The following is a 61,025-nucleotide window of genomic DNA, read 5'->3' on the forward strand; positions in this document are numbered from 1 at the left end:
TTCTTTAAAACTCTTAAGCATCCCCAAGACAGTAATATCTCTCCACAAAAGCTAATTGAAAGTGTAGTATGGCTCATTTCCCATGTTATAATATTCACTAAGCTGGCTGAAAAACTGGAGAGGGAGCAAATTATTTTCTTCTTTTCATCTTTTGATAATATGCTGATGAGTCTTCTTTCTTGCAAAGTAAAAACTAATTTTTTTCCTTTCTTGGGAGATAAATGGAGATTTAATGTTGTTTAAGAGAACACCAGATTTCTAGGATATGGATTGCCTTAAATTCATTTTATCGATTTATGAGACATGATAAAATGAATCCTATCATTGTCACATAATTCTGTTTTGAAAGGTAAGTCAATCTTCAGTGCTGAACATATTGTACTGCTCAACAGTACTCAGAGAAACCTTCTAGGCCAAGTGTTGTGTGAGGATAACAGCCTATCAAGTTCCCATGGATACTCATAACGCATGAAGACCCAAAGGTCGATGGGTCATGAGAAAAAAGATTTACCAACCTGAAGAGTACAGCTGCTAAATCTGTGAAATGTTCCCAAGAACAGCCGCAGTGCATGAGTAGCTGGAGGTCATGAGGGCATGAGAATTTGGGGGGTTCCTGCACAGTGAAGTCCACCCTTAGAGTCCACCAACTCCACTCTAACTAGGGCTCACATATTACACGTTCACGTATTACAATTGGATTACCTCTTCAGCAATATCAGGATGTCAACAAAGTCTCAACCAACCCCAGTGGCCTAGAAATGCAACCTCCTTAAAAATAAGCTATCTACTATTTGCGTATCATGGAAATGTCCTTCTCTTAAACAGACACCATAATTTCCACAATGTATATGAAACATTTTTCAGAGCAAATGCATGTAGTATAAGGAGCCATAAGCTCTAAGGAAATCACTAAATAACTCAAGTGTTATCTTTGCAAGGAAAGATAAACATCTAAACCCAAAACTTTCTCATAAAGCACATACCTTTGAGTCTCCCCATAATAATTTGCTTCATCACTTGCTCATATAGCGGGTATATCTGAAGCACTTAAAAATATTACCAGGAGTTAAAGACTGATTTACCAAATTGTCATGGTTTGACACTGGCGCGATGCCAGCGCCCCCATGAAAATATACCCTTTAAAATAATTGTTGTGAGATGTGATCAGGAACAGAGCAGAGCAGGCCCAAACTTAGTAACTAAGGAAAGAACTTTATTAAACTACTACTACTAGGAAACTACAAACACTAAATCCTGGATGAAGACTTTCTAAAACACCCCTCCTCCTCCCACCTAATTCTAAACAAACTCAACAGTGAGACACCACCCAGGATCCTGATCAAGTTGCCACCCTTCAGATATTCGAATACTCAGTCTTTCAAGGGAGACAGGAGTCTCTCCTGTGCCACAGACCCCCCCCCCCAGGAAACACAATTGCCACCCTTGTGTTTCCATGTCACACATTGCAATCGCCCGAAGAAAATTTGCCATGGTGACACTCTCCTTTCCATGTCACAGTGCTCTCACCACCGTGCATGGACAGACTGCTCATTGGGCTCCTTTAAGGATGCTTTGCCGTGGACCAAAAGAGACAACAGTTCAGTTTCTCATTTTGGGACTACAGTCCCCCCCATTTTCCCCTGGGGCTGAGGGTCCAAGAACAGAGGTCCTCTTCTCCTCTTCTTCTTCCTTGAAGATAGAGGGCTTCTCCACACCTTCTCTTTACTCCTCTGCTGGTGATCACTGAAACAGGTCTCCTGGCACACCAACACACCACCCTAAGTGCAGCTTCTGTTAGGAGAATTTGGTTCAGTCTATGGCTAACAAGAGAAGTCCAGCCACAAGCCACTCCATCATCTCCTTCCAACTCGAGAATTTCTTTTTCTATCATCTCGGATCCCAGACTGTCTCTCTTCTACTTCAAATCAAGGAGGAGCAATATTTTACAAAGCCTTCATTTCTCAGGAAAGGGTTAAAAGCTCAGACTCCCTGGACGGCTGATATCTCTGCCCAGCAGGCGATTCCCAAGGCCAAGGCTGGGCGCCTTCCCCCCCCCCTTCTCCTCCGCGCCGGCAAAGTTACAGGTGCCGTCCGGACTCTCTATCTCTTCCCTCTGGGGGGGGATGACAAAGACATCTCCGCTTCTCTCCACCCTTCCGTCCACAGGAGCTGGCTCGGTTCCAGTCTTTCTACCCCTCAGCTCACCTCGACCAGGCCGCATGGCTTCCCCTCCCCCACCCAGCCCCATGGCTGGGCAGGGGAGGTCCGCACAGCACCTTGACCGGAACCAAAAGAGAGCGAGCTCTTGGGAGTTCTTGCTTTTAACCCCCTGTGTTCTCAGAGGCGTATCCCTATCTTCAGTGGTCACTTCAGATGCCAATATCCAAGCTTGACCACTGATTGGTTTGACCCAACTTCCTGAAGGAAAAAAAAAAATCACTTCCATGTCAAACCACGACACAAATTCAGAGAAGAAATTGATTTAGAGAGATGAAGTCAGCCCTCCTTGTCACCATGACCTTTCTGGATGGACATAGTGATTTGGGCTGGTCATGGCAACCATACTACTCCCAGCACGGCTTCCTTACTGGGTACTGTGAGATGGGGCTTTCATAATGGAGGACCCAGACTTCCTGTTTCCAACCTCAGCTCACTTGGCTGCCATAAAACCTGTTAGGAAAAGAAACTGAGAGCATGCCTTTTGATAACAGCCCTTATTTCAGGGCTGTTTCAGGTAACTAAACACAGATGAGTGTGAACAGTCACCTCAGTCTCAGTGGGGTCCTCTGATGGCAGTCAGATTACTTCCTTCTTTCTTAAGGACAAAAGTTATTGCACACGACATTGCCTTGAGAATCTAAGACAGCACTTTGGAAAAAGACTTAAGGTGGATGCAAGTGTTCTCAACATCATTCATGTTAAATATCAGCTGCCAGATGCAGCTTTTATTTATCAACATTTTTTATGTTGCACTGAAATAGTGTAAGGGTATGTCCACAAGTTTAAAAATGACAAAAAATTCTTGTCATGTGACAGCCAAAGGTCAGTGTTACTTGAAGTCCTTAATATATTTCAAATCTTTTACAGTTTCATTTGGTTCAAGAGCAAAGCCTATAAAGGCCTAAATGTCCATAAGAATTTAAGATCTCTGGAACTGCACAATATTTTTTATTTTGTGAAAATAATCTCAGAGAAGAAATGGTGCTACAGTTTATACACCTTCCAAATTTAACCAGTCATATTCTAACTGGAAGTTTCTTTCTCTTCTTTAATGTATGTATGATATGTGTTTAGGATTAATAAAGACCATTATCCTGAGAAGTCTCTTAGAAAGTTAGACAATGCAAAGAAACTAACACTTCTCTAAATTAATTGTGGTGTGTAAGATATTTTTATAACATTTTTACAACAACTGTAAGATTCAGAAATAAGGATTTTTTTTCTTCATTTCAGCCAAAAGTAATGCAAGTAATTTTGCCATTTTTATAATTTTATGCTTTTTCTGTCTCTAGTAATCAATAAGTTTTACCTCTTTTCTCTAGAGAAAATCTTCCCAAAAATTAGACTGGAAAGGTGACACCATTCATGTAAATGTGTAAATGCTGATCATCCTGTTTTTCTGAATACCCTATTCCTACTCAATAGTCACAAATTGACTGTATACTTCTGTGTCTGTCTTTCACAATCTGAGACAATAGTTGCAGTTTTAAAATAAAAGATCAAGTCATAGACAGCCAAATTTATTCATAATATACCTGTCATAAGTCAGCTCTTTATGAAAATTGTCACCAGTGGATAGTACATAAATTCTTAGCATGGAAGAAAAATACTACAAAGTTGTTACAGTTTTTTGTAAGTTTTAATAATGTGTTTTGGAAATGTGATCATAATTTAGTTCTCCTTCTAGAGTAGGCTCTTAAGGCCAATAAGGGACTACATATTCCAAGAACAAGAGGAATCTCTTTTTTGTCTTATGAAATATCTAGTTATGTTTTTAAGATGGATGACTATGTGTCTCATATCAAAGTATCAAATCTCCTTGCAATATGCCCTTTAACTTTCTGGTTACAAATTACTCTTTCTTTTCCTGGTGGAATGGAGTAATCACTACTACCTTGAAAAGTGATTCACCAAACACAACTGCTCAGATTTTCTGGAAGAACTTTGTAGATGCCTGGACCTGTACCTGACCTTCTGAAGCATTTCCACTACTCTGCATCATGGTAGTGGGTGCTTTCAGCAGGGAATACTCCATCTGGGAGAAAGGATCCTGCTTTATGTACACTAAGGAATGGATTAAATAAAAGCTGAAAAGAAGAGCAGAGAATTTAATGAAGATGCATTAAATAAATATATATATATATATATATATATATATATATATATATATATAATAAAAACCAGATACTCTATTATCTCCTTGAATGACTGAGAATTTGATGGACTGAAGAGCATAGTTTCCTAGAGAAGAATAGTCAGAGATGTGCAGTCTGGAGCTACCTTCTGTGCTGGTCTAAGATACCAGGGGCTGGATTACCAGGAATGTTTATACTTGTCTCTCTCATCAGAACCAAACTACAAAGTAATATCTTTCACCAAGAGAGTCGTAACAATTATGTGCCTGAGAATCTTTTGAATGATTCAGTCCCTTGATTCCACACCTGGCTTAGAGACTAGGATGAAGAAAGAATTTCTCTCTTTCTCATGATCTGACATGTACTAACTCTGTCAAGCCTTTGGTAGTTCACACCTTTCCTCATGCCAGGTCACAGAATCATAGAATTGGTAAGATTGGAAGGGATCACAGTGGATCATCTGGTCCAATCTCCCTGCTCAAGCAGGGTCATCCCTGAACATTGAACAGAATTTAATCCAGATAGTTCTTGGATATCTTCAGTGAGGGAGACACCACAACCTCTTTGGGCAGCCTGTTTCAGTGCTCAGTCCTCAGAACTTTATCACATCCTGAAGACCTCTTCTATTCACAATTTACATGAAACATAAAACAACATGAAATATTTCAGCAGAAAGTTTGTGGGTATAAAATTATCTTTTTACTTATGTTATTTCTCTTCAGCTAAGTTACTAGGCTATTTTATGATACTAAATGGAGATAGAGATACTGTTTTGGCTTCCACCACCACCTAGTGCAATGCAGTGTAACAAGGAAGTAATAAACTCAGTGTACTGAGTCTGGCTGAAGGCACAAAGAATCCATTTTTCAGCATCAAGTCTGTCTTGAATTCTCACAAAAGATGAAGAAAAAAAACCAGGAGTTGCTAAGTCCCTACCTTGGGAATGAAAGCTACCTTTCATAGCATGCAGAAAACTTGCAGAAGTAAGGATCTGACCAGGCTGTGATTACCACCAAGACAGAGTAGTTATTTGAATGTGCTGTCAATAAAAAATATGACAGAAAAACTGTTTTCACCCTTGTGGCAAATACTCGAGTCATTAGCAATAGTAATGGTATGGAAATTGTTAAATAAGGTGTTTAAAAAATGTCAGTAAGGTTCATATTTCAGTATCATCTGAGACAGAACAATTTTTAAATGCAAGAGATCTTTCTGTGTGATGGTACCAAAGAATCTGTCCCAGAGTCCTGGCAGTATTAAAATGGGAGAATTTTAGTTATTTAAAGTAAACCAGTTTAATCTGGTTAACTCAAGGTTTATGAATTTAGCCAACTTTTCCCAAAGTTTCTGTCTGACACTGTTATTCAACATATACATTATACTAGAGCAATATCTAGAAGTAACAAACCACTTGTCACTAGAAAATTAAATCCACAGCTGCTTTTGTGTGTTTACCCCCTGTGACTAGGGCAAAGAATGCACATATCTGGTTCCACATCAAGTGATCAAATATTTTATAGCTAACCAAGGACATGATGACTTTATAACATGAGCTTTCTTGAGACTTCTTTTGCATTCAGTAATAAAGGAATTACATTTTTACCATCCCAAGGAAATCGTCTTTCCTGATCTGTGTACCTTTGAAATACACATTATTCTAGCAAAATAAATTTGATTATTGAAGAATGTGTTAGGTAACTTTCAAGCAAAAACTGTTGATAACATGATACATATCAAAAAGTGGACAATAAAAGTGAAGACAGAAAATTTGTCTTTGTCAGCCTTTTGTTATGGGACGAGAAAAGAGTAGCTGAAACTCTTCAAAATTGTTTAAAATGGAAATAAACAGATGTATATATTCAGTCCTCGAGTCCATAAAATTCTGTGGTTTTCGATCTTGAAATTTTTCTATGAAGAAATAACTACTTATCTTATTCACATAAACCTTACAAAGGTTTTCAAATTGCAGTAAATATGGAAAATGTATTTTAAGTCAAAATTTCAGGTACAAATTCTTGGGATTCGGTCAGAATGCCAGGGTTCTGACCTTTAACACTTCCTAGACCAAAAGGGAAACTATAACAAATATGTGTCAAAAGGTGATGACTCTTCTCTCCGTCATCTTAAGTAACTTAGCAGTATCTGTGCCCTCACAAGCACAAGCATTATTGCATCAATAACAAGTGATGTCCAGATGCAGCAAGCAAATCTTTAACTAATTAAGAATTAATCTGTTTCATAGTGTTCACTATTTGATTAGCTTTTATTTGGTGAATGCTATTGAGATCCTTCATAATTTTTCTCATTTTGGAACTGATACCTTAAAAATAATCATAGAAACCTATATTTGGTCATAATAGCATTTACAACTATGAGAATTACAACTATGGGAATTACCAGTTGCTCTGTTAAGAATAAAAAAAATACATCTGTTTTCATTCTAGACTGCTATTAATGTAATACAGATGACTAAGTACTTACACATAGAATACAGTCTTGTCAGAACAAACTGGTGAAGAAATCTGTAAGAAAATTCCACAACTGGCTGAAAAATGTGGAAGTTAGGTCAGTTAAGATATTTTTATAAATTAATTGCACATCTGAAATAAATAATGTCACATTATTAGTGTGGATAAAGTATTTTCCTTTTTGAGGTGGTTATATGAAACTAAAATGGTTTGCCACACCTAAGAGCAATTCAACACAAATGCTGTTTTTTCTTTTTCCTAGAACAATATCAAAGAGATAAGAAAATGGATAAAAAAGCAGATCACTGTTTTCTTTTTACAGTGTGACAGAAAGTGCAACAAATGTACTGTAAACTTATGCAGGAAAAAATACAGTAAGTGGATGCTAATGGCCTTGAACTCAATTTTGACAAAGCTAGAGATAAGGATCTGCTACAAGAACACATTGCTTGGTGCAATGCAGGAATCTATCAAAAAATGCAGAATATCAGGAACATGGTGTCAAATATTTACTTTAAACCTACAAAGAAGCAGCCAACAGATCAGTAGCATTCATAAACACTTTGCTGATAAATCCTGGAAATAAAATGATGGCTTCTCAGCTAAGCCTCTAATCTATGAATATTTTGCAAAAAAAAAAAAAAAAAAAAAGGTCTTCCATTTTCCCTGGGTATAAAGGAATCCAAAGAAATTTGTGAAGATTACTGACTCCATTTTGAAAAAATAACAGGTTGCTATCATAAATCACATTACAACTAAACCTTGTAATTCATTACAACATGACTGCTAGTGGGAGAAGGGAAGAAACGTGAAAAATGTCATTTTAGGAGTGAAATGGAGAAATACAAGCAGAAATTGCATAGAACTACTGCCAATCATGCAGTTACAAAACCAGTCATTCTACTGTACTTGAGTTTGGCTAGTCTTTTCCTTATGAGTGGTTAGTAACTCCATCTAATCATCTTTTTCCTCCCAGTGACAGCTCTCAAGTCTGGTCACTTTCCTTTTTTGCCAACAGATATAGCTTTTTTGCCTGCTTCTAAGGAGAAAGATTTTCCATAATTGAGAAGAAGAGAAAGGTTGAGGTAATGTTGACAAAGGATTGAAATCATATTCTGCTGTACACAGAAATATATGCAGATATTTTATCTTAGGAGTGATTCCATAATTCCCAACATTCATGTCTATAAGTGTCCACCTATCACGTGTGAAGCAGAAGTTACATATCAGCCTTCTTTCACTCATGATAGATTATAAAACTATAAAAATCTACTACAGACAAGACTTCATGAAAGATAATTAATAAATTCTATGAGGAATGACAAGATAGACAACATCACTTTCATATATGTGCATAACACAATAGTTAAGATTTCATATTAGAATTGCTGGCCAGCTTAGATGCCATGCCTCATTTCCTTTAATAAATAAAAGTATATGTACAAAAAAAAGAGAGAATCATAATATTTACAGACTAATTAGACTCATTAAACTAGTGAAGAAGATTACAGGTTATTAATAGATCATTTGCAAACTCCTTTTCTACACTAAAGAAAAAAATGACTGGCATTTTATGTCCCATTTTAATGCCATTATCCCAGTGTTCTTCATCACTATCAGTGAAGTGCAAAACCACTGAAAAATATCCTTCCAAATGTAATTTAACACTTCTTTCAAAATCACTAAGAAAAAGTTCATTAATATCTTCAAGAAAAACCTCACACTTTTTGAAAGAAAAGACAAAAAAAGTCCAAATCTGACAGCTGAATGTCATAAAATGTTTCAGACAATTTGGTTGGAAGATTTCATAGCTCCTTTCTTTGTATTGCAATGCCCCCTGCAGGTATAACAGATTCTCTGTTTCTCCATAGCATATTCTTTAGCCCTTTGAGGAAGCATCTCATCTGAAAAACCCATGATTTTCAAAACCCTTGCTAATTGGAAAATATTGTTTGAATCACAGAAAAAAAAAATCAAAACAAACCCAAAACAACAAAACCAACTCATATTGTAAAAAACAGGAGAAAAAGGAAAAAGAAAACCCCACTGCCTATGTGATTACCATTATCCTGCAGAAGATACTTTGACAAATAGCGGATGCTCATCCCTCTTTGACAGGTTTCAGACAGTCAGAAAGACTGAGGACACATGAATCTCTGACACTCAGGTGTGGGCCTGGTGCCCCTCAGCAGCAGCTGGGGTGGTATGATCAGAGTGACTGCTGGTCTGTCCCAAGTGCACTGTTAAAACTAGGTAATTTGAAGGATTTGTGGTAATTGTTCACAGACTAGGAGCTTGAGTAAGGAAGCATGTCATAAAAAGATAAAGCAGGGAGTTCTCACCGTTGTTGGCAGGTAATATTTGATTGTATTAGTTTAAGTGTCATATTTACTACCTGTTAACCTCTGCAAGTATGTTAAATAGAAGCTCCATGAAGTAATTAGAACATACTGACAACAGATAGGGCACAGTTGAAAAAATTTCATTCTGGTACATCATATGTGTTGATTTGTTCCTTACAAAGAGCTCAAGAGCTGTTTTATTTCACAAACTGAAAGAGGAAAGATGCTTAACTATGTTTCTTAAAAAAAAAAAACCCAGCAAAAAATGCAGCATGTCTGAGTGAAATTAGCCTAAATCCTTTCTTTCTGACTGCAATTGCTAGAAATTAATCAAACACTTGAGAAAATGTTTCACTCCAGCTTTATAAGTACGGAATATCGAGACTGAGCAGCTACAAGATAACAACTGGCATAAGAACAACTCCTGCTCTAGTATGATACAAGAGCATTGGCCTTTTGGAGTTTGTTAATTTCTTAAAAATTAGAAATCTAGTACCATGTTAACTTTTCCTTGGCTTAATTTATAATTATACCCTTTTTTTTTTTCAAAATAGAAAGGCAGCGAAAACTGAGACTTTGCTAAAGGTTATACTCAGTTATACCCTTTCAGAATACCCAGTGATACAGCCCTGAGCTCATATCTTCAAGTAAACCAACTTTCCTTCCTTTTAGTGCAGTCTTGCACTGTATCATACCCAAATCAACTTTTGACATCAAAAATTAAATAACTGCTGTTATTTCTGCTCTTAGTTGACCTTCTTATTAAGGGAGATTTTTTTTTGACAGATACTTATTAAATGTTACAACTTAATCTCAGTTCTGGTTCTCTTCAAAGTTCCATTCTCTTTTGTCTTTAAAATTTATAGTGTCATAAATATTCTTCCATTCTACACATTAGAAATTAGGCAGGCCAGGATTAATTTTACAGAAAAGTTAAATACAATAGATATATTCAAAACTGCAAGCAAATTATCCCAAGAACACTGGCACACAGTTTGAGCTATTCCAGAAGCAGAATAAAATGATTGAGGGTTATCCTCATTTGAGGATTTTTGTAACTATGAGTTACAAAAATCCTCAAATGAGGATAACCCTCAATGAGTCAAAAATATGCAAATTTCTTCATTTCGTACAATTCAAGATTAGAAGATAAGAATGTTTTCCTCCTGGATTCACCAGATTGGAAAGCATAAATATCCAGAAATTGTCAAAATACAATCTGTTAATCTTAATTTAAAATGCAATAAATCACACTCTAAATGATGATAAGCAAAATCCTTTTGTACCAAAAAAAAAAAAAAAAAAAAAAAAGTCCAAAGAGAAAGGAACTAAGATTGCCTTAAGTAAAAAAGGTAATACAGAAAAAGAAGATTTCTGCCCCAGATAGTTGCAAGAAGGCACAGATTTTTGCTGAACCAGCTTAACCTTTTTGTAGTGCAAAGCCTGTATGGTCACACGATGAATTTACAGGGTTTCAGTAAACTTGTGCTTCAGAAACTTCCAGAAGCTTATGTATAATCAGAACATGGGACTGTCATAACCAAAGCTACTCAAACCATTAAGTGTGTCAGACCTACAGATGAAGACAGCTATGAAATTGTAAATAAATACCAACTGGAGAATGTTCTTCCTTTTCGATAGTCTAATTCCTATGAAAACATCAGTCAGGGTATACACTGATTTAAACAGAGGTATCGCTACCTCTGTCCATGAAGGTCTCATCCAGGTTAAACACTACAGGCAAGAAGTTGGAAATTGGATCACTATCAAATGTGAAAAAAAAATTAAAAAGGGTGACTGCCAGTTAGAGCAAAATATCCTAATATTAAGTCATATTTAGAAATCATGTGCTTAGAACACATTGATGTCAAAAGTCACCAGGAGCTATCTATCCCTAATGCATTACCTCTTAAAGTTGGTGCAAAGGCTTCTGAGGATACACAGCAAGAAATTATAGTCAGACAGCAGTGACATGCAAAGACACCATAATTTCTCAAACAATTCCTTTTTACCTACAGGAGATAAACTATTCAAATGAAGAGTTCCTTATAAAAAATTCTCAGGATGGCATTTCTGTAGTATAGAGTGGCCTCCCATCAAGTGACTTCATATTTAGATAATAGTCTTAATTCTAAACCCAGCTCTTCCCCATCTGGAACAGATTTCAACTCAGATGAGCTTTTCATAACTTAGCTATTTCAGGATAGGTATATTTCCACAGTTTCTGTTGGTGCTAAGCTATTTAAATGTCTAATGAATTGAATTCATATTTCAAACTCACATAAGTGAGATCAAAAATAATAAGACTAAACAAGAATTTTTATGTCTAAAATTCACATCCTATAAATATTTATAAAACAATATCAAAACAAGTTAATTTATGGATGCAGAATATTCTTTTATCCTTTTCATACACTTCTGATGTGAACTGTCATACCTTCATCATGCCTATATTCCCCAGCAGGAAGCTTACCACTTGTTTCAGGCTATACTTAGGCAGAAAACTGGGTAATATTTTCACAAAATCCCTGCCTACAAATCTTGATCTCCTGTAGATAGAATTATCAAAATAATCACTTAGTTCACCTTTACCTTTCAGGAAAATTCAGTGAAATCTGTCAGAAAATATGACTACAGCAGTCTTGATTAGGAAGGATATTTCAGAGTGGCAGATTCAGATTCAATTTGCCATTTTTTGAGTCATTAGGTAGTTTAAAGTAAACATTACTAAACTGGTGATATTTCACAATTTTTTTCCCTCATTAAATTTCTTTGAGTCTGGTAATGGCTATTATCTTGGAGTCATGGTTGGGAAGTGGAGGACATACACAAATCATTCAGCACGTGAACTTCAAGAAGGTTGCTTTGAAGGACAGAAATATCACATCTACTTTTCTCCCTTTTTAAACTCTTTTTTGTATTACTATATTGTATTTATGCACAAGTATCTAGTACTAGAACTTCAAGTAATTTAACCAGATAATTACTATAAATCTGCAGTTATTCTATGAGACTGGTGGTAGATTCTTAAGAAAGGAAAGGTCATGAAAACTCATCATATTTGTAGCTTCACTGTACCATAGAGTACAAATCAAATCTGACCTTTATGTACTACAGTAATGTAAAAAATTTTCAATTAACAGATTTTTGCCTTATGCAAATGTTGTTCAATAGCTTTTAATGATGCTGCCAATTATAAATACAATAACGTCCTTTACACATTTTACAGTGATGGAGATTATATTAGCTAGTAAGGTTAAAATATAAAAGGATGAAATATGAAGTGAAATATAGAGCTGAAGCAGCAGTGGAGACACAGAATAGACAAATCTGATATTTTAAAAATGAACCAACACCATACATGTCAAAACAGATCAAAATATGAATTGGTAATGAGATGATTTTGTCTTCTCTTGCCTCCTGCCAACAGAAATTCTTATTCAGTTGCTCAAAGCCCTTGTCTATTGTTCTGCTCAGTAATTTTTCTCATCTTGCACTGAACTTGCCACAATTTCCTGTGAACAGGTTATTTTTAGATAAAAAAGAATATTTTGTCATAGCAAATCAACAAATACCTTTCTTCTCACAGTCTCTTTTCTGCTGTCTCAGGCAGAAAAGAAGATGTTTCAGGTAAATGTCAAAGATGGTGTAAGTAATAGTATCTGCAGATAATAAAAAGAGATTATGTGCACTTGAGGTGACTTACGTAGTGAAAGAGAGGACACATTCCATCAGTGGCTAGATACCATTTGTGAGCCCTTTGAGGCTGTGTGGACTCATCACACATAGCCAAATGGAAATACAAAGCTAAAGGGGAGCTTCCCTACACAGAGGGGAAATAATAGGTCATAGGAAGATTAAAAATCTCCACACAAAAAGCGGAAGCAATCATTTATGTCCTCACACAGGAGTCTGTCTTTTACCTCAATTACTTTATTAAAAATTTCTTCAAAGATCAAATTCCCATCTAAGTACAGGAATAAAAGTCTTATCTGTCCTTTTTGCCTTTTTATGCATAGAAATAAAAACAAAAATGAAAATGCTTTAATATGTCTGAGAGCTCTATTTTAATATCCAAACATTTTTTATGTCTACAAACTCAGCTATGACCTTTTTGATTCTGAATCAGAAGGTACAAAGAATTAATGGGGCCTAACTAATTCACTCTATACTCACACCATTAATTTATTTAGATTAATTTTCTTTGCTGTTCTCATGTTCTCATAAGCTTAACAATGACTAATAAATTGATAGAAGGCATATTACAAAAAATAAACTGAGTGACAATTTGCTTAATGAGTCACCAAAAGACAAATGTTGTTACAAAAAGCACTAAAAACATCTCATGCTAAATGTAGTGGATGCATGGGACATATTTATATACAGATATGATGTAAGCACAATCATTATCATTGCTACTATACATGCTTTCAATAGTTTTAACATTTAAAATATAAAGAAGGCAAGATAAAACAATGGAAAGATGTGATAACAGCTCAAAAGAGGAGAGATGGTAAGAAGATTAAAAAAAACCTACATGAAATATATTAACTCCTGGTAACTGAATATACAACAGATTATGCAATACAGGGAAGTTATTATTAGTATAAAGATTTTGAAATCTTTACCAAGCCATATTAAAAATTATTTTTGCAAAGTTAGTACAGGACTGTGGGAAAAAAAAAGATAATTTCATATGGAATCAGGCAAAAATGTGGCAACTTATCAATCTCCTAAAAGCTGAAGCATTACAGACTCTGAAAGATGCAAAAAAATCTTAACTACTTGCACATCAAACTGGAACTTGGAAACTAATGGTAGCCTACACATTAATACTGATGATTAAGCCCTCTCACTGTTTACAAACACACCTCTTCTCATTCCTGTGCTGACCCCAAGTAGCTTGTATTTAACAGAAGAAACAACAAACTAACATCTCCAGGAGGATTTTCAGAGCAACAAAATCATAGAATCATATACTGGTTTGGGTTGCAAAAAACCTTAAAAATTATCTAGTTCCAACCTCCCTGCCCTAGGAACAGCTTCCACTAGACCAGGTTTCTCAGGGCCCCACCCAAACTGGCCCTGAACACTTCCACGGTGGAGCATCCACATTTTTTGGGCAACCTCTTCATGGGCATGGCAGCTGTGAATCTGAACACAGGCATCCCCAAAGGCTGTGACAAGAGGAAAAAGATGAAATGCAAAAGTAGACACTTTAAATGAAGTGTTAGGAAATGAAAGGAGACAAATTGTGAGCAGATGGAGTGATTTAAAAGCACTGAGCCATTCCCCTTCTATAGTGTCCATTTTCTGACTGAGTTTTCTATTTAATGGATGGTTTCAGGTTTTGCTCTCTGGCTTCCAGACAGTAATTCATCTCACCTCAGAATTTCTAGTAATGGCAGACTCAGCATTTGGCAGCCAAAAGAGTCTACACTGTTGCCAGGAAAGAGGCTCCTTTTGCAAGTCTTCAATCATTTACCTCTGAGGTGGTCTTCTCAGACTTTCCTCAATGTCAATAAAGAAAAATAAGCAGTTTTAGAGAATGATGCATCTAACATATTTCAAAAGTGTACTCTGTGCTGGAATTAATTCCTTTCCAAGAGTGTCTTTTTCTCTTTGCTGACCATTGAAGCAGCTTAGAATGACTAGCTCAAATAGCCATGTCTAGACTGTATCCCACGCCTGCATTCCTTTGACAAATCCCACCCAAGATGTCACAGAGTGAGAGGGAGAATATCAAACTGTCTGGTTATATGAGAAGAAACAAGAGAAAAAAAATTGCTGGCCCTTTAATGAGCTATATGAACATTTGTGGAAAATAATATCAAATAACATACATACCTTTGGGATGTAAACCCCCCCCCCCCCCCTTTATTTTGGGGCTATTAAAAAAAAGAGCAATTCTAGATTGCCTGAAAAAAAATTCATTCTCAATTAGATATGTGACTTCAGCTATGATAAAAGCAAGCAAAAACAGAAAAATAAAGAACAAAAGTACAAACACACTATCCCTGCTGTGATTGTTCCCAATTTTATTAAATATTCACGTTATGTTCAATAGGTCATAAGACTACTAGGAAAATTCTAAAGAAAATTTTCAACATATGAAAAAAATCTGCTTTGTATTTGCAGATTTATAATGATTCCTTGAACTTTTTCATTGATTATTTTTCCCCAGTGAATCCCTTGGCAATACTGAGTCTCTGTTTTGTTGTTTTGTTTATTCAGTTGTTTTTTGAAATGTTTCTTGACTTCTTGGCTGGATCAAGTGTCACCAGTCTCCTTCCAAAACCATCTTTCTTTTTTTTTTTTTTTTATCTGGGAGCACATATTTTCTTTTGAACTGAATTTTTGGGGGTAAAATTGCCACAAATGCTTTAACTGTCAACTTTTGTCTTCTGTAATCATTCATCTCTGTGTTCCTGTTTGGACACCTTAGCCAAGCATAAAGTGATTCTGAGAGCAGGACATACTCAGAAGTTTAAAAATTATTTATTGGTTATCACACCCAAACGATCACTACTAGGTTAGGCATTAATGTGCTCATCACCTTTTATAAGACACATGCAGAGTCTCTGCTAGCCAGGCAGGCAAAAGTCAGGAAGGAGAAATGGCATCTCCTACAGCTCCCTGGAGCACAGCCACAGTCATGCCTCCCTCTGACACTCTGTATTTTCTTAATGATTTTATACTTGCCCGTGTCAGTGATTTCCCTTACCCCATGTGAAATTTCTGCTTTCTCATCTCACATGAATCTCCTCTTCAGACCTTCTGACAACTATTTTTTTTTTCTCCCGCAACTTAGCATTTTCCTCAGAATTCTGAGCCATGGTTGCATACCCTCAGAAATGGACCTGGTATCCTCAGGCACAGGCACTTGCATGGACTTCTAGACAGAAGGACTCACACTCTATTTTGGCACTGGGATGAAGGTGACAAAGGTGATAAGGAAAGGAATTAGTTTTTAGTGCTCACCAGTCAAACTCGTAGCTTTGAGTATCAGTTGTTCAGTACTATTCTCATGCTTATCCTATTAAAAAATCTCATCTTTTCTTTGTGATGCACCACTATACATTTCTGTCATAAATCTTAATATAATGCCATAAATAATCATATTTCCTCAAACATTTCAATCCATCAATCAGCATTTGGATAAAGGCCAATTTGAATTAATGTTGTAAAAAACTGCATTAAATCCTTTAGTGAAACCTATCCATGAATCTTGCATCCTCTCCATTAAAAATTATTCTGCAGAGCTTATTGAAGAGATACATTTTTACATGTCTACTTCTAAATTATACACACAGCATCTTTGTCAGTAATAAAAGAAAACCTTTAAGTTAAGTTTGATTCTCAATGATTTTCTTTTTATGTCTCCTCATTTTCCATGTGGACCTCAAATTTCTGAAGTAAGAATTCAGTCTTACTGGCAGAGACACAGTACAGTAGTCTAACTACTGTCGTAGTTAGCAGTAGACTAAGCTAGCCAGCTTAATTGTGCTGACCAAATATATAACTAAGTTAAAGTGCTGTTACTGAAAGCTCCTTTTCCTCCTTTAGCTTAGTCTGTTTCAGGAAATGATTTTACATACACTTTTAAATGCCTTCTTCCTTAAATATATGGATGCGCCAAAATACCTGTTCTGACAAACACCATGTTGTAAAGACATTTAAACATTTATGTATCTCATCTAAGATTTCTTTTGTGCACTTTATTCTTAAGAAAATGTTAGAGAGTTCCAAAGAACTACTAAAGGAGCAAAGAATGAAAGATGCATGTCATACTATAAAAAGGTTGAATATGGATAAATTTATCTAAATGCAGCAGATGAAATAATCTTTGACACTTGAAGGATAAGAGTCTGATCATGTCTAGCCATGGGAAAGAGAATGGATTGAGTTTGAGTTAGGGAGCTAAAGAATCACAGAATCAATGAGGCTGGAAAAGACCTCTGAGATCATCGAGACCAACCTCTGACCGGACACCACAGTGTGACAACCAGACCATGGCACTGAGTGCCACACCCAGAATTTCCCTAAACATCCTCAGGAACACTCACTCCACCACTTCCCTGGGCCACCTATTCCAATGCTTAACAACCTCTTCCTTGAAGAAATTCTTCCTGATGTCCAACCTGAATCTGCCCTGGCACAGCCTAAGGCCATTTCCTCTCATCCTGTCACTGGTTGTCAGGGAGAAGAGGCCGACTCCCACCTGGCTACAGCCTCCTTTCAGACCGTTGTAGAGAGTGATAAGGTCTCCCCTGAGCCTCCTCTTCTCCAGGCTAAACAACCTCAGCTCTCTCAGCCACTCCTCATAGGACATGCACTCCAGATCCTTCACCAGCTTCGTTGCCCTTCTCTGGACATGCTCCAGCACCTCAATGCCCTTAAGAAGTCTGAAGGCCAAAGGAGACATGAATGTTTCTCTTTTATGACCATAAACTAAAATACAAGAAGTTCCACCTCAACTTGAGAAAGAACTTCTTTACGTTGAGGGTGACACAGCAGTGGAACAGACTGCCCAGGATGGTTCTGGAGTCTCCCTCTCTGAAAGACCCACCTGGATTTGTTCCTGTGTCACCTCTTTCAGGTGAATCTGCCTTGGCAAGGGGATTGGACTAGATGATCTCCACAGGTTCCTTCCAACTCCAACAATTCTGTGACTTTGAGTACCAGCTGCTATATGTGAGACACCATCTCATTTGTTGTCCTTCACAATGACTTTCTGTGTTTATACTTGTAACTTACCTCGATTTAAGGTTTGTCACCAACTCAGAAAGCTTCATCCACAGCACACATTTTCCAATTCATTAATAGATCAGACAAAGCACAGAAGGACCCAGAGGCTAACTCATGTACTTGAGTCCACATGTAAAATAAGAAGGGTCCTCCTGACATGTTTGTGACTTTGCCACAGCTGTCAACCAAGTACTAATTTAGATGCAAATGTGGTCTTAATGATAGTACTGACCTCTAAAAATTAGAACTCCGGCTATAATTAAGGCAAGTGGGTTTTTTTCACCACTAGGTCTCATCTGGCATTCTCATCTAAAATCTCATCCTGTAAACATGGGGAAAGAGCGCAGGATGATGAAATCAGCAGGCAGTAACTCCACAGGAGGGTGTCTTTGCTGTAAGACAGTCTGAGGGCTCTGTTTTGTAACTATTTCTCTTTAGCAGTTGAAAGCCTGGCTAAACTGTGAAGAGACCTGTAGAAGGTGCCAAGGTCCCACCAACACAGCTACTCCTCGTTCTATCCCAAATCCACTCCAGCATCTCCCAGATACTAGAAAAAGCACGGATAATGGATGCCGCAGGTGAAGGAGACAAATCTGTGTGAAATCTAACATAGTGTTTATTCACAAGTTTAGTTTGAACCCCAGTCAGCCAGACTTCAGGGAAAGTACATGCATCCGCACTTCTGTTCCACAGGCATTTTTGCCCTCCCTCAGCATGTTTTCTTCCTCCACTGCTGGCCGCAGGATCCATCTGCATCTTCAATCTGGGTGCTTGTTTGCTGTGGCTCAGGCCTGACAGAAGGTGAGTGGGCTCACCTTCGTAAAACGGAAACACTGACAAGAAAAAAAAAGGGGGGGAGAAAATTAAAAAAAAAAAAAAAATTAAAGGGAGAAAAAAAGTAATCTTTATGATCTTTATTGCCCTGAGGCCACCTTGTCAGCAACAGGACGCGGTTACACGGCGCGCGTGTCTGCACAAGGGCGGCGCTGAGGGCGCGGGCATCCGCCCATACCACACCAGCGACAACCCCCGGCAGCGCCTGGCCCGCCCGCACGCCCAGCGCCGCCGGCCGGGTGGCGAAGGCGGGGCGATGCCGCCTCACCGGCCGCGGTCCCGGCCCTGCCGCCCCTCCCAGCGCTGCCGGGCCCGCGCTGCGCAGGCGCGGGGGGTGAGGGCCGGGCGGGGCCCGCCGTGACCTCCCGGTCCCGGTCGCCATCCGCCGCTGCCGGGGAGGTGGGGCCGAGGCGGGCACTGTGCCGCCGCTGCCTCGCGGAGGCCGCGTTAGCCCCCCCGGCCTGCGGGGAGGCAGCGGGCGATCGGGGTTGAGGTGACTGGCCTCTGGAGGGCCGTGTCCCGCGTAGGAATCGCCCGCTTGCTGTAAGTGTCCAAGGTTAGAAGGCGCAGTGGCTGCGCTCTGCCGTTGTGCGCCCCGCGGTTGTCACTTCACGTTCTGTGTTTGCTAGCTTTAAAAAAACTTGTCTCGCCATTTCGGCTGTTTTGCTTGTTTGTTTTGGTTTGCTGAACAAAAGTGGAAGCAGGAAAAATCCAGGTACACCACAGGCCTGATCTCATGGCGCACGAGATGAAACAGAACACTTTTAAGTCACTGTTCGGGATTAAGTTGGAAGTTGGTGGTGTTCCGCCGAGACCTCGCCGGCACAGGGTCACAGTGGGGTTGTTTGCAGTGGTGGTCAGGCAGGAACCTGCTTTTCGTCTGAACAAGCACAATTCCATACATTTTTCTTTATGGTCAAGGTGGAAACCATGCTTGCACCGGTATGTGAGTAACCCCTGTGCTATCTTAGTAACAGAAAACATGACGAGGCTTGCCTTGTACCAGCCAGCATGCCGGAGTGTCTCTTACTGGGATCTTGACATTGGCACTTTATTTTAGTGAACAAGTTCTGAAGTTGCTGGATCACTGCATCCACAGTTTTCAGCTGAGGTAGAAGGAGCAATGTATTCATGTTGTTAGTCTTAAGGGAGAGTTTGTTCCGTTGGGGTTCTCCATTATTAACAATTTTAGTTCTTCCTGCCTGTGAAATGAACATTTGACTTTGTCGTCAGTCGTGAACAACACGGTACCAGATGGGGGCTGGTGAGAGGGAGAGAGAGGAGCTACTAAACAAAACTCTTTCACTGTCAAGTGAATCAGCTGTTAATGCCTCAGTGTTTTTGGGTTGGATGGGTGTGAGGAGGGCCCTGTTACAATATCAAGGCCTTGATGTGACCCTTTCAACTACTTCTTTTTTTTCGTAATGTCTTTTTAACAGGTTATGCTTAAAAGAGAGTTTCTGCCAAGTGCTTTCATGACTTCGTTTGTAACTTCATGGTAAAAGAGCTTCTGCAAGTATCTATTTGATTACTACATCATCTGGATCCAGAGATCACTTTTACTAAAATGTGGACTTCCAAAAAGCTTTGTAGCACTCAATTACTGTTGCTCCAGATGAAAGAAGGCCAGTTGTGTAGTTGCATGCTTCCCAAAACTTGGCAATTCTGGATTGGAATTCCAAGCTATTGCACTTTAAGAGTGCCACATAACAGAGTTAAATTCCAGGTAAGTATTTTACATTCTCTAAAGATATAAGTGGTGTGCATAAATACAGTGATAAAATAATTTATTTTAGATTCTACAGAGCTAAGCTTTTGAATTTGCAGCATTAATTATGAATTGAAGATACCTTCAGTTTATCAAGGTAGGGGGGCAGGCAGCAATAAGTGCTAGAGTACCAGTATTTCAGAGTGAATTTTTGAGTCTGATAGTTCTAAGTTGGGGAGAAATATTAATTTTCTTCCAACTGTACTCTAAGCAGTAGTGCAGGATAACTGACAGGCTGATTAGAGTGACAATTGTTAAGCGAGGAATAGGACCAGAATTCTCTGAAAAATGACTTACCGATGCAATGTTGTGCAACAGAGGGTAGGGAGGAAATGTATTGTTAATGGAGGATAAAAACAGAAGAGCTGGATTATAAAAAAATCTGTAGATATAAGTAAAAATATTGGTAAAGGACACAAAATAAAGCTTATTTTTGATACTGGCATATCCAAATGGCAGTGTTTTTCAATATCTAGTTAAATTCATCTTTAAAATATAAACTGCTGCAGGCATAGGTTGTGGAACATTGAAGTTTGAACTTGTTTTGTGTTGGCTAAGCAACTGCAAAATTAATCTAGATGACTCAACCGTTACTGTCAAATAATGTCATATTGCCATTGTTTTTCTTTTTAACCTTAATATGTCTGACTCTGATTGTAGGTTTCCAAGGTAAATGATAAACAATCAGTAGTTGATAGAAAAATGGCTACTAGTGCAGAGGGAACCAAAATAGCTGTTGGAAAAAGTCCCAGTGGAGTATATGATGGAAGACAACACTCATTACAAGGTATTGAACCTGTTGCCACCCTCTTCTGGAGAAGTCAGCCTTCCCTGCCCCTCTGTTGACCTCTTAAGGATCAAGGTCTAGAATCTTAATTTGAAAGTTTTCTATCATGCAATGTGTTTCCCTTTTTAATTTTAAGGGGATTATATGCAAATGTTATAGTTTGCAAAGACTCGTGACTTTCTTAAGGTTCTTAATGCCTGGTTAGATTAAGTACTTATTATTTTTTTTCTTCAACTTCATCAAACTGTTATATTCACAGAAGGCTGTGAATTGTTATGCTAGCACACTTTTTTCCCATTAGAAATGTGAAAAACCAAACATTTCTGTGTCAGTGGTGATTTTTGATTCAGGTAAATTATTAGTTACCTTTATGACCTTTATTTTAGCAGTGCTGCTGAGCTAAACAGTTTTCTCTGTGACTTTGCTTGTTTTGTCACTCTTTGCTAGTAACTTATCCTCAGATGTGCTGTTATGCATCATACATTTTATCTCGTGTGCTTCAGGGTGCTTGGTCATTTGCATTCTATGTATATGTAGATTTTGTTTGTAAAGGTGTTTGTACTCAGTTGCTTTGGGCATTTTCAGCTTTTGTTTACAAGGGGGATGACAGGGAGGTAGTTATGACAGGTTAAGACACTGGGATGATACAATGTTTCTATAATTACATTGCTCAGGAAACAGCCCTGTGAGAAACTGTTGTGCTATTTCATGTGCATGACAATCAGGAAGACAGTACCTGTCCTCAGAAAGCTGTGTGGTACTGTATAATAATTTTTCTGTAAAGCCTTGCCTTCTTACATACATTCTCTTGAAGGTTTGCATTACAAAATAGATGAGATACTGCGGAGTAAACAGAAATGCCCCTACCCCTCAGTAGATTTTTTTATCTCCAATGGGTTGCTTTTTTACTGCTGATGTGGTAATCTTTTAAAGGGAACTCCTAGGTTTGTTTATTCCTGAATGCTCCTGCATTATCTGCAAAATAATGAAACTGAACAGCCCCAATGTTCTTCTTCTACATATATTTTCTTACACTTCTGTTTTTTCTCTTATAGACAACAGAAGCATTTCTGTCCCCTTGGCCAGTTGAAATCTTTGTGTTTTGAATTTTGCCAATCATGTAAGATGGCAACATTTTTTGAAAAGCAGTGGCAGAAATGTTTGTTCTGTCCTGTTTATTTCATACATTATGTGCACTGTCCAGCTGAAATGTACTTGTGCATCTTCAAGGCTCATTGAAATGTTTTCTTAAGACATGCCAACATGTCAACTTTGTGTTAATAGGTGTTAATATCCTTAATAGTCACAATTTATGTTAAACTATTTAAGAATATTTGTTTTGAAGTCTTGTGAAACAGGTGTTTCATACTATTTCTAAGATAGCAAGATTTCTGCTCTCTGCTCCAGCAGCTGAAGGAAGTGGTTTGTGTCCACATGTGACTATACCCTATTTCTGTTACTTTATAAGAAATTGTCAGGGAATAGTCGTCATGTATACTTAATAATGAAATTTCTCTCTGTTTCCTCTTTGGAGTTTTTATAGTCATACTGTACTTTTTGATCAAAAAGGCAGCGATCCATCATATCATCAAAGCAAAAGACATTTTTGAATCATGCTTTGACTGAAATACACCATTATAACTTGCAAATTGAGTGATGCCTTGACAGATTTGCAAGAATTCTTTTAAAAGTGTCTCGTTTCCTATTACTTTCCTTTCTGATTTTACAAGACATTAATCTAAAAATGCTTTCTTACCTTTTCCTCTTATTCGGAGATTTGTTTGCAAGGTGAAACAACATAGCTTAACTGTATCTGTGAAGCAGTAATTCCTTATAGAACCATGATTGTTATTTATCTGTTTCATCTTCGTTATCTGCATCCTTTGTAGGTTAAGTGCATTTTTACAGATTTGTTGAAGAGCCCTCAGTTCCATCCACTTTCCTGCAGGTGGATGCAGGATTGAAGATATTAATGTTCTGTTTCTTCTCTGTAATGCTGGGTATTTGCAATACTAATTTTAATATTCTGAACAAATGAAAGAAGACCTGATTGTTTCACCCAGCAACAGACAAATGCTGGGTATCACTTAGGAGCTAAACATTGCAAGATTTTCAAGTTAACAACTGGGTAAAGCCCTGAGCAACCAAATTTGATCTGATAGCTGACTGTGTTTTAAGCATAAGAATGTTGGGCAAGAAGTCACTTGAATGATTCAGTGACTTTTTCTACTCATTATTTACCCAATTAAAAGGTTTGATGGATATATATGCATACCCCATTTCTCAGTCATGAAAATAGATGTAACCAGTGGATCATTTGAGCTTGAATGTCATCTGCCAATTAACATTTGTAATGAGGAATTTTAAATTTTTTGTGTATATGACAAATTCTTAATGTATACCTTGGAATTGTCACTAATTAATAAAAATGTAGTATGGGTAACACAGCTATGCTATTGCTACTCTTAATTTGAGGTTCTCTTGGGGAATCTGTAAAACAGTGTATTATATTGCAAGCCATACAAATCCAGTGGGTCAAGTACTTCTGTTCACTAAAAGTAAAAAAATTACCTTATTTTTATGTTGTATTAATTTAATCTTTTTTGACTTGAAATTAGTCTTCTCTTCACAGAGTGTGAGACTAGCAGCATTCTTGAACAGTATTCCTTGACCTGAAATCTTTGTGCTGTTTTTTTTTCTTCTTGTCTGTTCTTCTCTCACTGAATCCTTTTGTCAGTCAAGTAACTGATGTGAATACTCATTCAATAATCTCTCTTTCTGTCTCTTGGGAGGGAAATGAAGGAGTCAGAAAAGTGTGGGATCTAAGTGTTAAGAAATTAACTCACATGAAAGAGTGAATGTCATGTATCCAGGCACTGAATAGAGAATAGTGGTTACTCCCAGTAGCTGATCATTAGATAGGACTGAAGCTTGTCTAAGAGACTACAATTTCCTCATGGAGGTGTGTAAGAGGAGGCATGGATATCTGACTTTAGTGAGATATGTTCAGTAGTTTTTAATCTGAGATTCAAATAGTTTCCTCAGTTCACATAACCTTTTTCTGTTCTTGCTTTAGAGAAAATGTACCAGGAACTTCTTTATACAATTAAGAGTGATATTTTCTCCCACATTTGTAGGGAATTTTTCTTTTTTAAAAATCCTTTTAATCTAAAGGTTTTTACTGTAACCAGTAGTTCTCATCTATTTTTTTTTTTATAATTTGTGAACATTTAATTATTTTCCTACAGCGATAGATACTTTTTGGAGTAAGAGCCTTGTAGAGGGTTTAAATGTGTGTATACATGTACATAAGCATCCATATACTTATTTTGATTTACATAACTTTATTATCTTACACTTGCATTTCTTAGTTACATTTCATAAGGCCCTTAGATGTAATTCTTTGGAGTTGTGAACTTGTACTTTTGCATACGTTTTGACCAATCAGCTATGTAAACATAATCTTTATTTCATATAGTGCTCCATATTAGTAGTGTCTTGATCTTGAGATCTGTTTTGCACAGAAATGGGAGTTGATTCTTCCATTCCTATGTAATAATGCAGTTGCTTTAACCAGCTTCACCTTTTTGTCAAAGTGACCTGTGATGCTCCTAATTTGTAGAAGTTATGGAGACAGCTGCAGCATCTGGTTAAACTCCCAAGAGTTTAACTATCCTGAAAGGAAGCATATGGTGGCATCATACTTCAAAGACTGTTTTAGTTTTCTTCCACTCTATTAAAAAAAAAACAAAAAACAAAACAACAAAGTAGAGTTGTGTTTGTTGTTTTCCAGTAGCATCTTGAATAAACTTTTTTACCTTCTATTCAGTACACAGGACTTTGCTTTAAATTAAAAGATCCTTTTTTACAAAAATAGTAAATCAATTTCACTTTCTTCCTTCTAAATGTCTTTCTCCTATTGGCACAGCAAGAGCCAACCTCTAGTACTTTCTATCAGGACAAATGTGTTAGATTTGTTGCAAGTATTCCTACTTACAAGTGGGTATGGAAACGTTTCCAGCATATTTGATAAACTACGTGTTTTAGCAGACTGACTGGTGCACCAAATATTTCCTGGCACTATGAGATGCTCTCTCAGTAAAATAGCAAACCTGGTCAGATCATGTGGTCTGATTTTAATCATGCTGTGGGTAAAGCAGTTGGGTTTAGCATGTCTTCTTATCTAATGGTTTTGAAAGCTGTTTCTTATCCTTATCTTTCCCAGCCTTCCCATTTCAGAGATGAAGAGGTATCTTTAACAAAAATGTGGTGCTGTATGTGTTTGCCTCTCTTCATCAGGACTGATATTACAATTTCTGTCTTTTATTCCCATTGATATTGAGATGAACCCAAGTACAGTAGGGGGTTATTTTTAATTCAATACTAAGATTATGTGTACAATACCTCTTACATCTGTAAAATACAATCTGCAGAATTCCTTGCTTTCATGATGTTGTTATTTGCAGAAACAGAAGAGCTAATAAATTGCACAGCAGTCTGTTTTGTGTATTTAATTAACTATCCCTAATAATCTGAATTTATGCTTCCCATTTGTGGGGTTTTTTTGTTAATTTTAAATTTCTACCCTAGACACCATTGGAGTGTGTGTGTGTGTTTTCCTACATTTAGTCTTTGTATTTTACTTTGTTATTTTGTTATTCCTTCTTATCTTAATAGTAGCAAAAATATGTTTTTTTATTTTTCTTAGTAATTTACTAGTAATTACTTTAAAATTTTGTCTATTAATAATTCTAGTAAGCAAACAAATTTCAAAGATGACAGAAAAAAAAAATCCTCTCTTAGGGAATTATAATGGATTCAAGGCTCTGCTTGTGTAAGGCAGAGGATGATCAGAGAATCACATAATGCCCTGGGCTGTGAGGAACCTTAAAGATCATCTCATTCCAACTCCCCTGCCATGGGCAGGCACACCTCCCACTAGGCCAGGTTGCTCAGAGCTCCATCCAGCCTGGCCCTAAACACTTGAAGAGATGGGGTATCCACAGCATCTCTGGGCAGCCTGTTGGCAGTGCCTCACCACCCTCACAGTAAAGAATTCCTTCCTAATATCCAGTCTTAACTTTCTCTCAGTTTGAATCCATTTTCTCAGTCCTTTCACTACATGATGAGACAGTAACCAGCAGTTTTATAATTGATTTGATTTTTTTGATAAAGGTGGCTAACAGTGTTAGCTTTCATCACTTTTGTGTAGCTACTCTTTGCCAAATCAGATAAAAATATGTAGTTATGTTATATAAAATATATATTTTTGATTTATTTAGAAAGGGATTTGTACTAAGGATTATTATAGAGTTGTTTTCAGTTTTGGAGATACTAAACTAACTGCTGATTGTTTGATGTATTTAGTAATCAAAAGATTTTAGTGGTCTCAAATAACTTGTGGGTTTATATAGTTAGAGTGTGTTATGCAAAAAAAAAAAGTATGTTGTAAGATAAATTGCAAAAGTCTGACTGTGACACACTATTTCCACAGCTCAAATGAGACACATCAACCTGTCCTTTGCAGCTTGTGGCTTTCTGGGCATTTACCACTTGGGGGCAGCAGCTGCTTTTCACAGGCATGGTAAGAAGTTACTGAGAGATGTGAAAGCTTTTGCGGGAGCTTCTGCGGGATCTCTGGCTGCCGCTGTCTTGTTAGCTGTGCCAGAAAATATAGAGGTAATTGTATAAACTCGTAGGTATAGGCCATGATAATTTTCAAAGGACATTTTTTTATGTAGTCATCTTCCATTAAGTTTATTAAAATGTTTTGTGTCTTTTTTTTTTTTCTTGTTACTTGCTGGGAACAGGACTCTTGTACCCTGTTTTCATTAACCACATCTGTGACTCATGAGCAAAAATGTTAACGACAAAAATCTTTCATATGAACCTTATATTTTAAGCTGTGTAAATACAAATCTCATGTGTGTGAATCTTAATTTGTAGGTAACAGATATACTTTAATATACGAAAATGTATACTTAATGATGGTACATTACAAAGTGAATCATTGTTCTGGTAGTTAGAGATAGGCTTTGTTAAGCAAGTGCATAGCACCACCCTTCTAACCTTTTCTGAAAAGAGGTGAAAATAGTAGATGGAGTGTGTCTTCATAAACAGCTCCTACCTGCTCAGATCTTTTTCTTGCTGTCTGTGCTCCACTGGACAGCATTAAAGGCTTTTGCATCTCCTTTTGACTCAGTGCAGCCTATGCCTTAAGAGCAGGCAGTAGGACTAACCCTCACAGCATTCTGTTCTGACATATATCTGGGTTGTTTCATCTCCAGAGATGCCACTCTCTTCTCACAGTGCATATGGTGTCATGCAGAGACACCAAGGTTCTGTTCAGTGATTACAATGTTACAGATTCCATGGTGAGCGTTGGGGTTTTTTTTGGTGTCTATTTGCTTGGAGAGCATTAGGGGTTTTTTGGTGTCTATTTGCTTGGAGAGCGTTAGGGTTGGTTTTTTTTTTTTGTGTCCGTTTGCTTGGTTTTCCCCACAGGTTAAGACTGCTCTGCCCTCCTGAACTGTCTGTAGTGACTTCACCTTAATAAATGTAGAGAACCAGGCATTGCCAAAATGTTAGTATTTCTTTACTATTTTTAATTGTTGTGGGGAAAACAGGCTGTTAGATTTTTCATCTGAGTTACACTTACATTTTGTTCCAAGTGAGCATTTGATAATTCCTCTAGGCCTTGCTTATTTAATTTCATTTGATTCAAATAATAGTCCTAGCCAAACCACACTTTGCCACTGATCTTTCTGTTTCTTTGTTGGTTGTTTCTGCTGGGATATGAACTCAGCTTGCAGCATTAACTATAGTTCTGTTGCTTTCAGCAGTTGGTTTTTCCTTGGCTTCTTTCTCCCATCCCACTCCCCTGCAAGCATTCTTTATATGACTTGGTATTACGCAAGTTCCACTCTTGTGGAGAGAACCTCATTGTATTCTGTGCAGGCATTACTCCCCTTCTGTCACCTCTGACTGGTAGTTCAGTTTCAAGTTTGCCTGGTATAATGTGTACCTCTGACTTTCATTTCCTCTGTGGTGAGCATGGCAGCCCTTTGTTAGCCTAGGGAAATTTTTCTGCTTATTTCAGACCCTGGGTTTGAGCCCTTGTTCTCAGCTTGGTCCAACTTACAAAGATCTTTCTAAGTAAAAATATTAGAACAGTTCTTAGTTTTTGTTTGTGGAAGCTAAGCCTATATTACATTAAGTCTGTTGTATTTGTCATACTATTACAAGTTAAAGAAAGCTTCATGAACTTTCTAGTCCTTTCATTTTTTGTGTACTTTTTAGTGATTCTGTTACAGTGTTTAAATGGAAAATTGGGAGTTCTTTTGTCAGTGGGAATAATTCTAAATCTCATGGAATTTAAGTAAAGGCAGTGTTCTGTGCTGAATAGAATTAACTTTTCATATCAGGATAATTATATTATTATCTTTACTGTGTTTCTAGCTTGAAATATTTTATATCCACAAATGTAGCTCCTAATCAGTTAATTATTTTTTAATTCTTCCCCCCCCCTCTCCCCACCCCCTACCCCCCAGAGATGGCAATATTAGGTAAACCATAATTAGGACTTTCTGCATCTCCTAGTCTCAAAGCTGTAGTGCATCCTGTCCTTATCTTGGAGAGAAAGTAACACTGAAGATGTATTGTTTTGACTGTTGCTGTTCTAAGACAGTTTCCAAATGTTTTCTGTCATATACTGGATTTTTGTCACTGTTTGTAAAGGTGTGGGACTTGAGAATTTTAAGTCGGCTTATTTAGCTATAGGGTAAATAGGTAAATAACTTTTTTAACTATATAGGTAAATAACTATTTTAAAATTACCTTAGTTATATTTGATACCAAGTTTGCTTAACTCAATACAAGCAGTTACAATTTCTAAACATGACATCAATCATTATTTAAAATGCAGATGTATTGTTTAAAGCTTCTAGCACTCAGATTCTAAAACAATTCATAGCTGTAAGAAGTTGTCCCTTTTGAGAGCAGAAAGTGAGTCTAGGTACAGTCCATTCTTAGTAATATGGAAAGTAGTTTTCTGTCATTTCCCTAGTTTGGTACTCTAAGCTCCCCATAACTTTAAGCATCTTAGATACAGAGAAAGTCGTTCTGAGGTGCTTTTATGTAGGGTTTTGTGGATTTCCTCTGCATTTATAGAGAGAAGTGTCTGAATGTACCGTATGAATTTTAATTGTCTTCGAGTGGGCATTGGCAAGTATCTCGTGGGTTAAAGGTGCAAATCTAACCAATGTGAAGCAAGTAGCACAAATAATTGTTTGTTTAAAAGGTATGAACCTCTTAGTGAACTTTTTGATACATTTATTCAAAGGCCATAAAAAGAAAGTGTATGCAAGAGCTACATTTCTGTCTTTTGCTTAGATGAGTGCTTTGTCATAGGAGTCATGTGAGGAAGTTTAACTCCTTCAGTTAGCTGGCTCTGATCTCATGTTAATCTTCACCCTACCTCTTTCCTTGTTTTCATTTCAATGGATTCTGTATTCTCCACCTCAATGGGATACATTCATGTCTCTCCTTTTTTTTTTTCCTTTCCTTTACTTAGTCACTCAGTCATTGATTTTGTTACTAGCAACGTATTTGTTCTTTATGCACAGGCCTAATTATCCAAGAAACCCAAACTATCTTTTATTCATGTGTTTATATGGGTGAATGTGGGTGAATTTATAAAGTACCAATTTCAGAATGTTGCATAAGATTGAATTTAGCTTTTTTCCATTTTTTCCCTAAAATCATTAGAAAATCCTGCATGAAATGATAAAAAAAGGATTACAAATATTGAATAGCAAGTCTTAAGCACTTAGGATCATAATTCATTGTTTCAGAATGTTATGGCTGAAAAATAAATTGTACCAATTCCGTTACTGTCCCTTTGGAGTTCTTGTGACTCACACTTCAAGCTATTTTTTTGCAGTCATTAATGCTGGGCATTTCAGCTTGTGTAAAAGATTCTCTGTACAGGAATCTGTTAACTGGTTTTCTGATGTGTATTTTCTTCTTATGTCACCCATCACAGTTTTCCATTAATTAAATACTTCCATAATATTTTATTAATTAAATATGTGTATTTGTTAGTAGCTTGTTTTATGCTTTAGTGAGAAGAAATTGTTGTAATTTTTATTTTTCTTACTGCTTATAAGTACTTGTGTCTGGTTTAAGTTCTGAAGTAGACCTTAAAATAAAAAGTGGCTTTAGACTTTGAACTTAATGATTGTTCTTGTAATGGCATGATCTAGGGAACTGATTATTTAGCAGTGATAGTATATAGAAAAATAGCCTTTAACCTTGCTTGGTTGTTGGAGTGGTATCCTCAGAGTTTATATACTTTTTTTTACATTAGGGATTTTTTTTTCTTACAAATTAATCCTTAAGAAAGGATCAACATTTTGTTATGCATGTCTTGTTACAAACCAAACACATACGGGAAAATCCTTCAGTTTGATATAATAACTCTTTTATTAAAGCTTTAGCCTCTAGTATATTTTAGGTACTGCAGTTTGTGTTTCCCATCACTTAAACATCCTTAATGGTTAATGCTTTTTATTTCCAGAAATGTAAGCACTTTGCCTATGGATTTGCAGAGGAAGTCAGAAGACTGAACTTTGGTGCTGTAACACCTGGTTATGATTTTATGAAAACACTTAGGTACCTATCTTAATACTTCTGCAAGATCATTTTTGTGTTAGAAAGCTTTCCAAATGCAAATGGAGAGGGTGCATATTTCTGCTGTGCTGTGGGGTGCTCAGCCCTAATGCATTTGCAAGGCTTTTAAATAATAGTGGTGAGTAATGCTGAGCATTTTCTTTCCTCTAGGGAGGGCATAGAGTCTATTCTTCCTTCTGATGTTCATGAGATAGCTGAGAACCGGCTCTATGTGTCAGTCACTAACTCCAAGAGTGGGGAAAATCACTTGGTTTCAAATTTTGCCTCCAGGGAGGACCTCATTAAGGTAATCATGTTGAATATGTCAGTTGTAAATAAAAACTCTGGGGTTTCTTCAAGGCTTAAGAGTATATTATTAATTGTGCAGTAAAATCACTTGTTTATTCAGGTAGCTCTGTCTACTCCCAGTGGTGCTACAGCCATAATATAAACAAAGTTTAAAGCAGAATTTGATCCTATAGCTTCACAAATTTTGCTAAAATTTATCAAGTGTTTGTGTGTGTTTCCTTCACTGGTTATTCAAGTTCTACCTTGTAGGCAAAGTGTTTCTAAAAGTAACAGGTAACTAATTGTTGCAGTATATGAGAACATAGTAGAGAATCTCAAAATGTTGTAAAAATGTTTGCATCTCTTACTTCTCTGATATGATTTTTGCATCACAAAAGAAAGTAAAGGAAGTTTAAAAAAAATGGAGCAATTCCTACAGGTGCTTGTGGATACTAGTTATAATGTAATGCTAAGTACTGTATATAAGCTGCATTTTAACTGTAGCTGGAAAGTATATCTTTCAGTGTCCTTCTCTTTATCTGAATGCCACATTTTAAATTTGGATCAGGATTGTATGCATAAGCTGATAAGAGATGGTAGGAGCAATTCAGATGCATGTGAAGTAGATGTTCTTTCTAGTAATTGATTGTATCTTAGTGGAAGACATAATAAGATGTATCAGAATAAAGGAGGAAATAGTGTAAGAAGGAACTCCTTTCTCTATCCTTGTGGATGCTTAGAGCAAATTCTTTATAGTTATCACTTTAAAAAATGACACTTGTTAACAAAACCTTCAAAGTGTGCATTAGGAGTTTGCCTTTAAAGTGTATTTTTTAAAAATGTTGACCCTATTGTACATGGACAGTCTCAAAATTTACAGGACTTCGTCATGCAAATATAATTATGTGAAGAGTTTATCTCAAGTTATGCACTGTTGTTTCTAGCCATAGTATGCAATGGTAGCAAGCATGGAGATTTTTATTTTTTGTGTTTTTGCAGTGAAATCTTCTAACCTGGAGACAGAAGCATCAGGATGACCTTGGAAATATGTACATTTTACTAGTATTTCAATAGTTTTTTCATTGATTTAGCCATTGCTGTTCTATACTTTTGTTCTCTATGGTAGCAGTCGGTTGGTTTGGAATAATAGTAATAAAATTACACATAACTGCTCACTGGAATATATTCATATTGTCTGATCTTTCAGTCCAGCTCCTAATAGCTGGTTTTGTGCATGCCTTCAGCTCTGCCTGTATCATGAGTACAGCTGAGTGCTGGTGGCTGCCACAGGAGCAGGGAGGGTAGAGCTTGCTAGGTTATTTTATTGTATCATGCCTAGGCATGACCTACAGCCAAGGCATGGATAAAGGTACTGCTAGGCAGATTATTTTATAAACAGCAAAACATCTGTAACCCCTGCCAGAAATCTTTCAACTTCAATGCTTAACTACCAAGCCTTACGGTTCCAAAGTTTTTCATAATGGCTAAACTGAATGTGTGTTGCTACAATGTTAAGCTTTTATCTTTTTTACTATTCCCTGTGGACTTGGAAAGGCAGGTAATAATCTCCCATTTTTGAACTAGTCTTGCCATATGTGAAGATAATCATCTTGTATCAGCATTTGTAGACTTGCAGTTTTCAGACTGGAGGTGAGTGGAGAGAGAGGCGCTTATTTGTGCTTGTGAGTGAGCAAGGCACAGAACACTGGTATATTTGGGAAAGTAAGGTAGTGCCTAGAAGTCCACACTGGTCCACTGGTCTGTTAGTGGTAGAAAATACTGAAAGTGTTTTTTCATCAAACTTGTCCTGCCTCTCCTCACTCAGGAGATCAAAGTGACTTTATAAGAAGAGCAGCTGCTTTCTTCAGTCCTCTTGAAAAGAACTCAAACTTTGCAGGAGTCACCTGGGTTTGACTCCATTCGCTAAATCTTTTTTCTGCATTTCTCTTAGTTTAGAAGGGCCAAAGTCAATGAGATGGAGTTGAGGAAGAGAGGAGAAAAGGAGTAGGGTTCGGCAAGAAGCTGATGTTTGGAACTTGGGAATCTTATTTTAGACTTTTGTGAGTGAAAGACCTGTTTGGTAGAGAAATAGCTGCAGTTTCACTTTAGAAAACTGAGAGAGCCTTTTTATCTGAGCTCAGACACAGCTCTACATGACTAGGAAGAGAAATAATCAGGAAAACAGTTCTCAAAGTGGAAGTTGAAGACTTCATGTACATATACAGTCTTCATTAAAATTTGTTAGGGAAACAGAAGGGCTTAACACTAAAATAGCTTAAATTTTTTAAAAGTAAATGTCATTCCAGCCAAAACAGCTCAGGCATTTTCTCTGTTTTCATAATCTCTATGGATAGTGATTTTTTTTTTCTGCACCTGTTCATCTTTCACACAGTGTATGCACCAGTTTGTGACCTGCTTCAGTTCCCCAGAGTGGTTGTCCATGCCACCACACAAGTGTGTGCATATCCACCGTATTTAGCTGTATGAAATATTCTGTCATACTGCATTTACCTTTTCTCCTGGAGATGCTGTATGCTGATTGCTTAAGTATGTATGGGTGGATACACAGGTATAGAGATACCCACACTGTCTTATAGGTGTTGCTATGAATGGATAGAAAGGTATATATGTGTGCACAGTTGTACCTGACAGAAGAGATATCCTGGTCTAAAAAAAAATTAAAATCAAGAACGGCTATAGACAGCAATGAAGCCATATAGTAGGAGAAACAGTAGTTTGTTAATACTTGAATGTATAAATACAAACATTGGTAAAGATATACATATGTGAATTACCAGGATGTTCATGGTATTTTTGAAACTTTGAAAATCTGTTTAGAAAAGTAAACACTATATTAATATGCTAACAGAATGACTTGGTCAGCTTCTTCTTTGACAATAAACTGCTTTTTTATCATAGGCATATTTAATTTCTTGGAAACCATAGATTTACTTTACATTGTGTAAAACTAAGTTCATACTCTTGAATCACATTAATCATTGAGTTAATTTTTTGATATTTTGTTTTGAGAGTTGTCACTGCCAAGTCATAAAAAACCAAACCCTTTTGAATAATTTTAATCACGTTTTGACATACCAAAATAAGAAAACATTTTGAGATGACAATAAATTTATGTAAAACTAGTATATTGACTGGTAGATATGTATGGAAATACATATTGGTTCTAAATTACTTTGTTGCCATTTTTGATTTTTTTTTCCCCTATTCTTTCTGCTTTTGTCTTTCCAGGTCCTTCTAGCAAGTAGTTTTATACCAGTGTATGCAGGAATTAAGCCAGTGGAATTTAAAGGACAGGTAATTTTTCATTTCTTTTTATATGTTTTAATTTATGGTTTAACTACTTCATCTTAAGGGAAAGCAACTTCTGTACTATATTTTGTATTTCATATAAGAAAACCTTTTTACAGTTGTGTTTACTCAATCTAGCTCCTACAACTTTTTTGTCTTTTTTACATAAATATATTAACACTTTAAGAATAATTTTAAAAGCAAAAAAATGGCTATTTCTTTTTATGAGAAATACATGATACTTCAGTTCCCCATTCATACAAATGATGCCTCTAGAACGTTTATAACTTTCACAGACCCCCTGCTAAAAAGCCCCACAAAATCATATGTATTTGCTGCTAGTTAGGTAGTCATTCTATCAGAAAGCTTGTCAGCTTTAGATTTGTAGATACAGCAGTACATATCAGCTGATGAGTGTGATGCATCTGGTCAGCAGACCTCATGTATGATGTTAGTGAATCCATTTAGTCAGCAGACCTGTGTTGAATTTTGGGCTATGCCTGTAACACAGAAAGAAATAGGAAGGTGTAAATACATTAACAAGAGGTGTCACAGTTGTCCTGTTTATATTGGAATGGAATTTGGCGCCCAGATCTCATTCTTCACTATGCTCAAGTCTGCAGCAGGGTTAGAACTGCTCCCTCTTATGTCATAGTTGTTCAGCTCCTTCCCACCTTTACCTTCCACCTTCCAGCTACTGCTGTCTTGTGGGGTGTATATAAGAAGAAATGAGGCTCTAGAAGAAAAATCACAGAAGAGGAGAGGAGTAATTTGTGATTTAGCTTCTGCAGTCAGAGTACCTGCACATCAGATTGTACAGCTCCTATTGTCAATCAGAATAATGTTATAGAGGAGTATACGTTATCTGATGAATATCTGATACATTATGTGTGGCATTAACAGTCTTGTCTTTATGTGTATGCATTGAGAAAAATTCCATATGGGGTGTGGCAGTTGCCACAATGGGGCATTTTATTTTTTAATTAACTAAAAAAGTCTTATAAATAGCTTGATAAATACCTTACACACAAATTTTTACATTATGTTAAATGCTCATTTATTCAAATATCTGTGTTTCCACTGCCAGTTCCTTGATATTTGACACATACTGAAGTTTTTCATTATACTGAAGTTTTTCATTGTATTCTTAGAGGGAAACTTGTAAGTTTTCTTGCGAGTGAAGGAGGCAGGGTCAATAAGGGTAAAGTATTGCATTGTGATCATACTGTACTGTGTTACTTTGAAAATATTTCTGTTTTCCTATAGAAGTGGGTTGATGGTGGCCTTACCAATGGCCTTCCTATCTTGCCTGTTGGAAGAACGGTGACAATTTCCCCTTTCAGCGGTCGATTAGATATCTGTCCACAAGATAAAGGGCGTGTGGACCTGTATGTTAAATTAGCAAAGCAAGATATGATGGTAAGTTGCTTGTTTATTAACTTAAAAACACTAAAAATTACTTCTGCAGTTATGTTCATATTTAAGTGTCTATTTTGTGCTCATATATCAGCTTATGTAAAGTTTGGGCATTTTCTGTTTTGCAAATGGAGGTTAAACCTTTTCTTAAACACAAGGAAAGGAGAACATAGAAGAAAGAAGAAAGTTTGAAAAGCATTGATCCAGTACAAAATAGAGCAAATTATATCAGGCTGTTCAGTGTAAGTAATACTAGGTTTGCTTTAAATATCAGGTGTCTTTGACTATGCAAGATGTTTATAGAAAAAAATAAAGTGGAATACCTCAGGAGAGCTGCAGAGCATTTCCTCATACTTACTGAAATCAATTGCTCTAGCTGAATTTAAAATACAAGTTTAAGTTGTACTTTTAAAATGGTATATACAGTGACTTGTCACTGCATTACACAAGAGAACTTGTGAACATTTGTGACTACAATGCTTTTCCAGAAGCTTTGTTATAAGTTGCAGAAACATTGCCGTATATTGAAATATGAGACTGATTTTTTATTGCCTCTTTTTCATCATTTTCATTTCTGTCTTTGCAGCCTTTGACTCATAAGCTTTTAACCACAGTTTTGCTTTCTTCAACATGCTGAAAGAAAATACTGAATAGTGATAGACCTAGTGGTCAACAATATTCCATTAGAAGGAAAGATTAACCATAATAATTAGTTTAGAACTTTCTTTCTAGGAAGTTTTTAATGTTTCCTTAATTTTACTAAAATTACTGTTATGTAATGTCTTTCTCAATTGGACCATTTTTTGAATATTTATAATATTTCACAGAGAGATATTAAGCATGGTAGTACTTGGTAAAGTTCATAAAGTATGAAATCATTGATTTCATGTATTTTGGAAATATATGCAATCATTGTGCATTTCTTGGTTGTGTTTTGTATCTAGAGGATGAAAAATGAGCTGGTGATAAGTTTAATTTAGAGACAGAAAATTAATTTTAACAGTTACATTACTTCTGGGGTCATGTGCAGACTTGTGCAGAATCCCAGGCAACATTTAAAACTATTCAAATTGAAGCATCTCTGCTTTTAGGGCTGTAAAAATGATGACTAAGAATAATTTCATTTCAGCAGTACTTTAATCTGCATACATTGAAGAGTTGTACATCTTCATTTATCTGTATGCGAATGTGAATTGTTTTCTGTCTCTCCATCTCCTAGTGTCAGAATTTGAATAATTGCTTACTTCAAATAATGAAGATGATTCTGATAGTGTTTTGTAAAATTGTTTATAATAATGTGGCTAAGTATGAATTATATAAAGAAATTGTTGAGAACATTATTAAATATAATTATGTTTTCAGTTTGTTGTAAACAATTTAATAAAATCTCTATTCAGGAATAAAGCTCCAAAATCCTTTTACATGATCAGAGTGACCACTTAAGATGCTGAGTAGATTTTAATTTGTTGGTAGTAGAAGCTACGTTTATACTCATATGTTAAATATTTCCTGGGAATGTTCCCAAGAATGTGATTGTTTGCACCAGTAAGTTGTCAAAATATTTCCTTGCACAAGTTTAATATGTGCCAGCTACCACTCTGCGAGACAGTTTCGGGAGTGTTTCCAAAGCTAAAGTGTTTCAGAAACTTTGGAGAGTTTTACAGGCAGACAGTCTGTCTTAGATGCTGTGAGTTTAACTGTGTGTATGTGGACTGTTGGTGCCAGTTTGTCCTGGTGCTCAGCAGCGACCCTGGACGTGGTTATTTCCTTGTGGAGACATAGCCATGCTGGTCTTTTTGCTTTACGTATGCTTCATGAAACAGATGACAGAACAGTCACATCTAGATGAGTTGCATTAATAAACTAATTTACAGCTTCTTGCTCTATTGCAGCTGTCTCTGGCCAACCTAGTAAGGCTTAATCAAGCTTTGTTCCCACCAGACCAGGAGAAAATGGAATCGTTGTACCAAAATGGCTTTGACGATGCTGTACGCTTTTTATTGAAGGAAAACTGGTTTGAGTAGACAGCTCATAGAAAATTAGCAAAACATGAGGGATGTCAAAACACACCTATGGGCATCCTAAAGAATCTCAGGGATTGCTGCCCCAGTTCCTGTTCCTGAAAATAAACATCCCAATGGACTTGTTGCTGCTTCTGCTGAGAAAGTATCAGTTGCGCTCCACGGAGCTGTATAAACATGTCAGAACAGGAGCTGGACGTGCCTGGTGGATGTCTTGTTTTAAGGAGATTCCACTTAGATGCATTTTGCTTCAGCGGGGGACTTGAGTATGGGATTTGTAAATAGCTTGTAAAAAATGTCATAACTACAGAAATTTGGAAAGGTCTTTTTCGGTGTTATTTGAGAGAATTGATGTTATATCATGAAAAATTACCATCTGTATTATTCACTTAACAGAATTCTGTGTATTAGTTCTGCATATTATTTGGATACTTGCAGTGTTATTGAACTAAAATGTAACTATTCTAAAGGACTTGAAAATTAGGTACTAGACACAAGAAGATAAAACATTTGCACTCTTACGTATTTTTTTTTCATGTTAAAAGTTCTTTCTTCAATGAATATCTTCTTTTAAAATTTTAAATACTACCTGAAATTTTTAGCAGAAATGGGATATAAAAATAACTTGTCAAGAAGGGTGTAAAAATTGTCATATTTATTATGTTTTCTCTTCCTCTGCCAAAACTGAATAAATATATTTTCTTGAAATTTCTGTCAAGAGTTTATTTACAAGTGTCTTGGGATGCTGTAATGATCTGATTATCTACTGTCAGTCTACTAGAGAGTAGTTGATGAGAGTCAGTGGGTAATGAACTCAGATTCACATACCTTATTATTTTAACATTCATGTGGTATTGACTACCTTAATTTCAGGATTTCCAGTCTCAATGCCCAAATGCTAAAATCTGCAACTGTTTATATAAAAGCAAAGAGTGTACTTTTTTAGTTAATAAAAATCACTATAGTGATATAGTGCACTAACTATATAGTTAGTTTATAAAAATATAAAGATCAGTATAAATAGACAAGCTACTTTTTTAGTTAATAAAAATACTAATTGTCTGGGAGTACTAGGCCAAACAGTAATGCTCATCATTCAGATGAAGGTACAGCCATGGATATCTGATGCCTGGACAGGTATTTTATTTCTTCAAGAGCAGTTCTTCATATGCATACCCATCTTTTCTCCCATCTCACTCTTATGAACATTAATTTCAATCCTTTTTTCCATTTTCTTTCATTTGTCTAGGGAAACTATATGGCATGCATGCTATTATTATATTTTTCTGGCATCCAGTGAAGTGTTTTCTGTCCAGTTTTCCACAAAATGCATCTTGAAATCTATAATTATTGTTAGCCCAGCTGAGAGTATTTTAAATAATCCTTAATACCAGATGAAGTCATTGAAAGTTACTGTTTCAATTACTATTTTCCTTTAGCTTATCTGCATGTTTCCTATCAGAGAATATATTTAAGTGATTTGAAGGTAAACTTGAGTCCTACTAAAATTATCAGGAATTCTGTTTCCTCCAGTACCTGGTGGGCTGAGACTCCATCGTTCAAATACTGGGTCAGGAACTTGAGATTCTTGTTTTAAAGTCATTTGTAACTGAAGATATACTTATGGTCCAGAGGGGTCTGGGCTGCAGAATTGATACTCTTCAGTATCTTTTTGGTTTGTCAGAGAAATGGGCAAGTTCTTGCATCTGCTTTGCACAGATGTGCCCCTAAGGGGTACTGAGGGACAACAAAAAGACCATGAGCCAGCAATATGCTTTCATGGCAAGGGATCCAACAGCATCCTGCCCTGCATCAGGCAGAGCATTGCCAGCAGTTCAAGGATGAGGGTCCTTCCTGTATGCTCAGAAGATGCTGGACCAGATCTGGAATGCATTCTCCAGTTCTGAGTTCCCCAGGATAGGAATATTAGGGACTTTCTGGAGTGAGTCATCTGCAAGCCCATGAAGATGATTAAGGACTAGAGAGCCTGGGAAGGCTATGATTGTGCATCCTGGAGAAGGATCGGGGGAATCTTATCAGTTTGTACCTGTGGATGGCAGAGCCAGGCTCTGTTCATTGGTGCCCAGGTTCAGGGTCAGAGGCAACAAGCACAATATGAAACAGAAGAGGGTCCATCAAAGTATCAGGAAAGTCTTCTTCCTTGAAGATACTCAAAAGCCATTTGGACAAGGTGTTGGCCAAACTTTTCTATCTTGAGATGGAGTGTTGGAATATATGATCTTCTGAGGTCCCCTTTAACCAGTGCTTCTGTGATTCTTTGACTTACTGCAGTCCATTTATATTTCATATAAATATTAATGTTCTTAACACTACAATATGCATTTAAAATAAAAGCATAAATTAAAAAAGGGTATTTCACACATCTAATATTAAGAATTTGTGTTCTAAACTCATTCTGAATTCAGTCCTGATGTTTCATTCTGTGGTTGGCTTCCATAAAAATCCATGATGTTGCTGACTGGAACATAAGTAATGTCTTTGCTGCTGGTGTCAGATGATAGAACATATTGCATATTACGTTTTTTCAGTTCCCCAGAATTTGCTGAATTTTTAACTTTTAAGAGTAGGAGTTTATGTCCAACTTCTTTTGAAGCAGCTCTCAGCTGTTTCTGAGAAGCATATGAAAAATTGTAGAAATCTCACTGACCTTCATTTGAAGGGCCTTCATTTGATCAGAAGTGGAGGCAGTGTTATCAAGTGGAAAGAAAAGAGCCCAATTTAGGTATATGAGTTATCTAAATTAGACACTTTTTAAATGCACCTTCTAGTTGTGTGCTGGATTACATATGAACTCTTGTCAGTTTTTGACAAAATGTCAGAGCTGAACGGCCTTGCTGAAGGCATTGACCTCTGTGCTTTGTGTACTTGGAGGTGACTTTGGTTCAGTAACTGCTGCCTTCAGTTCTTTCTTCGAAGAACTGCATGTGTGGCTCAGATGGACTTCTCACATCTAAAATGATAGAATGGCTATATCTGCCCTTAAAGCTCTACGTTAAATATATAAACATCCAGTGTATTTAACCCCTTAATGTTTAACCCAATTTATAATTTTACCTTTAAAATGAAAAGTTAGGCATGTATTTTATGTAATAAGGATTTAATTTTTTAAAGAGTTTCCAGATAGGAAATCTGAAGTGCTTCTGAAGAGATAAGTTTTGCTGGAAAAGAAATGAACTACATATTTACATCCACAATTACAATTCAGTTTACTGACTCTGAAAGCCTGAATATGTATGACTGCAAATGGAGTCAATTCCCAGTTTAGATAGAGGAGGGAAAACCATTGTTTACTTCCCAATTTCCAAATAATAATAATAATTTTTAAAAAGGTACTTCATGACTGTTCTTCCCTATCTGAATGCTTGCAGTTGATCCCTCTCAAAGTCACATCTCACTTTGTCGAAGTGTGGTAGCCATCACTGTTACCAGAAGGAAACAAATGCACAGATAAATTTCTTAAAATTATGTGGCATGTTTACTGTTACAGAAAGGAAGAATTTCATAAAAAAGGCTAGTGATGAAGCTGAATCCAGTGAGCAGCATGTATCAGTTCTTACAGCACAATTAAAATATAACAATGTAACTTCTCATTTTATTATATGAATATGTTTCACATATTTACAATTGTAAGCAATTTTGAAACACAGTATTCAACTTGCAGTATTTGACTGTGAAAAAAATTTATTTCCTTCAAGTCACACATACTTAACTATGCCAAGACTGCATTTCCTCAAGTACTATGCAAATTATGATAATCTCTTTCTATGCATCTTAGTTGTAGTATTTCCTTAGATTCCACAAGTATTCTAAGCACTTTAGGACAAGTTTAAAATACAAATTTTTAAACCAAATAGTTTCTGTGACAGTCCCAGCTATGGCACATAAGCCCTAGAGCAGTAAACCATGTAGCCTACCTGTCAAGATTATTTTGGTAATTAATATTTCTTTAAAAAACATATAAGCTATGACTTTAAAAACAACATTAGATATTTTAAGTTGGAATGAAAATGTGCATTACAAGATGGCATAGCTGGCTAAATAGCTAAGAGTAGAAGGAATTGCAGGGATTTGTACATGTGGTGGATATGAAAGGAGTTCAAAATAATGTCAGACAGTGCCCTGGGAGCATATGAGGAATCCCACTCTGACAATCTGTCATTACAGTGGGCAGATACTGTTTTATAGAATTGCATTTTTAAAGCAATTGCATTTTTAAAGCAGAAGCTTCCTTAACCTGGGTAAAACCAAAATTGTAACTGTGCACTTTTGTTTGAAGTAGAAAAACCCAATATCCATATATCCAATATCCATATCCAGATATGTTGGCATTGAAAAGAGGTTTGAATACCTTTAGCTTTCACAGTGTTTTGATGATGGTTACATAAATTAATGCTCATTTCATTTGTAGCTGTGTGGTGTAGAAAGTTCTTTAACTTGAAATAAATACATGAACAAAAAGTATTTCAGGTTGATTGAGAGGTTTTCACATATGTTTCATTTCTGCCTCGACAGAAGTAGCATACACATGCTAAATCTTGGTTACAGCTGCACACACTTTCATATTGTCTCCCTTCCATTGTCATATAGAGTTCTTATTTCTGACATATCTTCATATTCTTGACTAAACCCATTATTAACTGGTCTAAACCCATTATTAACTGGTCTTGATGGCTGGTCATAGATCCATTCACTTTGTGTGGTAGTGCTGATATCTTTGTTTCTCAACTTATTCTTGCACTTTGTATGGCACTGGTGAACTGTTGCAATAGGAACAACATATATTGTTAGGCAGTAAAAATGTTTCCATCAGATACCTCATATGTTTAGAGAACCGATGGCTAACTTCACTAGGATATCAGTCCAGTGTTTATTGTGAATTAGTTTAAAAGTTGTTATGCAAATTGCAGTTAAAATGAAATGTGAGAATTAATTTTAGCTACACCTTCATGATTTTTCATAGACTATTAATAGCTATTCTTTTTAGTAGTAAAATTGTTAGTAATATGTAAGCTAAGTTACTAATACCTGTGTAGTTATTGTTTTATAGCTTATTTGGTTCTAACTTAATAAAAAAGTGGAATATAGCCAGATGTGGGCCATTATGATGCAGCACAGGTACATTTTGGTTTAGTTATTTAGAATTAATATCTTACAGTGTTAGATTAATTAATTTCAGTTAATTAGCATCTTATATGATGAGTTCTAGGCCTTTACAGGTAGTAGAGTAAGGGTGATTCATATTGTACACAAGAAATGGGCTGAAAGTGTATCTGACTGTGTACTGATGGTTTCATGTAATGCTTCTAGATTTTCCAGTATTACCCTTCAAGATGTTTATGTGCTGTTACTTAGGAAAAAAATAGGGCATGGGAGTGGTGGGAGAGATACTTTCATTCATTCTTGATTCTTAGGTAATATAGACAGGGTTTTTTGGAGATTTATGTCTTCTTTCAGGGAGGATCCCCAAGCGAACACTTGTAATGATGCAGTTGTCAGGCACACGTCGTGTTGGGATAATGCCTTACTTTGTCCTACTCTAGACTTGGAAGCCCTGAGAGAGTTTAGCAGAAGTAAGAAGCAAGGGAACAGCTGAGTGGAATTTAGACTCAGAAGAGGCAGGTCAGACTTGTTTTTGAGGTGTGTATGGAAGCTGCCTTTAACCCTCCATGACACATTGGATTTAAGCAGTGGGACTGTAAGGGCAAAAGGACTTTTTAGTCACCCAGTCCCACTTTCATTAGTTTACATTCTGGTTTTGACACAATGTACATTTTCATGACAGGAAACATTAGTCATTTAGTAAAGAAATGACTTTTAAAAGCTCCTAACTTTAAAAATTTCAGTGTTCTCTGCTTTTAGCCCAGACAGCAGGCAAGCATGTGCAGAGTGGTTTGCTTGCTTTCTTCTCCATTCCCAGATTGGAACTAGGGAGAGAATATGAAGAACAAAACCAAAAAAAACCTCACACATCAATATAAAGTCAATCTAGCAGATGAAGGAGAGAGGAAAAAAGAAAAAAAGAAGGAAGCCAAAAACTTAAAACCACAAAAAAACCCCACAACTGATGCAGGGGAAATCATTCACTACCTCCATCCAGCAAAACAATGCCCAGCCAGTCTCTGAGCACTAGGTGACTCAAAACCAACTCCCCTACCCCAGCTTTTATTGCTGAGCAGCTCTTGCACACTCCCAGCTTCCTCTTTGGAGCAGCAGAGTGAGAAACAGAGAAAGCCTTGATGCCATTCAAGCACTGCTCAGCCAAATCACTGCCGTGATATCAACACTGTTTTAACCACAAATCCAAAGAGCACCATTTGGACTGCTATGAAGAAAGAAAGCTCCATTCCAGTTTACTGCTGCTGCTTACTAATTGTGCTCACAGTGATTAATTTTAGGAGAGACTTGATTGGCTCACCTTGTATGTTCAGATGCAATACATCCTTTGTCAGGCTTGTGCTGCTGTTGTATTTTAGCAGAGTTTAACTCTTTACCACATTTCTCTCATGAGCTCACTGTGCCAATCAATACTCATGTCATGTCTCCTGCTGCCTGAGTTCTGTGAACATTTCTGGTTTTGTTGTGACTTTGAGGTAACAGACTTAACAACCAGTTGTTAAGGAAAACAAAACCCAAACCTTGACCTAGTAGGGCAACCAGATACTGTAAATATCTTTCTAATTCTTGTAATTTATGTCACTGGTGCTGAGTCTTATGTGACAATGAAGTTTTTGGCTGGTTGGCAGTATCAGCAAAGAGACAATGGTTGCCATAATACCATATTCAGTAACACTGAAGTAGCAGTACCTTAAAGCAGCACAAGCTGAGAAAGACAGAACAGTGAAGGAAATCCTGCCTTTCATCAGGATTTGGCTCTCTGAAAGACCCGTCTCTCTAGAGTTAGAAGAGCTACTGGTTTAAACCATGTTGATTCCTCCAGAGCTGAGTTTTGTTCCCCTAAGCCTGTGTAAATTTGGTACTTATTCCCTCTTGATCCAATTTAGCACGTTTTTTAACTTTTAAGGGACTCTACCACAGTAACTTTGAGGAGAGACATTGGCGAAGCAGAAGGAGTTTTTGAGGTCTTAGATCAATTGGAATTTGGAATTACACTTCCACATAAAGACCTTTTAAACTTAAGTAGAGCATGTTGTACTGTTGAGGCAGGAATGTAGTGTCATCCATGCTTTCAAGGACTTGTGATGCTCATTTGCCTCAAGTTATGGCGCAGCTCAGCTGGCTTCCACACAGGTTTATTTGTTTCCAAATGGTATCATTTACATGAATATTATTACCAAGTAGGATCAAAGTAGAGCTATTGATTAACTATTGTAGGATTTGGTTCCATAAAAAGTACTTGATTAAAATGACTATGAAGTTTTTCCTGAAGTGCAGAACAGAACCACAACTAAAAAAGAGTGAAGGATTTTTAAAATACAATGAGAAGCATACAAACTCACCCCAGGTTTAGACATCTTTGTTTATACAAACAAATGTTTTCTTGTTCTCTTGCAAAAGTCTTTCCAAGTACTCTAGCTGTCAGGGTGCTGCACTGCTGGCCAGGTGAATGTCCAGCAGTGGCCCAAATCAGCTGGTGAGTGGGGTTGGGCAAAAAGCCCTGGCATGACTGGTTGGACAGAACATGAGGAAGATAAAAGATGAGCAGACAGTGATATGCGTCCAGAGGAGATCATAAAATTAGGAGCTGGTGTTCAGAAGCATGAAACAAGCAGCCTGTGTTTCAAACTACTAATCACTTTAGGCATTTTCTTCCTCTTTTGTTTCCAGGTAAAAGTAAAAAGATCAGCCAGCAATATAGAAAATAGCTTCCCTCTTTTCAGCAAGCTCAGAAAAAAAAACCCCTTGTAATTTTTTTGTATGTCACGGCTTCCCTTTTTTTTTTTTTTCTCATGCCATGCCCTCAAAACAGGGTGGGGGCTATACCTCTAACTCTTTAATTAACAAAAAATAGAGGGACTTTTTACTTTTTCACAGGTGAATATTCAGGCTAATTTGCTTATTGTTTCTTTCCATCAGAGGACGCTATCCATCTTTAGGTTTGTATTATTTCTTTTTGAAGTTATTACTTACACCAAAAGCTATGATAACTGCGGTGACAAAGATGGTATATCCAAGAAGAAGGAACCAACTCCACCAGATCTTATCTGATATTGGATGTACAGTCTTTGCATTTCAAATCTGGAGAAAAGAAAAGAAAAATAAAGTATTTGAAATAGAAAAAAAAAAAAATATAAGATTTAATTTGATGAATTAGTGAGAATTGACCAAAGGGTGATTGTCATTGTTTTAATCACATTTTCTTTTACTGTTTTTTCAGGAGTAAAGCTTCTCTCTTTTTACTACTGACATGAGATTTCTGAACCTGTCGCAAATTACTTATGCAATATAAAGTAAATAAGATTCTGTTTAGTAGAAGTGGGATATCTGAAAACATCTGTTATGTAGAAAAGGCAATGTAAATAAAAGTTATCTTACCAAGTTTCAGACAACTTTTTCTTCCTTTTTTTTTTCAGGCTAAACCGAACATATGTGTATGGTATAATTGTCAATATAATTTCCTTGATCACTATTTTTTTAGGAACCCTGAAGAATTGTTGGACAATTGTTAAATACAATGTGAAATCTAGAATGAGAAAACTGCTTTGTGGAATTTTAGCACTTCCTAACCTGATTTTCTGGAAAGTTCACATAAAGAAAATTTGGCTCATGTGAAATTGTGTATATCAGTCACTGAGGCCATATGCTCAACAGAATTCTGGAAGTTCAGTTCATAATTAGAAGATGGAGGAAAGTTATTAATTATTGAAAAATATTTTGCCATCAAATGGAAAGAAAACTCTGTGTCCACATATCCCTACTTCTGTGTGCACTTTCTGAAAACACTCACACTGCTGTATGAATTTACTATACATCTTTTGACAAACTGGAAGAGAAAGCGCAAGCTGCATTTTTCAAGAGACTATTTGTTTATAAAGACTGAAGAAAATTATAAAAACAGTTATCAGGGGCTTGGTTTGGGTGTTTATAAGTTTGGCTTAAAGACTCAGCAAATGTTTGCAGAGGAGACTAAGAAAAAAATATTAAAATGAAGACATAAATACAGATGCCATATATTTTATATATAAATGTTTAGAATTTCATAAAATATATAGTCAGTGTTCTGCAGCACAGTGAACTGAACTGGTTTAGATCCACAGAAACACAGTGTCCCTGAGAAGTCTGTCCAGCTGTATAAATAGCACCAAACCGAAGTTGTACCTACCCTCCCCTACTTGTATGATGGTACACTGCTCCTCTACACCTTTCTTTTGGCAGAAACAAGCAGTGGGAGAGAAGACAGTAAGGCTGAAGGAAAATTTATTTCACCTTGGACACATCAAGTTTGTTTTCTATCACTCCCTTTTTTGTATTCCCAAATGCTCCTTACCATGCACAGTCAGTTTGGTGCCATTTCCACATTTGCCCTGTATTTTCTCTGTTAACATTACATCACAGAAATAGGAGTTACTGGCGTTCTGGTTAACGTTGCTGTTTTAAAATGGAGAATCCTCTGAGGATGTTTTTTGTTATCTGCACCTGTGGCCCGCCTGTGCTGGGGCTCGACTGGAGACTCTGCTGGTTGTGGCACTCGGGACCTTTCCTCCAGTACACCACTGCCTCCTCGTTCTCCTCATTGGGGTACTCAAACACACACAGCATCCACACCGTGGAGTTGAGGAGCACGCTGGCATTTTCAGGGTATTGCATGACCGAAAGCTGCGGCTCACTGCTGGCTGGGGGGTGTAAATAAAGCACATGCAAGTAAACAGAGGAATCTCTCCTCAGCAGGGTGGTCTTGGCCAGAGGAGCACATGGGCATGGCCAATACATGGATGTACAGAGCCACAGTTACAGGCATCTACAGTGAAAGGTACATTTCAGTGAAGCAAATAACAGTTTTGCTACAGCCTTACGAGAAGCCACAAGACCAGGTTTCCATTGTAAATATCCTTGTATTTGTAAAATTACTTTCAAATGGATCAGGTTTGTCAGTTAAGGGTTGCATATGCATTTTTATATGCAGTTTAAGAAATTGGAAAGTCATTACTAAGAGCAGATAAAACTTTGTTTAAATATATAAGAACAAAATAATAAGATTTTTTAAATGGTTACTCCTGTTTTTATACAGTCATTCTTTTTAGACTTTTTGTCATTTCATAGTGTCATAGAATGATTTGGGTTGGAAGGGATTTAAAAATTCATCTAGTTCAAACCTCCTGCCATGGGCAGGGACACCTTCCATTAGATCAAGTTGCTCAAAGCCCCATCCAACATGGCCTTGAATGCTTTCAGGCATAGGGCAGCCCCAGTTCCTCTGGACAACCTGTTCCAGTGCTCCACCACCATCATAGTAAAATACTTGTTTTCAATATCCACTCTAAACCTTACCTCTTTCCATTTAGAACTGTCACCCCTTGTCCTATCACTACATGCCCTTTAAAAGGCATGTAATTTGAGCATAATTACTAAGAAACGAGTTTTCAGAAATTACGGGTCTTTGTTGAGATTGCTGAAGGCTAATATGAAACACCTTTTAAAATAATAATAATCCAGAAAAAATTCTGGGTCTCACTTTTAATTTGGGCAAAAAATGAATATCTTAAAACATCAGCACATCAATAGCAGTATTTCATTACCTGTAGAAAACCAGTCTCATCTCAGTTGAATGTGGGAGAGGTAGATAACTTTGTGAAGGGAAAAAGATGGCTCATATCTGAAATATCTTTCACATTTTTATCAGGCCATAAAAAAATAACTTTTTTTTTTCTTTTAAGTTCTTTGGTTTAAGTGACTATATACACTTTTAAAAGTTCTCCAAGACACAGTTTTATAAAAATTCTGAAATAATATATTGTTTAGTTCAACTAATTTTAAAAATACCAACATAGATATAAATCCACATTTTCTACTTTTTCATTCAGATATAATTTTAATTTTGTTTCAGATGCGCTTTTAATTTATATCTACTCTTTAAGTATTTTAATATATTCCCCCCCCTTATTTTTACTTTCCTCCATAAAACAGCAATTTGAAGAATTTAAGGAGTAAATCTGAGCAAATGACATTTTCATCCTTGATTATTAAATTAGTATTCCCTTCCTCAATCAGTTAGGGTTTGGTGGATTCTGGGCTAAAATAAAGATAAAAAATCCCTACTTACCAGCAAAGTAAGTGAAGCAAATTGTCATAATTAATACAGCAAATTGCATCATTTTCTTGGGATTGCTAATGCAGAGATTTTAAAACCTTGGCTGAAACTACTGATTAGACAACTTTCAGAAAGTACCTGAAAATTAAATTCAAGCTCTGGTAAAAACATGTTTTTAATCTTGTTTTTAAGGGGAGGTTCTTGTGGTTTCATTCACTGTAACAATTTCCCTATGTACCGTCAGACATCTGGGACATTGCAACATATGAGCTTCTAATATAGTTTCAGATATAACTCCACTGGGATTATTTTTCCATTCTGAGAATTTTCTTCAAATGACTAGGAATAGGATTGGTTTAGTATAGCAGATTTTCTGAAAGCTGCCCATCTCATAAAAAAAAAAACCAACAAAAAACCTAGAACCCTCTAAGGCTGGGAGCAGTGCCTATGATATAACACAACAAAGTTTGCAATAGACACCTAGTTTCTGATGCTTTTCCTCAGAGTTTACACCTTAAACACCACATGATGACTTTGCTTTATCTAGTATTGATCCAATTAGAGAAGTCAAATGTACTACAGGAATGATTCAAAGGAAATATTATTTCTCTTTGCTGAAATGATGCTGAATGTCTAATTATCATCCTGCAGTCCAGGACATGTGAACATTAGCTGCCAAAAACTATACAATGGCAAAGAGGGCAATGTATTTAACCTCCTAATATACACCTTCCGAATTTACAGGACCCTACTAGGTTAGTTAATGACCTTGTAGCATCTTCTATATATAGACTATTAAATGTCATCCAAAAACGTTACTCCTCAGCTTAATTAAAACCTGCTACCCACCTCACTGCCTACAGATTTAAATGTTTACGTTTGGCTAAGAGATAACTCCCTTGGGAATATCCAGTTTTGATCTGAAAGCTTTGAGAGATAGAGAGTCAACACACTGAATGGTCAGCTGCTGCAATCACTAGTCACCGTCACCACGAATGGATGTGCCTTAATTTGTATTCTGAGCTCTGTCCTCAGCTTCTCATCACTGAAATGGCTTTGCATCTCCTCTATAGCCCTTTAGTACCCACCCCCACTTTTGGTTAAGGTGATGCTTATACATTTTATAGGATAATTTTCTGATACTATTTGAAAAAAGAACCACCAAAATTTCTTGCAACTGTTGTGATTTAAAGCTGAATTCCTTTAAAACCCCTTTATTCAGGGTTAAAAATTGAATTTTTATTTTTTTCCCCTCCATTTTGTTTATAGGTTCAAGAATATTCCTCCACAGAGTCGTACTGGGAATTCCCTGTCAACTGATTTTCTATTTGGAATGTATCTTTCCAGAGTGACTGCTTTCTTATATGGTACAAGAATATTGCACATTCCTTAAATAAAATTAAGGCTACAATCAAACCCTCCAGCTTTCCAGTAGATGCTATTTAAGGATGTCTCTTCAGTGGTAACTTTCAGAGGTGTTTTGTTACACTGATCTTCTATCACTGATTCTATATTCTTATAATAATTTGCACTTATGTCTTAAAGAATTACATTCTTTCAATTTACACTCATTCAAAGGTACATCACACGGGGAAAAAATCTAATTGTGTTACCTCATTTTGTTATCAGCAGATAAACAAATATATTTAATTTTTTTTACCAACATTTGAATATAAGAATATCTAATTGGATATGCTTTTTATTAATCATATCTGAAAGTAACCAGGTTAAATAGAGAAACAAAAGGAAGTGCAAACCAGCAAATTTCCTGTTATTAGACAGTAACTCCTCAGATAACACTCTACTTTTATCTATAATCTTTTGAAAAACAGTGATGAAAGCCCTTTAAGATACTGACTTGAATAGGAAAGAAGAGAAAACTGATCAAAGACAAGCATAAATAAATTAATGAAGCTAATCTGGGATTCACATGTACATTTAAGCAGCTATTCTGTATCAGAACAAGCAGGGTGAATTTGTTTTTTTTTTTGTTTTGTTTTGTTTTGTTTTTCCTGAAAATTAATTTAATTAATGATATAGCTATGAAGTTATTTTATATTCTAACTCAGTGTTTAGCTTAGTATCTTGATTCAATTAATTTGGTCATGATAAAGTTTAATATGGTTTAATAATATGTAATTGCAATAGTGTTGAACTATACTACTGAGTAGAATTGCAGGCTATAAATAAATATATTGGTTTATTGGCTGAATAGTCAGAAAACAGAAAGGCTTACCTACAGTTGTGACTACCTAAACAATTAAAAATTTCTATTTTAATTGCTTGAAGTTTCTTTATTATTGGTATACAAGGCAAAAAGTATTATCTTTCTAAAATACAAGAGAAAATTACTAATGAACTGAAATTCTGCCATAGCATTGAGGTTTGGCTCACCAGGATCTGTGTTCATACTTACAGACAAACTTGTGCTTAACTCTTTTTCTAGGCATTAAAGATATTTGAGAAGAAGCTGTGTCCCATAGGAGTGATAAGCATGTGTCATAAGCACTTTCAGGAAGAGAAATCAGATTACTTTTGTACATTGCTATGCAAGTGAAACTTGTGGCTGAGAAAGCATGATGACAGATTTGAAACAGAGAAGAGTTTAAATAAGATGAAATATAAAAAAGCTCTTTTATGGCATAGAAGAGAAACTATTAAAATGTCCTTGAATAAAAACTACTTTTACTCTCTAGCACAGAAGTGATAATAATCTTTAAATATTTTATATTTACCCTGTGCATTAAACATCTGACAGATAAGATTTTATAATTTGAAACTTCCAACATGTTAGGAAATGGGCAATGACACTAAAAATCTTTAAAATAAATGCCTAACTTTGAGATACCTAAGGATCAGGTGATCAGCATGTAGATGTATGTCAGGACCATCTCACGATGGTGAAAATGATCAGCATGTAGATGTATGTCAGGACCATCTCACGATGGTGAAAATAAGAATTGGATGTATGATGATATTAAAGACATGCTAACATATAAGTACAATCACAATTAGATTTTCTGTCATGTCAGTCCTTGTGTGGTTTCTTATTTTGGCTTCAACTGTAATTCCAGGAAATTTAGAAATTTGAGTCTGATTACCTGAAAAGTATAGTTTTAATTTTCTACTGAAAGAAGTATTAGATATAGACTCATAAAAAATGTCCCTACTTACTAAAAAGGCCTTAATTCCACCTGATTATTGTCATTCCACGGGACTGGAGAAAAACGTGGATGTATGTAATGAATAGATTGTAGCCCCTCCATTATCAGCATTATTTTCCTATGCTAAGACTTATGTGATAGTTGAGAATGTAACTGAGTGTCTGCCTCACTGCTCTGTGGTTGCAGTCTGGAGGAGTGGCACGGTTATGTAGTGGCTAAATGAAAAACACATACATAATTTGTTTTGATAACAGTATCACCAAGAGAGGAGAAAATAAATGCTCTGCTAATTACCAACTGATGCAGTGAAAAAGGATAACAAGATGTGAGGAATGAGTCAGTCTCAGACAGTAATATCCTTTACCAACCCTCATTTGGAGGTATTTGTCTGTGAGAAGTAATCAAGCATTTTATGAAGTCTTTAAAAGTGGAGGTGAATGTGGTTTTATGAAATAAAACTGCCTTATAGTTTGACAACTACCCCAAAACAGCTACTTTACAATATAGAACAACTTAAAATAGGCATCTCCTTAGCATATGTTAAACAAATAGCATAACTTGCATTCAGTTTGTTGTTTATTTATTATAGTGTCCAACAAAGCAGGCAAACACAATAAAATCTTCCTAATGGTGAGAAACAGCAGACCTCTGGAATAGCTGCTCTGGTGTGGCTGGAGACATTTGAGAAAAATGAGGCAAAAATGACACAGATATTGTGGATCCAGCACTGTCTGATGATTGAGGATGTGATTTGTTACTCCCAAGTGTGTATGGCCTCAGGATTTCTCTGTGTTTTCTACTCAGGTGTGCAAGGTGAGAGAGAGTTGCAGCAATAACATAGACTGAGAGAACCTACCTAATTCCAAAGCTGCTTTATGACCAGGGACTGTTCTTGAAAACTTCAGAGCAAACCTGCAGGTTCTCCAGTTGAAGACAAGGATGTAAGCTCCTGCTGGGTGTCTCCATAACAACTCATTTGCTGTCCTAGTAAGAAGTTGAAGTCACTACACAATCCTTTTCAATGAAAAACAGGACAATACAGGAGTATAAATGAAATTCAGAAGGGAAAAGCAAATACTCTAATGATAACCTACATTCCAGCTGTGAGAGGAAATGGATGAAAACACAGATGAGATATGGAAGAGCATGTAGTCTTACTTGACCAAATTTACAAGCTTATTTTAATTATTTAGCAGTTTCTAAATTTTATAGCCAAAAGAGGGTATGCCATCAACACCAGACTATTTACCATGTGTATACATCTCTTTACTAACCACTGTGAATAAAAAATGTCCTTATTCATTTGAAATCTACAAACCAAATTTATGCAATGTTCTCTTCATAAGTTGCTTCATCCCTGGAAGTGTTTATGGCTGAATTGCTCTGAGCAGCCTGGTCTAGTGAAAGGTGTCACTGTCTATGGCAGGGGGGTTGGAACTAGATGAACTTTAGGGTCCCTTCCAGCCCAGACCATTCTGTGAGGAGCAGGTATGGATAGAGATGCCAGTAGTGCATGTGAGTAGTGGATCTGCAGCTTGGAAATTAGAGTAAGTTGCTTCATAGAAGGTCAGCTACCCCAGGTTACTGATAAATTAAAAACTAGTTACTGTTTAAACAAAGATCATCAGAAGAAAATACCTTGATTGAATTTTAAAAATAAATGTTATGCAAGTAAGAAAACTGATTGTTAATGAACATTACTGGGTGGAATCTTAGCTGCTGGTTTAATCAGAATAGGTAGAGATAAGGAATATGATACTTTCTACACAGACCATGTAGAACCTGTCACCAGTTCATTTCTCTCTGTGGACACATCTACATGCTTTTCCCTCTTGATGAAGCACACCTCCACATTCCGGAGGCTTCTTCCATATTCTCTGAGTAGGCATGGAGCAAGCTTAGACTAAAACTCCTTCATTTTGCTGTCTGCATGTGTACAGGGTATTTGAGCAGCCACCACAGTCAATGGAGATGCTGGCACTGCATGTAAAGGAATGTATGAGACACTTCAGCTGACCAGCTCATAGGAGTCCACAATATATCAAGAAGACTTAGTCTTCCTGGGGTTTCTTTTCTTGAATCCAGCACAGAGAGATCCAAAACAGTTGTTAAATCTAACAAACCACTCAACCTGACTAGTGGCACTAAATTCTACTAGGCTGCATGAATCAAAATATTTCTACCAAAACTGGCATAGTGGTTCAACATTCTGATCCTGGAGATAACTGGAACTCATAATTCCATAGTTTCACTAATCATATATGATCCTCTAAGATTGCATGTAGAGACCCAGTCCTTTCTATGCATTCAGAGTATTCTCAATGTGCGTGGTCAGCTCTGAACTGCCTCAAAAAATCTGTGATGAACATGTTTTTTTCCTGATGTTTTACAGCACTTAAGAAATAAAAGCTACAGTCTCGCCTCAGCTAACAAGGTGAAATTTTGCATTTCACAAAGCATCAGAGAACAGTACAAATCAAGATATTATAGAGTCAAAACACCCTTCCCTTGTTGTTTTTTCTCCATCTTTTTTCCCTTGGGTTTCTTCTGCATTTAAAATGGAGATCCCCAGATCTGGAAGTGTAATTTACCCTTTCAAATTGCAGAAACTTTACTGTGAGAGTCCTTGTAACAGTCTTTCAGTCTCATGAATGCTGCCATCGCAGTTAAAACTCTGAAGCAGATTCTCTTACACTTTACAGTCCAGCTGGTCAGAGAAAAGACCAGAGAAAAGTGAGGTATAAGTCAGTCCTTACATGAGATACAAAAGAAATTTTTATCAGAACTGTCCTTTGAAACTTTGAAACAGAAAAGACAAAGCCTTTTCTGAAGTAGCTCTGTTCACTGCCAAGTCAACAGGTGCTTTCTTATATCAAAAGTACCCACTTATCAAGCCTAATGTATGTGTTCTTCATCTGTTGTCAGGAAGAATAAAAATACTACGACATCTTTCTGTTTATCAGTTTCACCTTGAGACATATTCACTCTCTTTGGAGCAATTCCTTTGACAGAATATGATCATTTACCCCTTTCAATAGAAAGCAATTTCATTACCAAGCATTCCCTAAAAGTTTTAATATTTTTTTTTAATTGCCATTAACTTAAAAAAATACTTGAGGTGCAGGATATAAGTCTGAAATATGACTCTGTTCCTTGAAGTATTGATAGTTTTTCTAGTGCTTATGTCAGTGTTGATGGATGAATATATAGCAAGACAACCACTCTTAGAAAGCTCTGTGTTTGTGCCCTTCAAAGTCCCCTCACATTATTCTAGTATTTAGATATTCTACCCCTTGTATATCAAGCCATGGGCTTCTACCTCTACAAAAAGTATATTTCATGCATGGAAATAACTCAAATGGGGGAGATAGGGGAAGGAAATGTTAAATTTTAAAAAAGAGGAAGCGATCATCCTAAAGATAAATGCAAAAACCCAAATGAATTTACGTATCAGTGATCCCCAGTCTACAGCTCCCAGACAGAATGTTTCCTGTAAAAGTCATTAATGTTCTTTACAGATGCACAAATTAAATCACCCGATGAGAATTGCTTTACTGTATGAGAATAAAGACTCTGATTCCTAACAATATTTTTTATATTGGCAGGGTGATATGCAGAGGCTTATATTATAGAATCATAGAATGGTTAGGGTTGGAATGGACCTTAGAGATCAACTAGTTCCAATCCCCAGCCTGCCTTTGTCTCTTACTTTAATAACTTTATCTAGGTTACAGTTCTGGCAACATTTTACCCTCATCCAGCAATTAATGATCATCTAAGAGTAAGGACCTGAAAGCTAGTATGGCTTTTTCAGCAGCCCAGCATATTTGTTCTCAGCCAGCAACAACCAGAGTTGTTAACAGTGAGGCAACTAAATGACTGTTTTCTATGCCTGTGGAGAAGCCAGCAGCAATCAGAGAAACAGATGGGATAGCAAGAGTGGCAATTCACATTCTTATACACGCATGAGATTGAACTGCAGAGTAGTTGGTTGTTATGTTACACAGCAGTTGTTTTATGTGTTACACTGTCAAACTGAAACAATGAAAATGCTGTGTGTTAAATCACTCATAGTGACTGGAGAGATAAAATTTGGTCTTTTTCATTTGTTCTCTTAGTGTAAGGAATTTTTGTTGGTTGGGTTTTTTTTCCTTTGATTGTTTTTTTTTTTTTTTTTTTTTAAGACTAGCAAAAATCCACAAGGAAATGGATGCTTTCTACTGCTAGACTGGTGGGGTTTCCATCCACCAGAAATCTGAATATCCAAAACACTGTTATGTGATATTGGCTAGTTTTAGAGTAGGCAGATAGTTTCAGAATCAGAGTTGATACAATTTTTGAAACTTTGAGGGTAGTCACACTGGGTGAATCTGGAATGAAGAAGTAATGATGAAGTTTTATATGTCTGTTATGATACCTCTTTGTTCTATGAGGAGCACACATACATTTTCCACAAGTAGAAAATCACTGTCAGCATCTGTTTTTTTCTTTATGCTTCAGAAGATAAGGCAAAGATTTTTCTGATGTTTTCCAATCCTGCTTTTGAAAAGGAAGTTTGAGCATTATTGAAATTCTCTTCAATAGCATTTAATAATAGAGTTATCTATTCAATAGAAAGTAAGGTAATCATGTGAAGGATGATATGTAGACAACCTATAATTTCTGTTTCCCTCATCTTTCCCCTCTGTTTCAATTGAATTTTGTACTTTTTATATGATCATTATGTCGTGTTTGAGTAGTCAAATGTGAGAAAAATAATGGAATTGCACATAGTTCTCTTATTCTGGTCTCTTACATCATTAGCTTTTAAATTATACTGATTTTTGAAAATATAAGCAAACCTAGTATTAACAACATGCAACTTCAATTCACATTTTGAGGCACTTCTATCACCTATACCATATTTAGATTGTGATAAGCACATTGCATTGTTTAATTTCTTTTATTTACCATGTATATTGAATTATATCCAGAGGCTTATACTTACTGAAACATCTAGTTTTTTTCTTTTTCATTTAATCAGTTTAGTATTGTAGAAGTGTTGATAATTAGCTGTGGAGGGCATATACAAATATTTGGTCATAAGCAAATAACTAAACACAAATGAGTACATAATCTTTACTGAACCATTTAAACTTTTGAGTCTCAATTTACCTTTTGTAAAGTGGGAGGGGTGATTTTTTTTTCTATTTTCATTCTGTAGATTCCCAAGGGGTGTCAGACCAGCAACTGCATCCTCTCATTTACTTATACAATATCAGAGAGAAACATTGTCATGTTCCTGGTGTATTATTTTAATGTTACAAAGTTATCTGAAGATTATAGGGAGCCTCTACTTGAACAAAGTTGTAAAGGTGTTCAGGTAGAAGCAGGCTAAGTCTGGCTTTTCACAAAAGCCAGTTCTCCAGCAGCCCCAACACTATCACTGAGTCTTTTAGCTATGTAAAATTCCTCAGGGTTTTTTTTGTTTGTTGGTTTTATGTAGGCTTTTTTTTTTTTTAGTTGTTGAACTGTTTTGTTTGAGTTTTGCTGGTTTTATTTTTGTGGGCTGGGAGGAGACTGTTAACGACTGTTAAAGTAGATGTCCATGTTGTAAGACAGAGCACTGAACGTGAAGGAAAACGTTGGTACTTTCAGGAAGATACAGGAGTTACAGGAAATCCTTAGAAGTCATTATTTTATAGTCATAGTACTTTAATTTGTTACTGTAGTGATAAATGAAACAGTTAAATTTTTGTATTTGAAACTTGAATTAAATTTTCTTCTCACATGACAAATGTGAGGAATTTTAGGACATTTTACTTTATATAGCCAGCCACATTAGGAGCCATGTTTTCTGCCGCAGGTGCAGTAGCTGAAGGATTTGTTCATTCACATTCTGCCTCCATTTGCTGAACTGTAAGTGTTGTTTAAACAGCAGCGATTGGCCCTCATGACACATCAGTAACGTCACTCTCAGGTGACATCCCTAAATGATGGCAGATGGTATCTAACCCAGCTGTCAGATCCTAATAACCAGAGGGCAGGTCAGCATTAGTACAGTCTTGTTGACTTAAAACAAAGCTTATGTAGCTCTGTTGTTGTTCAGTGTGGAAGGGTCTTTTAATGAAAATACATGATAAATAACATATATGATAAATAACATAAATAACATTTGGTGATTCACCAAACTATCTTTCTGTTTGGTTTATGCATTTAGAAGTGAATTTGTAGATACTGTTCATAATAGTTTTCTTTAACTATATGTCTAAAAATCTTTATCAGCAGAATTATAACCAGTACAGGTAGTCTCAGGATGAGACTATTGATTTCTAGTCAAATAGTATAAGCCCCAGCATCATTTGATGGAAGGTATGTCAAAGTGTCAAGGAGGCACTTTGATTTTTATATAAAAAAAATGGTTCAGAGGCATTGTGAATACAGATGGATTTAGTGACTTCTGAATGACAAAATCTTGAACGTTTTTCCTGCCACATGATTGTATTCCATAATGTTAAAAGGTGTTTGTTGCCCGAGATTCTTTAATTTTAGACTTGATTGCAGATGCTTGTGTGCTGCAAAAGTAGAAGCTTAATTAAAGTGCAAAAAATTATCTATGTGATAAATTCCTACTTTACTTTTCTGATCTTGTCTTTAGAAAGTGCATTTGTCTATGGAGGTAAAGGTAAAGGAAGTAGGAGAAGATGAGAGAGAGGGAGAGGGGCCAGAGATAGAGAGAAGAAAAAATTTAGGAAAGGAGAAGTAGAAGGAAAGTAAAGTGAGAGGCTTATGAACTGTGTTATGCATGATGGGTGATGGGAAATTTTGAAATTACGAGCCCACTGCTGAAGAAAGAAGTAGCAAATAGAGTTTTAAATGTCTGTGTCATGTGTCTGTGCAGTGTAATAAGGGTAGGCTTAATGTTTTAAAGTGTCTTTCTATGTTTTCCATCTTTCTCTGCAATAATAAAACTGGAAAAGCGTTAACAAATTTTTCAAATACAGTTAGGTATGCAGTCTTATTTTTCATTAAAGATCGATCTGGCTTTTAGAATTTGGCTTTCAAAGAAAGGCAGGGTCAATTGGTCAGAATTTGGCATGTCTTATGACAAGGTTCTCCTTTTCAGTGCAAGGAGTTTTATGAAGGTGACTTGCCAGAGCTACTGAGAAGGTGGCAAAAAATTTTGAGAAAGCTGCCTTTTGAAGAAATATGCACTTCCTATAGTTTCAGTTCATCCCTTTACCCTCTGTCCATCACCTTTTTTGGTGTAATGTTATTTCCATTAGTTATAAATAGCATCAAGGATTATTTGTTAATTTTATATTAATAGTTCTTGTCTTCTTGATCATCACCACAACTGCCCTAGTATTTTCTAATGAGTCCTGTTACAACCTCATTTAGTTGACAGCTTGCCCCCAGCTTTGTTGTTTTATAACTGATAGCAGTTGTGATATGAGAGGTACATGGTTTCCAGTGGCAACAAATGTAAACAGAAAGCAAATAGACCTGTCTGGGAAACCTCAGAAATAACACACAGCTAACCAAAGAAACCATGATATTCATGGGGCCTTAAATGAGGCAGCCTTCCTTTGATCTTTTCACTAAGCTAATTATTTTCATGGTTGGCAGGACAGGTTCTTTTAAAAAGCCAGGGAGAAGAATGGCTCTTTTCCTAGGTGGCAGCATTGGTTTTGTGGCTACTTCATCATGACTAACATCAAAAAGGCTTTCATTGTGTCATATGGCAGAATACTATTATAAGGGGAATTGTTATGTTTCTTAACACCTATATAATATCTGCTCTACTTTATCTATTAGCTCTTTTATCTTTTTTATTGAAGATGTTAAGTTATCAGTTATAAACAGTAATATTTTGTGGCAAATACCATAGCAAATTAATCTTCTGTTTCTCCTTTTCAGCAAGAACAGTTTCAGACACAGGTGCCCTCTAAGGTCTGCACATCCTTGTACCTCTGCTGCATAATTTGCATAATGGAGCTTTCCTGTGAGGTTGCTGTTTGCTCTGCAAGGCAATTCAGGGTAAGATTCTGGTTGTGGAGGAACTAAAGAAACTACAGAGAGATATTACTGCTTTATTTTAATGTCAAGGTGAATCAGTGTGTGTGGCTTTTTGTGTCTCCACAGAGATCTAACCCAGGAATCAACAGCTTTCCTGCTCACTGCTGGACCTTACCCTGTGCTCAGGTTTAGTGTGGTAATCCTGACTTGTTTCAGAAACATCAACAAAACTGAATGGGCACTCACAGGGATAATAAAACCCTGGCTGGGTTATTGTTACCCACCACTAGGTCTGGAGGCTGTCTTACCTCAATATTTAGTTTTGTGGCATGATTTCACTGTTTTGTCAGCTCTCACTTTCTGTGTAGCTGAAAACCAGCCTCGGTCCTGCAAACGACCTCAGTTCAGGACTGAGAATAAAATAGGCTAATGCCAGGAAATGAGCTGCTCCCCAGGAGTCTCTGGACATGTACCCTGAGGCATGCATGTTGCTTACAATGCCAGAGCATGTTTGCAGCAGGGCCTCACTGAAAAAAAAACCCAGAATAAAGAATTATAAGCACTTAGAACTGGAAACTAAGTCTTCCTGCAAGATTACCAGAAGTTTTAAATAGAGGGAGGAAAACTGACA

The 61,025-nt window shown here is 36.5% G+C and overlaps 1 protein-coding gene across 4 annotated transcripts; it reads left to right on the forward strand.

Moving 5' to 3' along the window:
- Nucleotides 1-19,141: 19,141 nt before the first annotated feature.
- Nucleotides 19,142-38,713, forward strand: PNPLA4 (patatin like phospholipase domain containing 4). Of its 4 annotated transcripts, none has more exons than XM_068180106.1 (10): nt 19,142-19,157; nt 19,189-19,290; nt 20,187-20,473; nt 21,176-21,302; nt 26,797-26,981; nt 30,880-30,974; nt 31,143-31,278; nt 34,509-34,574; nt 35,835-35,987; nt 37,859-38,713. In XM_068180106.1, the coding sequence occupies exons 3-10, from the start codon at nt 20,315-20,317 to the stop codon at nt 38,006-38,008; spliced, it is 1,071 nt and encodes a 356-aa protein (XP_068036207.1). In that variant the 5' UTR covers nt 19,142-19,157; nt 19,189-19,290; nt 20,187-20,314; the 3' UTR covers nt 38,009-38,713. The 4 variants fall into 4 exon arrangements, with proteins under 4 accessions (XP_068036207.1, XP_068036209.1, XP_068036208.1 ...); XM_068180108.1 differs by lacking the exon at nt 37,859-38,713 and adding an exon at nt 36,119-37,848; XM_068180107.1 differs by lacking the exon at nt 19,142-19,157 and having other exon boundaries at nt 19,190-19,303.
- Nucleotides 38,714-61,025: the final 22,312 nt, after the last annotated feature.

The sequence above is a fragment of the Anomalospiza imberbis genome, chromosome 2, assembly GCF_031753505.1.
Source record: "Anomalospiza imberbis isolate Cuckoo-Finch-1a 21T00152 chromosome 2, ASM3175350v1, whole genome shotgun sequence".
NCBI lineage: Eukaryota > Metazoa > Chordata > Aves > Passeriformes > Viduidae > Anomalospiza > Anomalospiza imberbis.

Excerpts from the sequence above, each read along its gene's own strand:
- PNPLA4 (XM_068180106.1), top strand. The coding sequence starts at position 20,315 with ATGTGGACTTCCAAAAAGCTTTGTAGCACTCAATTACTGTTGCTCCAG. Across the intron at positions 20,474-21,175 it reads ATAACAGAGTTAAATTCCAG|GTTTCCAAGGTAAATGATAA; the intron begins GTAAGTATTTTA and ends CTCTGATTGTAG. Across the intron at positions 21,303-26,796 it reads AAGACAACACTCATTACAAG|CTCAAATGAGACACATCAAC; the intron begins GTATTGAACCTG and ends CTATTTCCACAG.